The 72,089-nt window shown below is 39.6% G+C and overlaps 1 protein-coding gene across 2 annotated transcripts; it reads left to right on the forward strand.

Annotated features, from left to right (window-relative positions):
• Positions 1-424: 424 nt before the first annotated feature.
• Positions 425-23,585, forward strand: LOC149284281 (endophilin-A1-like). 2 transcript variants are annotated; one of them, XM_089496932.1, is made up of 9 exons: positions 425-490; positions 8,103-8,175; positions 9,187-9,330; positions 13,305-13,438; positions 14,275-14,433; positions 14,880-14,983; positions 18,962-19,095; positions 19,623-19,625; positions 23,386-23,585. In XM_089496932.1, exons 1-9 carry the CDS (start codon positions 482-484, stop codon positions 23,583-23,585), a joined length of 960 nt encoding a protein of 319 aa, XP_089353058.1. In that variant the 5' UTR covers positions 425-481. The 2 variants fall into 2 exon arrangements, with proteins under 2 accessions (XP_089353058.1, XP_089353060.1); XM_089496934.1 differs by lacking the exon at positions 19,623-19,625.
• The last annotated feature ends 48,504 nt before the right edge of the window (positions 23,586-72,089 follow it).

Raw genomic sequence — 72,089 nt, forward strand, 5'->3', positions numbered from 1 at the left:
CTGAAGTCTTCAAAGGCATATGGGAGCGAAAAGGTCTACCCACATCCCCCACCAAAAAGCATAGTCTTCAGGCACCCGGCTCCCATGGACTAATATTGCGATTCCAAAGCACTCTTTGCATTAAATGACCTGGCTATGTCTTTGGTGGAGGGAACTGTGGTATTAAATCTGAACAGAAAAACAGAAAATTAGAAAGGCAGTTACAAAGTGGCAACACCGAGGTATTTGGGAAGATCTAATGGGCCTTGTCTGTGGAGTTTTGTTGATTACAACTGTTTCTATTCATTTGTGTGTCCATCTAACTAACCTGTTTGTCAATAAGTATATGTTTATTTGTAACTCTATTAGGTAACACTATACATTGTTTCAGTTTACAGTACGTAAAAACACATTTGAATGTTTTTCCTATATTTCATTGCAGAAAGTGAGTGAGAAAGTTGGCGGAGCTGAAGGCACTAAACTAGATGAGGACTTTAAAGAGATGGAGAGGGTGAGTAAATTTACTGTATTGTTTAAATACTACCACATTTTATTTATATCACCAGCAAATGCTGTAGTGCTGTTGTACCAGGAGAAAATACAAACTTAACAATGACAATAAAACATATTATCCGTAACATTAACATGTTAAGACATACTAGTTGGAAGCTTATACTCTATAGTCTATTATGCATATTATATTTGGTATTGGATTTCCTTAATATATATATATATATATATATATATAATATATATATACAGGCTAATTATATTTTAATTTATATTAATTGTATTAGTTATGTCTGTGGCATCTTTAAAAATTCCATCTGTCCATGGCCAAGGCTTACCTTTGGGGCCCAGGGTTATTTTTAAAGGCGGCCCTGATTATATTTTGCATTTCTTTATTCACTATATTAAAAAGCAGACTGATATTTTACTTTCTGTTTTTTTAAGAATTACATTTTTTGGTTCACTAGTTATAGGTACATGTCCTGAGTGTTTGGTAGACCATTAAGTTCTTCTACTCTGATGGGCAAATAAGATTTTGAAAAAATAGTTAGCTTTTGCTCTAGATGTGACAAAATAACGTCTCAAATGTTGGCATTGAAAATGTATCTTTCATTTTAAGGCTATTTTAGTTAATGATTGAACCTTAGATATCCCTACAATTCCAACTTGTTCAAGCAAATTTCTAAATACATAATGGAAATTGCTAAAACAATAACAAATCAATAAGGTCATGTGATGTTATACTGTAATCAGAGAAGGTCAAGTACTCTGACCCTAACTCTAATTTTGGGGTGGAATATCACCTATATATATACTTACTGTTTGAGAAGGACCCAAATTTGTTCTCGAGACAGATGTACCTTCTTTAGTCTTGTAGCACACATATTAGGGATCATTTATAAAGAACAATACTTTTGCAAATAGGTAAATGGGGACTGTCATAGAAACCTAGGATTTGAAGGCTGATAGGAGCTGTTTGTCCCAAATGGTCTACCTGTTTTTTCCTGCTTTAAATATCGAAGCCTTAATTAGCCTCTAGTCTCGACTCAGATTCATGCATGTTTAAATTCCCATATGGTGTTAACCTCTACCACATCCACCTGTCTACCACCCTCAGTAAAGTAAAACTTCCTTACATTACATATAAGCCTCTGATCCTCTTGTCATGATTAACTCATATAACGTAGTGGATGCATGGAAGGGTAACCCAGCAGAGGTGGTTAGTTTCTTTGTTTAAGCATTCAATGAGTTAATCTGAGGTTGATTTAAATGTGTTTCTTTGTGCATGCCCTCTATATCTGTTCTGGCAAGAGGTGTCATCTTCCCAAAGGAATGGTGATTCATGGCCTCACAGATAAGGATCCTGAGTTATAGGAATTCCATTCCTAGCTTAATTGGAGGGGTTTCCATCACCTTTACCCCACCATAACTTATTGGCACATCAAAGATGGGAACCAGTTCTTGGAAAAGGTGTCATATAATTGGACATGTGGTCAGAGGGGCTTTTTCTTGCAAAAGAGTCTGATTTAGGGACAATGCAACAACCTCAAAGAAGAACTCCATGATATACTCTGATTGGAACAACATCATAAGAAACCATCTGGACTTAAGGAGTTCCCACAGGCCGGCTTATTGGAGAAACTCGTGAGTGAGGGTCCTGTGTTTAAGTCCCATTGTTTTTAAGAACTGTTTGCTGTTTTATTTTTATTTTGTATGTCTTGTTTTTGTAATTCTGGCTCTGTGTAATCTTTGTCTTTTTGTTATTAAAATCTTCAAAATCCAAGTCTGTCTTTGGGCTCTAGTATTGATATCCACAAACCCTAAGAGAGGATAACACGTTACCGTATTGTTATTAAGTTCTACAGGATATATATATATATATATATATATATATATATATGTTGGTTGCCCGGGGTGGGTTGCAGACTATCTGGGGGGATACAGGCAGGATTTGGGGGTTAATTTGGTATAGCTTATGCCTTGTTAAGGGGTGAAGTTAGTAAATCCAGAGGCCTGGTGCTATTAACCCCTTCATGCCCACGCCCTCCACACAGTCACGGCTTGGAAAGTAGTCCTGACCGTGACAAATTTGGCGGCAGCTAGGTGGGATATCTAGAGTTTTTAGTGCTATTTGTATTGCCCGGTTTGGTGATTTTAGTACTAGAAGAAATTACATGGGTTTTGTGTAATTTCCCAAAGACATTACTCAGTGCCTAATTACAGACATATAGTGCAAAACAGTTCGTTCCTCTCCCTTTTGTTTTTCTCTACCATACTGTATTATGGAGGCATATCGACGACAGCCAAAATAATCTCTGGAGCTGGTTTGTCAAGAAAGGAATATACAAATCTTTGGCAAAAGCAAAGAGCAGCTGATTTTGGATCTCCTGGAATATGATAAACTCTGTGCAGAGCAGGCCATTGGAGCAGATGTGATTTTGGAAGAGCCTGTGGATCAAGGATGTTTTCCTGATAAATTTAACGCCTTGAGTGCAATGGACTCTGAGTTACAAGTGGTACTAAAACATCTGGGGAGCGTGGATCCTCAGCTAAAGCTCAACCTGATTATGCAGTACAAGGAAAGAGAGAGGGAGGCTGCGGAAAGAGAGAGAGAGAGAGAGGGAGGCTGCAGAGAGAGTTGCGGAGCGGGCAGCTGCTGAACGAGAAGCTGAGCGGAGGTATCAGCTGGAACTTCTACGGTTAAAGCAATATAGTCTGTTCGACCTCGCCTGGAACACTTTCCAATGCTGGAAAAGGACACTGACTTGGATGTGTTTTTGAGAGGATTTGAGAAAGTGTGCCGGCAGTACCAGCTGCCCAAGGAAGAGTGGGGAAAGTATTTAACCCCACGTCTGAAGGGGAAAGCCCTAGATGTGTTTGCTTCCTTACCAATGGAAGTTGACCAGGACTATGAGGCCATAAAATCTGCCTTGTTAAAAAGTTTTAACCTCACCCCTGAATTATACAGGAAAAAGTTTCGAGAGATGCAGCAAGCTACATCGGACAGTTGCACCGAATATGCGGGACAGCTTCGGACTGTTTTCCGGCAATGGACTGGAGGCCTACAAGTTACTACATATGAGGCCCTGGAGGATCTGATGATTTTGGAGCAGTTCCTGAGCACATGAAGTCCGGAGGCCCGAGAGTGGATTCTGGACAGAAAACCTAAGACCACGGCAGAGGCGGCAGATCTGGCTAACGATTATGCCAACAACCGCACTCCAACAACCAAGCGGGTACAAGCATCACAAGGACCATCCACTTGGAAAGGAGCAGCCTACCAGCCACCAACTCCTAAGCCAGCCGGGAGCTTATCACTAACACCTTTCCTAGCCAACAGAGCAGGGGCCACATCGGGCCAGGGGGATACCCGCCGGTGTTATCGGTGTAACCAGATTGGGCACTTGAGTGCCACCTGCCCTTCTAAGAGACCATCTCCATGGACAAATGGAAATGGAGGTACAGCTGGGGGAGCTGCACCTGTTTTATTTGTGGCTAGACCAAAGGAGGCACAAGGAGACAATTTGCAGTGTGTAACAGTTGGGGAACACCCAGTTGTCTTGTTTGTTTCCAGGTTTCAGGGGAATGAAGAAGAGAACCTACAAAGAGTAACTGTAGGTGGCCGTGTGACTATGGGACTCAGGGATACGGGGGCTGCTTGCACTCTGGTGCGGCCTGAGATGGTAAAATTGGAGGATCCCTGTCCAACCTAAGGTACTGTCTGAAACTTTAGGAGTAGTGGGTAGCTGGGAGGGAGCCCGGAAGGTAGAGGTATGCCTGTCTGAACCAGCACCCAGGATCCTGTCTCCTGAAGAGATGGAGGGGGATGTGCACCAAGGGACCAGACCTAGCGAGCAAGCTCTAGGGGAAACGTGTGGTTTGACCTTTGGAGGGGCAGAGGTTCAGGAACAGGGAGTCTGTAGTGGCACTTCTGGTTCAATGCCCCCTGATACGGAAAAGCATAGTGTTACTATGGGTGATCAGGTAGCCAAGGAATTCGGGCATGCTGGGGATACTTCAGTCAGCGTGTCTTCAGAAGTTGTATGTCCTGAAGGTATTATCCCTGGAAAACTAAAGGGGACTGGGGATGTGTGCCCAACCGTGCCTACAGCACCTGAGCACTTAGATCTCGGTGCAGGAGAAAGAATGCATGATCTTGGGGTGTCTGAGGATATCCCTGTTAAGCAAAACAAGGGATATATGGAATGTGATGTTTCTGGGAATCAACAGCCAAAACTCAGTTTTAATGCTCCAGAGGAAATGCTTACTTTAACCCTTAAAGTGCTGGAGGTTAAGAAGCAGGAAAGGGGTAGTTTCTCCACTGTGCCTAAGACTCCTACAGCTGTAAAGTCTGGAGATAAGGAGGAGGGGGAGGAAAATTCACACCCTGTTGTCCCTTTTGTGTGTTCACTGAGTGGGCAGTGTGAGGGGCAGAATATTTCCCCTGTAGCTGTAGTGGCATACCAGCAAGATGAGGATAATATAGTATGGGTTGACGAAAAGACAGCTACATTGACCAGTCAGCAAGAAACCCCTCGCCCTGTGGGTGTAGGTGAAGCCAAGAGCCTGGGATCCACACCGGATGCCCAGGACAATGGACACCCGTGTGCTGTCTTGCTTGGGAATGGGCAGCGTTTAGCTATCCTAAGCAGGGCAGAGAAACAAATGGATGAGGCCTTGAAACATCGGAGTAACTTATCGCCAAAGGAAGAGGTTTATTCCAGGGTTGGCAAAGAGTGCTTAGCTATGGTGTGTGCTTTGCAGGAGTTACGGCCATGCTTGTATGGTTGTGACTTCACTGTTATAATCTATCACAACCCTTCTCTTCAGGTGGCTAGATTAGAGAGGAAGTTTAGCAAGTTGCTCAGATGGAGTCCGGGGCTACAGCAGTATTGTTCTACTGGCGGTTGTGACAAGTCAGCTTCTATGGGAACGCTGACTGTTTGTCTTGTCAGGGGGAGACTAGAATTTAGGCAGACATAGTAGATCAGCGTGTGCTGACCTCCTCTGTCCACCATCTTAAAGGGGGAGGTGTCATGATTAACTCATATAACGTAGTGGATGCATGGAAGGGTAACCCAGCAGAGGTGGTTAGTTTCTTTGTTTAAGCATTCAATTAGTTAATCTGAGGCTGATTTAAATGTGTTTCTTTGTGCATGCCCTCTGTATCTGTTCTGGTGAGAGGTGTCATCTTCCCAAAGGACCCCTGTGGTGATTCATGGCCTCACAGATAAGGACCCTGAGTTATTGGAATTCCATTCCTAGCTTAATTGGAGGGGTTTCCATCACCTTTACCCCACCATAACTTATTGGCACATCAAAGATGGGAACCAATTCTTGGAAAAGGTGTCATATAATAGGACATGTGGTCAGAGGGGCGTTTTCTTGAAACCGAGTCTGATTTAGGGACAATGCAGTGACCGAAAGGCAGAACTCCATGATATACTCTGATCGGAACAACATCGTAAGAAACCATCTGGACTTAAGGAGTTCCCACAGGCCTGCTTATTGGAGAAACTCGTGAGTGAGGGTCCTGTGTTTAAGTCCCATTCTTTTTAAGAACTGTTTGCTGTTTTATTTTTCTTTTGTATATCTTGTTTTTTGTAATTCTGGCTCTGTGTAATCTTTGTCTTTTTGTTATTAAAATCTTCAAAATCCAAGTCTGTCTTTGGGCTCTAGTATTGATATCCACAAACCCTAAGAGAGGATAACACATTACCATATTGTTATTAAGTTCTACAGGATATATATATATATATGTTGTTTGCCCGGGGTGGGTTGATATATATATATATATATAGAGATAAAGGTTCTAATTCGGATTTCTCACGAATCCGGTATCAAAATCATGAGTGGTGGCAGACTACCTGGGGGGATACAGGCAGGATTTGGGGGTTAATTTGGTATAGCTTATGCCTTGTAAAGGGGTAAAGTTAGTAAATCCAGAGGCCTGGTGCTATTAACCCCTTCATGCCCACGCCCTCCACACAGTCACGGCTTGGCAAGTAGTCCTGACCGTGACACCTCTAGTTTTGGATTATGACCTATTTTAACATTTCTCCTCTGTTGCAATGGCAATAGGAACATTCCATTGGTAGCTTTGATAGTGGCTTCCCTTTGCTAGTTCTGGACTTTAAATAGAACCCTCATTGTGATAGTGGTCTTTTTAAAACCTAGGCTTTAAGATAAAATCCTAAAAAAAAGTCCTCAACTGCACAACTGCAATTTTTTCCAGAATTGTCCTGCTCTTGAATGTCAGGTCATTATGACCGCACTTATAAGCATGCTAAGGGTAGACTTGTGCCCAAACCTGGGATAGACAACTTTTTTTGTGGATAGAATTTACAGCAGCTGGGATTCTATAGTGTCCTTCAAACAAGGGAATTCCCTAGTAAGCCATCGGTTTTGCTTCTGAAACAAAGTACCGACCCATTGATTACTCACAGCTGAAAGCTAGCAACAGGGGCAAATAACTACCTTTTACATTTTAAGTATAATAATGAAGCGACAAAGGACTATAGCAGTTAAAGCTGACAACATAATTTGTGATGTAATAACAAACCACCATGAAGATCACCAAAACCAACTAAAATAAAAATCTGAGTGTTACAGGATTCAATAGCAGGCATAACTCTATCACAACTAATTCAGCTGAATTAAATGACAATTAAATGATAATCCTTGTATAGATTACAAAAAAAACCATTAGATGACAAACTGTACCACCGTTTTTTTTGTTTACTTGATTCTGGGTCAGTATATCTGATTTATTTTTTTCTGTTGGTATAATCTTTTTTCCGTTACATTGCTATTTAATTACTTGTAATCTCCCATAAAATTCAACCCAGCGATAAGTAATTCTTATCACATAATGCATCCAGAGACATAATTATGAACATAACAGAGTCAAGGTGCTAGCGCTCGCTAATAGCAGAAGCAGCTCTCTCTGTTTCATGACACTGCATTGTGTATCCTGTGGAGAACCACAAAAGTACAGGTGCCTCCCAATTAAACCTTTACTTCTGCAGCATATAGTATTAGAAGCACATATAGTTACAATAATACCATCTTGTACTATGTCATTAACACTCCAGCTGTCTTCCCTTTAAATTTAGCACGTGAGTGGATTGGAATCCAGCCTAATTACAATGTTCCTCTTTCTTCTTAAGAAAATATTAAAAAGAAAAGACTGCAAAGTGCATAGCAAATTTTCTCATAAAAATGTTAAAAGGGAGCTTCCACTGTTTCCCGGTGGTGGTATAGTACTATCCTCCAATGCCATCATGTGCCCCATGTGTTAGGCCATGCATTGCCGAAAATGTCTTTTTCTGCAAAATGTGGCTTCCATATGGGACTTAGGACCCCAATAATAATTATCGAGATTTAAAAGAAACATTACTACATTATTATTTTCCTACTCAAAGCTTTGCAAAAAGGATGTGGGCAGGATGGTCGAGTTCCCTTTTAACATGTGCTGAGGAAGGCTACTGACACTGTTTAATCACTACTCAGTTTGGGTTTTAGAGTGGTGTTGATTGTAACATGAAATTATACATCAGAAAATAATTGAACACTAAACATTTACTGTTTTATTCCCTTCATTTTTATTGTAGAAAGTTGACGTGACCAGTAGGGCTGTGATGGAAATAATGACCAAATCGATAGAATATCTCCAGCCTAATCCAGGTAATAACAATAATGTGCAAACTGTATTGTATCTGCAATGTTTTCTAACGCATTGTTTATGATATATATTAGAATAATTGATTATGGTTTGAACAAGACATTTTAATCTTTATCTGAGCTGTGCTATAATCTGCGAGTGCTAGGGTAAATTGACTGAACTTGGTCCTCAGGTGTCTTTGACTCTACAGGTTTGCATAATTTTACAAATTACCATACTTGCTGTCAACATTGATATATGAAAATTACTGATAAAAGGTAGTTATATTCATTGTTATTCTTTCAGATGACAAGACTATAATTGTAGGAATTCATTTCCCCACCACGTTATGGATTTTGGATTCACTGTACAAGTAAAATACTTATCAGCCTACACAGCAGTTTGGATGTGCAATAGACATGTGGGAATAGGCCAAAAACTATTCGGACAAATTCTTCGTTTGGTTTTTGGCCCATTCGTTTCGGACAACTGCCCATTCACTTCGGCCCAAAATTCCAGGGGGCATTTTCAATTCGTTAAAGAAATTTGTTTCGGCAAACCTCTACAGACCCACATTTACACATTGATGACCAGTGAGTGTGGTTGAGTAAGGTGTTCTGTGTGATAGGTGTGACAAGAGATATTAGAAAAGCTTAAAGGTAATACCCCTTCTGTGATGTCAAAGGGGATACATAGCAATCAAGACATACAGGATTCTTATGCCCCGCTGAAATGTTTTCAATAAGAAAATACAGCAAAATGGTATGTTATTTTAAAGAAAAAGAATGTGGAACAGTATCTTTCAATAAAGGCATTGATGTACAAAATAATGATGCTATAATATTATCAACCTTCTCTGTAGTACAAAAAGTTTTACAATTTGGAAATGCATCCGCATACATAACCTACCATATCAGCTCTGAATAGAGATAGCGCTGCTAAAAATATCTCTTGTGTGTATATATATGTATATATTTCAGATTTATAAAACAAATAAACATGGCATTATCACACATCTGTTTTCTTATCTACAGCTTCCCGGGCTAAACTCAGCATGATCAATACAATGTCGAAGATTCGAGGCCAAGATAAAGGACCGGGTTACCCGCAAGCTGAAGCATTGTTAGCAGAAGCAATGTTGAAGTATGGTCGGGAAATTGGAGACGACTCAAACTTTGGTAATATATTTAATTTTTTTTACCACCGACATATGTTTTCCTCTGGCAGACAATTTTATAAGATTCACCTTTCCCTGGAATTTATAAAAAAAAATGGCCTATAATTACAAGTTTATCAAATAGATTTTAAATCTGTTTCTGCAAGTAGCATAGTGGGGAGGAAATTTGCAGCAGTTGACTTTCCTGCGAGTTGTGCTTGTGTATTAAGTCATATCTGAAATAACTGGGGACATTGAGCACAGATCACTTCCCCTTGCCATTCACAAATTGCCTCTGAAATGTAGTTATCCCTGAATTGAGACTTTCTGGATTTCCTTCTGCCCATCCCCAGTAGTGAAAGACTCTACAAACCTGTGTGTTCATAACACTCTTTTTGTGTCATATGTTAACCTACACCATCTATGGTCTTATATTATGATGCATACATAGGTCCCTGAACTTAGATTATTACCCTGCCTTGATCCAAATTCCCCTGCTAACTACCGCCCCATATCACTACTTCCAATAACATCTAAACTCTTAGAAAAACTAATCTACGACTGGCTTACCCACTTTCTGTCCTCAAACTCTCTGCTCGACCCCCTGCAATCCGGTTTCCGCCCACAGCACTCGACAGAAACTGCTCTCACCAAAGTCACAAATGACCTTCTATCTGCTAGAAACAATGGCCACTACTCTGTCTTAATCTTACTTGACCGCTCTGCTGCCTTCGACACAGTCGACCACTCCCTCCTTCTTCTAGGATGTTTTCAGACAGCTGCGTATAAGACATTTTATGTGTTCTAGCTCTGTTACCTTACCCCTTCTACATAAACAATCTTCCTTGTGGTAGATAATAGAAAGGCTCAGTCTTAATATCCCATATGCATACACTGAAAGTGTATGGACTTTATTAGATAAAACAGGCTTTCATTAGCCTTAATTAGCATTGCCTTAAATAATCAGCTCAGTATGGTGTTTGGGCAGAGAAAGTCACCAAAATATCACACGACAAGTTTGTTTGAAAGAAAGCCAAGTATTTGTCAATGCTAAACTACCTTTATGACTACCTGCTAATGGCTTGATCCACAACACAAATATTTTCAGTTTTTAAAGAAACAAATATATATATATTATACAGGAGACGATATTTTTTGTGATTAAATCATTATTTCGGTGATGGCATTCGCCAGTACTGAGAATTATATTTCTTATACTGTGTTTAGTAAAAAAATAAATGGTTAAATTCTGCACCTTGAAATGCCTCATTATTTCATGATCATGTTGCAGCTGGCAATCTGTCCCTGCTGTATGCAGTCTTTCATGTACGCAATTTAATTCTCTTTGTTTTTACACAGTATGACTAATTCTTAATATTAAACCATGCATGTCATTAAACGAAGCACGCTAGCATTTATACCTATAACCATATGGTATGTACTGTATTTTCAACGCTGCAATCCAGAAAAAAAATGATCCACTATTAATTTTAGTTATTACATTTAATCAACAATGTTGCTTGAACTTTCACGAATGACATTGAACAGTTTGGACTCCATGTCACTTAGTCATCACATTCAAGTTATTTTTGCAGATACAGTTAATAAATGTTTGAAATGATGTGTTTTTGATTGTTGTGAAAGAACATATTTCATACTTTAACCCCTTAACGTCCATTGCCGGGTCAGGCACGTCATGCAAAACGGTCACTTAACGACCTATGACGTGCCTGACACGTCATCAGACTTAAACAAGCTTAGAAAGTGATCAATGATCACTTTCTAAGCTTAAACGGTGTTGCTGTAATGCCTCGATGTCGAGGCATTCAGCAACACCGAGATCGGCATGATGGGCCATGTCTGGCCCCTCCCCGGGGCATCAACAGCCGCCATACATTGTATGGCGGCGGACACCCGTTTTAAAAGCGTTTAGGAGGCGATCAACGATCACCTCCTAAACTTCAATGGTGTCGCTGGAATGCCTCGATCAGGAGGCATCCAGCGACACCAAACACTTACCTCTTGATGGACTGTGACCGCTCCAGAGAGCGGTCACAGCCGCAGCTACACGCAGTCTTCACCATCCGCAAGATGGCGGCGGCCCGGGAAAAAAAAAAATAAAGTTGAAAAAGTTCGCTAGACAGTCTCCTGACCTTCTAGAGAACTCTGGCTCCACTTGCTGGTTGAATACAGGTACTGCATTCAACCATACAAGTCAATGGAGCCCAGCTTTCTAATCACTATGTGATTAGTAAAATATTTAAAAAAAAAATAAAAAAATTAAAAAAAAATAAAATAAAAAAAGAAAAAGCTTAAAAAAAACATGGTAACATTTAAAAATTATTATGCTTTAGAGGAACTATCCAGTTCCAGCAAAATGTAAAAAAAAAGTCCAAAAAGAGTAAAATAAATAAAATAAAAAAATAAAGTTTATTATTATGAGCAAGTGCTAAAATTAGCGCTGTATCTTCCCAAAAATCCTGACGTGGAAAAATTTAAATAAAAGCATTTCAAATACCCAAGGGGTGTCTAATTTAAAAAAATGAATGGTTTGATGGGGTAAATTGGAGTGGCCGGGCTCAAAGATAGGGCATAGGCACAGACTGACCGAAATTGGGGGGAAAAAAAGCGCACTTCCAAAATGTGGCATTTTAACCTCAAACACCAGACAAACCCATACATGTGGGGTATGACTGAACTCGGGAGATGTTCCTGAACACATATTAGGGTGTTGTTTGATAGTGACGTATACCTGGAGCTATAAATTTATACCCAAAGTACAATTTGTGTGAAGAAAAAAAAAAAAAAATACTACCACAAAGTGTGGCACAGGCTGGTGGTAGAATCTGATGCATGGAAAGGGTTAAATACTACCATTTTAAGTACCTTGGGGTGTCTAGTTTTCAAAAATATATGGTTTTATGAGGTAAATTGTAGTGGCCAGGCTCAAAGATAGGGCATAGGCACAGACTGACCAAAATAGGGGGGAAAAAGCGCACTTCCCAAATGTGGCCTTTTAACCCTAAACAGCAGTCAAACCCATGCATGGGTGGTATCACTGTACTCGAGAGATGTTATTGAACACATATTAGGGTGTTGTTTGATAGTGACGTATACCTGGAGCTATAAATGTATACCCAAAGTACAATTTGTGTAAAAAAAAATACCAAAAAAATACTAACACAAAGTGTGGCAAAGGCTGGTGGTAGAATCTCATGCATGGAAAGGGTTAAAATACTAGCATTTGAAATACCTTGGGGTGTCTAGTTTTCAAAAATATATGACTTGATGGGGTAAATTGCATTGGCCGGCTTCAAAGATAACCGAAATGGCACACGGGGGGAAGAATTACCAGATTTGGAAAAAATGGTTTTGAAATAGCAAAACGCTACCTGTACTTATTGCTCCATAACGTGCAGAAAAAAACATAAAAACATTTCTAAACTCAGGACAAATAGTAGAATATATTTAGTGGGGTTTTTCATTAGCTTTTTTGGATGAGTAAAAGATTTTTGGGGTAAAAGTCAGAAAATGTGGGGTTTTTTTACATTTTTCATCATATTTTATTATTTTTTTTATGGGAAATTAGATAATATGATTAAAACAATGGTATCTGAAGAAAGCCCTTCTTGTCCTGAAAAAAACAACATATAATTTGTGTGGGTTCACTAAATGATTGAAGAGAAAATTACATCTAAACACAAACACCGCAAAAGTATTAAAACAGCCTCGGTCCCAATGGTACAAAAGGTAAAACACAGCCTGGTCCTTAAGGGGTTAATACAAGGTTCTCTTGTTAAAATTAAAGAAAAGAATTGATTCATTAGATTGTCACAGTAATTAGAAGATGCGCAATTCCAGAACAAGGCTTTTTCCTCATGCTAGAGCAATTCAACTTCGGTTGAAGTTCGGAGTACATAGGTCAATGGTCTAAGGAATGCATAAGAACCTTTGTCAATATATTTAAGATGTAAATAATAATTTTTCTTCCCCCAGGTCCAGCTCTTGTTGATGTGGGAGAAGCAATGCGGGAGCTCTCTGATATCAAAGACTCCTTGGACATTGACGTGAAGCAAAATTTCATAGACCCTCTTCAAAACCTGCACGACAAAGATCTAAAGGAAATTCAGGTATTACATCAACAGATAGAATTTAATTAACAAAGTATCTAATGAAAGGAAAGCTTTGAATTAAATGAAGGAACAAAAAAAAAAAATCAAAGAACTCCTCAAGAGCTTTTAATTTTAAGACATTTTTAAAACAATTGTGATTATGTGAGCACAGTAAGCCCCAGACCAATCCCTTTACATGAAAGGGATGGAAAGGGTATAAGATAACTAAGACAACATAGTGCTTATGGAGAATGAGGGAGAAAGTGGACTGTTCCAGCAGCCAATAAATGACATGAATTGTTTGACCACATAGGTCAAGATCTGCAGCTCAGGAGAAGTTAAGTTTTTTTTTTTTTTTTTAAACAAATGCATGTTAAAGTACTCAGAAAGTATGTATTATTCTTTGGCATATCCCCCAGGGATATGAAACTGTCCATTTAAGAATTCTCAATATTTATATTGTTTACGTTGACACGATAATGATACCATTTTATCCATTCTTACCAACTTTCCCATATCCCTGCATTATCATGGCTGTTTGGCCACCTACCTAATGTTGGCAGAAGTTAGCTATTGTACACAGAATATTACTAGACATTTTGGCATTTGTGTAACGTAGGTGAGTGGATGGCTTATGATTCACTGCCTGCTTGTATGTAAAATGATGTCTATCTTCTAGAGATGGTCATTTAAATGGAAACGAATGTGCTGGCACGAATGTCTGCCACCGCTGCGTGTTTTTGGAGCAGAGCTACTCCTGTAGTCATGACCATTTTCCTTTAATGTAAATGTTTATGTACATTGCTTAGTTTATTTTTAACATTATATGGTACATTCAAATGATTCATTTTCAGCATCACTTAAAAAAGCTGGAGGGTAGACGTCTGGACTTCGATTACAAGAAGAAAAGGCAAGGAAAGCTCACAGAAGATGAAATCCGCCAGGCTCTAGAGAAATTTGATGAGTCCAAAGAAATAGCAGAATCCAGCATGTTCAACCTGCTGGAGATGGATGTAAGAAGTGTTTCTTTCTTTCAAGTAACTTTATCTTTTATTTTTCAAAATAAAACAACCCCATTATATCTTTATCCTGGCGGCAGCCATAATAGTGTCTACTGTATACTAAAATGTGCCACTAAAACACAGTTACACATGAGTCATCTGTGTGTGTGAGATCAATTTCACACATAGGGTTAAACTTTTCTTATGTCTCATGTTGAACTACAGATCCTCAGCCAGCCAAAGGCTATACCTTTTGACACCCATATACTATGGGTGTCAATTCAAATCAAGCAGGTCTCTCAAGTTCTCTGATAAAAAGAGATAAAGAGAAAATAGAGTTTACTTTATTAGACTCATTCACAGATTGTAGCTTACCCAGCTGGATATAGTAGCATCCCCTTAGTGCCCATCATATGTTTTTTGTTATAAGCTAATGCATGGTGTTTTATTTTGGTTAGATTGAACAGGTAAGCCAGCTTTCAGCACTGGTACAATCACAGCTGGAATACCACAAGCAAGCAGTGCAAATCCTACAGCAAGTCACTGTGAAACTCGAACATAGGTAAGCTTTCTGTTTTAAAAAATCAACCTAATTTAGAAATGAAATCAGAAGGCCAAGTAAAATTGGTCAGGAGAAAAGCATGCAGGAAATTGAAAGAATCTCAGGTTACCTTTGTCACAACAACGTATGAGAAAAAGTAAAGTTTTAAGTGAATTTAATGCCTGTTTGAAACAATCTAGATCCGGAACTTCAGGCAAATCCAGAGAGAGAAACAAGATGCATGTCGTTGTATATCCCCTGTGACAAACGCCTAAAGGTTTGTCACCTCTAAAAGACCAGTAAAGTCTCTTCTCATGTAAAGTACAATCCTCTAGGGCAATAAGGTTCAGGAACAGCATATTTATGTGGTTTTCATTTGTGTAAACAACAAATAACCTTCAAAACCAAAATGGTACAAAAAATAAAAGTCTAACTCACGGTGGGAGCCCTCTTTGGCCTATACATTCTCTGGCCCAGACTGAATAGCCTAAATATGCACTAACTTTATGCTTCCTCCCAGACCCAGCTAAGCCAGGTTCTGGAAAACCTCCCTCAGACAACACACACAACTCCAGGCAAGTAATGCCTCACTTGGCTCAGGGATCTTCTTTCAGGGCCTCTCTTTGCCCTGGGAGCACAGGGGAACTTCCTTTCCCCCAGCCATCTAACTAACTCATTGGCTTGAGGAAGTTTAAATGTCCGTCTCGTGCATCTATTGCAGGCTTGATCAGAATCTTGGACTGGACCTTCAAAATCCTATGTGGACGTCCAGTTGATTCAAAGGGGGGATAGAGCATTGGCCCACCCTGCTCTCCAATCATTCGACCACAGAAAACCATATTTATGATTTGGACAGGACCTGTGCACAAAACATCTCCCCAGTGATTGTAAAATGCATCTTTAATACCTCTTAAGGCATTCAAACCCCCAGTTAGTCTGACTTGGACCTGCCCACTTGCAGAAGCAGGAATGCAGCAGGGGGAAGATTATGGGAGGGAGTAAGAGAACAGGTGAGGGAGACATGATAAGGGAGTTAGAGAGGGAGCGAGGATGTATGCATGTATGTAAAAGACTAGAAATGTGCAAACGGGCCAATTAGTCGGTTCTTTTTTGGCCTATTCCTTTCGGACAAAGAATTACGTTTCCTGCCCATTCAGAGGAAATCGGGGGACTTTTTAAATTAGGAAATTAAATTAGTTGTTGCCCACATTCACTCTTTCTCAGGCTCTCTAAATGGCTTCCTACTTTCTCTGCCTTCTGCTATTGTGTCTCCCAGCTCTTCTTCTTTCTTTATCCACATCTCTGCTGACATGACCTCCAGGTGAACTTCGGCAAAAACGGCAGCGCTTCCGCTGATATCCTCCAATCAGGGAAAGAATATCACCTCACACTCCAACATTTTTGTGGAAGTTCGCGAGAAGTGATCTTCGGCCAAAATGGCGGAGTTTCCAGACACACCCAATCCTCCATTCGAGGGAGAAGATGTCACAAGAAGCTCTGCCATTTTTTCAGACAGTTCACAGGCCGTTATATTCGGGCAAAATGGCAGAGCTTCCTAGCATGCCTTTCCCTGAGCATCCAGTCGGGGGAGAGGATGTCACCGGAAGCTGCACCATTTTTTCTGAAGTTCTCCGGGAAGTCATGTCCGTGGAGATGTGAAGGAAGACCGAAGAGAGAAGAACAAGAAAATACTAGAAAAGAAGTGGATCTGTGAGATGTGAAAGTAGTCGGCGGGGGAGGTATGGAGATATTCAGAGAGCACATGAGAGTGGGAGTGAATAAGCACACAAAATTTGAATGAACAATTTGAGCTTTTTGCTTTGTTTTGCCTCTTTTTCACAGATCTTTTACTATCCTGTAAAGAGTTGTACACATATATGACATTCTTTAAGTATTCATGTCCTAACCATAAATTGTGCTTGGTTGTATAATGTAAAGTGTGTCTCACCACCTTAGCACAGTTAAGTGCGAAATTAACAATAAAGAAGTTTGTGCTGTCAAAGCCCACTTAAAAAGCATCTGATTTTCTTGACCTTGTGGAAGAAAAGATAGTACACATTATAATTATAAATTGAAATCCAATTTTCATTTGGATTTACCATATGGTGGGAATTTCTCTTAATAAACTCAGTAATACATTTTCATATGATTTTATGTTTGGGACTATTTGGTTGTGATCCATTTTGCTTTTAAGAGACTACAGTGCATATGTGTGTGGGAGTGTGTGCGTGGGGCTAACAAGAGAGCTGTTCCTTCCTAACTACACCAGAAGACAAGGACAATCTGCGTTATCAAATGAGGCAGTGTAGCAGACTAAAAAACACACATTTCTTACCAATCCGGGTGCATTTTGTTTTTATCTTTTTATCACAATATATTACATGACATATTATGGCAAACAATGCGTCCTTGCACACTGTTACATGGACCCTCTCATTTGCATATTCCTACTGTTTCATAGTTAGCACTGAGCTAGTGAAATGTACCTGCATACAGCTACTTTGGTCTCAGTTCTCATGAATGCACTATACAATAGAAACAGCCCTGACCCATGGAAGTAAATATAACAAATGCATGTAAGTGACACTATTGGCATTAAAGGAGATATTTTAGCTGATTTGGCTTGATTTTGAAAAAGAGAGGATTACAGGCCAAATAACTGTGACTCCATGTAGATACATTCGTTGCAAAATAGCTTATGAAAGGGATAGCACAACTTATGTATAAAAATGAGGTATAATGGATGGCACATAGAGTTAAACGCACAATAATGTTAAAATGATGTACTAAACCCTAAAAACCTTAATGACATGCCATGCTGTCATGAAAATGTTTGCCTACAAACCATGACCCCATGGAACATCACCATGCTCACCACTACCCGATTCCTGGTGCAGGCAGTCCACGATAATCATCGATAACCATCCCCGTGCCGGAAGCCTTACAAAATCAGGTGTAGGTCTACAGCATTATATTTATATATATGTCTCAGCAGCCTAGGATAAATAAAAATAAATAATGTTGCATAAAGTCAAAAACTATTGCACGGAGTAGGCAGCCTGCTACCATTCTATCAAAAGTAAAAAAAATATATAAATTTAAAAAAAATTAACCTGTGCCAGCACCTTGCCCACTAATCTATGGTAAAATCCGATGTCTTGACTGATCCCCCTTGCTACTCCCATGCAAGGTGACCAGGCTCTGTGCCCTAAGCCCTACCCCCACATATTACCCCGAATAAATAAAAACAAGGGGAAAAAACATGTATATTTTATATAAAAATGGCAATCATCTCTTTACTTTATGTGAGGCTACCCTTCCATATGAGGTGTGCAGTTTTGTAGATGAGCGTGTGCAGTGTGCCCTGTAGCTTCCAAAAAATTATACAATAACCTATACATGTAGAGTATGTCTGTAATCTGGAGATGTAGGTGAACACATTTTGGTTAATTTGTGTGCTTGCATGTAACACAAAAGTGTTTTTTGAAGAAAAAAAAACCCACGAGTGCCTAAATGTTGCTAATAAAATATCCCAGCTTGCCTACTATACATAAATATATAGTTTTTGTGTGTTTATGATTACCATTAGAAACTGATGTACTAACTGCAAGGCTTTGAAACAGTAATGTATACCATCTAATATTTTCCCTATAATTGCCACAATTGCCAATCTCTCTCTTCTTTCTCTGCTTTCTCTCTCTCTCTCTCTCTCTCTCTCTCTCTTCTTTCTCTGTTCTTTCTCTCTTTCTCCTTTCTTTCTGTCTGTCTCTCATCTCTCTCTTCTTTTTCTTTTTTTTTCTCCATTGATGTATAATTTGTGTGGATACTGTAAAAATGGAAAAGGTGCATCATGGTTAAACAAACATATGGTGAAAACGAGAAAGTAGCACTGGTTTTTTTTGGGTACAAAATACCATCATTATAGAAGAGGTTAAAATGTTATAAACTTGTATTTTCTTCCGCCTCATCAACAATGTAACGCTTTATTGAATTCTACAGGATCAGAGATACTTCAACCCTGCCCAGGAGAGAGTATCAGCCTAAACCCCGCATGAGTTTGGAACTAACACTCCCCAGCGATACCAGTCAACACAATGGTGGCATGTCTCAGGCCGGAACCCCAAAACCATCAGGTATGTGCAAGCAAAACCAAATGCTTACCCTTCTCAAACCACTCATATTCCCTGCTCATCATAACAGTAATATACCTACCAGCAGCGATATTGATACGTCATTAAAGCGGATCTCACACCAAATTTTATTTTATTTTTTCCAAATGGCTCTAGTTTTTACATAATGTTTTGAGACAGCGGAATATTAACAATCTGTATATGTTCTAGCTTTGTAACCTTAGCTCAGCCTACAATATGAATACCTTTAATGACCCAGACACTGACACTCTAACTAATGAAAGTCAGGACTTCATTAGTGTAGCCATAGAGAGTCAGCTTTGTGTTGTGCTTGAGCAGGGAAGTTCACCCAAAATATCACTCGACTGTCAACAATGACAGCACCCAGGTCTACAGATCAAGAAAGATTGTAAAAAACATAATTTCATCAATGCTAAACTACGTTACTGGTTTTCCATGTGATTCCCTCATTTCTGCATGGAAAAAAGACCAACTGTCTAGTGACCAATGTTCCCTCTAATTTTTCTTAGGTGGTGTGCGCAGAAAATTTCTCTTGTGCAAAAATTTTCCCAGAGCCAAAATTTGGTGCGCACAATATGCTTCTGCAAACGTTAAATTTAAATTGTTATTCTATATTTTTGGAACAGCTCGCTCATGGTTAATAACACTACATTATAGTGTGATAATGTAGTATTAGTTACACAACAGTATTACTTACTGTAATGTTTTTTTAAAGGTGAAATTCTCACTGCATAAGTAAATTATGAACGGATCACGAGCAGAGGCTCCAGGCCGCATAAAGGATAAAAAAAAATTGGGAAAAACTGTTGTGCGCAGGGGCTTCCCTTGGATTTTTGGCACCTGGGGGCGGATCCTGTACATGGGACCCCCACACACACACTTTAAAACTGCATAGCTTCTATCGTTAGGCAAACATTGACAGGGGTACAGCATAACTGTTATCATTATTTACTAAGGCAGACATTGACGGTGGTACAACATAACACCTATCACTATATACTAAGGCAGACATTGGCGGTGGTACAACATAACACCTATCACTATATACTGAGGCAGACATTGACGGTGTTACAGTATAACTGCTATCATTATATACTGAGGCAAACATTGACGGTGGTACAGCATAACTGCTATCATTATATACTGAGGCAAACATTGACGGTGGTACAGCATAACTGCTTTCATTATATACTGAGACAAACATTGACGGTGGTACAGCATAACTGCTATCATTATATACTGAGGCAAACATTGACAGTGGTACAGCAGAACATCTATCACTATATACTGAGGCACGCACTGACGGTGGTACAGCATAACACCTATCACTATATAGAGAGGCACACATTGACCGTGGTACAACATAACACCTATCACTATACATTGAGCCAGACATATAATGCAGCATAACCCCAATCACTATATACTAAGCCAAACATTGATGTGGTGTTGGCCTACCACTTTAGTGTCTGGCCTAGTGTATATATATATATATATATATATATATATATATATATATATATATATATATATATATATATATATATATATATATATATATATATATATATATATATATATATATAGGGATGCACCGAAATGAAAATTCTGGACCTGAAAATTAAGCATTCATTTGACTGAAACTGAAAATGACCCCCCCACACCTTTAAAAACAAAAATAAAAAAAAAACTTTTATTAAAAGTAAAACCAAAATTAGAAAAAAAATCAATAACAATATATATATATATATATATATATATATATATATATATATATGATTAACAGCAATCACACTCCCATCATGCCCAGGTTCTAGCATGTAGTGGTTGCTTGGGCATGATAGGAGTGGGATTGCTGTTAGCAATCATATATATATATATATATATATATATATATATAAATTAATATTGTTATCGAATTTTTCTGTCCAATTTTGGTGTGTTACTTACTTTTAATAAAGGTGTGGTAAACACACCAAAAGTGAACAAAAAAATATATAAATGCTACCAGCAATCTCACTCCTATCATGCCCAGGCAGCCAGTACATGCTGGAACCTGAGCATGATAGGAATATGATTACAGCCTCCCTATGCCATGCTATCCCCCCCCACACACACTTACACATCCATGCTACCTTTTCTCTGTCACTTTTATTCCTCTTCGTTCTTCCTCTTCTGTGTCCTCTCCTTCCGGTGCAGTAAGGACGGTGGGCGTGGCTTCAGTGCTGTGCGCCGGGATCTGACATCAAATCCCGACGCACAGCATCAGTTGCCGCCCGCATCGCAAGGGAGCAGGATCGGAGGTCTGTATTAACAGACCTCCCGCTCCCTTGATTGATTTTAAGCCGGTTGGAGGGAGATCCTTGATCTCCCCAACCGAGCTTGCTCCTCTAGCGGCAGACATTACTGTCCGTCTCTGGAGGGGTGCTGTGCACACAACCGGTAGCGGACCGCCCCCCCCTTCGGTACGCTACTGCTTGTGCGCACAATTTTTGTTCGTGTGCGCTCCCTCTGAAAGCTATGTGCGCGCGCACAAGTGCACAGCTTAGAGGGAACACTGCTAGTGACCACTACTTGCCCCATTTAACCACAGTGCAGATGAGAAACCACTGTACCACGTGTGCTCTAGTTACTAAAAATTGCATGAAGCTTTATAAAATGAAATAGATTTGCCAGCTGTTTTGTTTTTCTTGATATAACTTTAAACACCACTAATATTATGGTAACACCAGCAGAAGGTCCTTGATGATAATGGGGCTCTGGGGAAGTTTGTGGGGTTCAACATGGATGTGTTATACACATGGGTGACGTGGGCTGCCTGTTCCCCATTTCACTAAGTACAACCTTGACAGAGGTTTTTTCTTTTCATATATAAATGGGCTTGCCGTTCAATTGCGGTGTACACAGACCATATGGTAACACATACATAGACACACATGCTAACAGCAGGTATTGACGCACTCTTCCACCATACAATAACACACACTCATTCTAAAAGCATATAAACACACACACACACCCACTCTGCGGCCTTACTTACACACTTTACATAACCCTGCCAGACAATTAGGAGCCGTGCACCCGTTTTAGCGTGCTGGAATGTATACGCTGGTTTTACGTTCTTCTACATGTTACAGATACTGCTGAAAGCTAGCTGGATATCCCCTTTAGCCTTATGTTGCTAATGATCAATGCATAAGGATTCCAGTATTCAATGCAGGCATATTGTTTTTACTTTCTTTGCAGCTCTAATGTACCAAACAATTTTACGTTATAAAATGTAAAATAAACATGAGTGAAATAAACCATAAAAGTCTACTGCGGGTAGACGGGTTTCTCATTCGGTAGAATAAAATGGTTGTCTGCTACTCTGCCTGTTTTATTGTTCGGTACTCGTTTACCCTGTACTTGATGGTAATTGCATGCTATATTGGTTCTTCCCCAATGCTCTTCCGTGTTTGCATGTTTTAAGCCATACACTATGGGGTATATTCACTAAAGGAAGAGATGGAAGGGGAGTTATCAGATTTCAAGTCCCACACTTCACTATTTATTAGGAAGGCCCACACTGGCAAGTTTCCCAGGCAAAAAGGACTGCACTGGCTCTGCATAATGTATAATTCAATGTATAAAGTGCGTGGTTAAAATATACGTTATTCAGGGCCACAACGATCTGGCAAACTCTCCATTTAGTGAATAATCCCCTTTACCATTTTGACAGTGCCTGTGACTGTAAGCATGTAACATAAATCCAACCCCTAAAAAGAGGTTGTGGTGATTGCAAGGAAGAATATAAGAGAAGAGTTTGGATGAGCTGAGTGGCTGTTGGGCGACAAAGGGATGACATGGAATATTACAGAACGGTAGAATGGAGGATGAAAGAAATAGTTCATAGAAGGGACAAGAGTGAAACTGAGAATGAATGCTCGGAAAAAAGTAAGCATAGGTGAAAGAGAGGAGAGACAATTTCTGGTGGGCATAGGGCTTAAAACCATTAAATGCCGCAAAGGTGGTAACGTAAGTGAAGGATGAGTTAAGACGTTGCAAAGAAATGTTTCTTACAAAGATTCCCATTTTGCGAATAATTATGGCTTAAGCATAAACTGAAGAGAACATCATTATTGTGATCTAAACAATAGTATGAACTGCACTGCTGGCAGTTCCCGGAGATAGAAAGGATATATCCATACGGCTTTTGCAGCTGTTCTTATAGGTATATATGGCTGCTCATTGAACTCTGCTCACACCCTGTGTCGCCTTTCTGTGTTTCAGGAGCTCCCATGGACCAGCCATGCTGTCGGTCTCTCTATGACTTTGATCCAGAGAATGAAGGGGAACTTGGCTTCAAGGAGGGCGACATAATTACTCTCACCAATCAGATTGATGAAAACTGGTATGAAGGAATGCTTCATGGCCAGTCAGGGTTTTTCCCCATCAATTATGTTGAAATTCTGGTTCCCTTGCCCCACTAAAGTATCTGGTGTGCCCATTGATTTGTACCACTGCTTTTAAAATGCTGCTTCAAAAAATTCACACAAGTACAAGGTGCAGTGGTTATGAGTCCGTCCCATTGTTATTTTTACTTCAATTTGTATTTGTTATTTCTTCTGTTGTTGAACATCTTTAATGTCTTAGAGTTCTTTATAACAGTGAAAAGAATAAAGAAAAATAATTGTCATGTCATCTTTTCCTTCAACTTCAGTACAGTTCACACAGGTTGTAGCTGGCTTTGTGACTTCAGATCCAGCCTTTTCCGCTACCCCTAAATGATTCTTTTTGGAACAAAACATGTAGATCATAGATGTATTTTTTTGAATCCATGAACTTACCGCTTTCTGATATGGGATAAGAGAGTATGTACAAAAAAAAATGACATGCATGGCTTCTGTGCAAGAGCATATAAGTGGTTTTAATTGAAGAAGGGTACATTAATATGCTACAAATGGATACACAAGGTCAATTCTGCACATTTGCTTTAACAAAAATAATACACAATTTTTAGCAAGAAGATGTTGATTGTAAATTACAAGTGGCAAAAATAAACCATAAGTAGTGAAACATTTTAAAAGGACCAAGCACAAACAAACATTGTAGATTAAGTAAAGTCCACACAGTATTTAAATATATACATTATTTTATTTCTTGGGATTATATGGAGTCTGCTGTGTGGATTTATATACAGGGTTGTAATTGACATTTTAACAAAGGATAACTGAATGTACTAATAATACTTTTTTTGTGTAAAACCAAGAAACAGGGCGGGGAGTTCATCTATTATCTGGAAACAGTTTACGAGCTTCTGTGTATCAGTTTCGATTTTTCCTTATCTATATCTAGAAATCTGGTAGAAAGTCCTAGCAATTTCACCTGCGATTGTATATCTTTGTAGCTTAGAAGATCTTAAGCTATCAAATTCTAGAAAGAAAACAACTTTTCATATGGATGATTGAAAGAGGTCTTATATTAAGTAAAATATTTTAGTTGTAGCTCTTTTTTTTCCCTCGGCCAGAGCTTACAGTGAAAGAACTGTCAGGATAATCCTTTGCACTTTCACAGTCTTTTTCAGTTCCTTGATTCATAACTGCATATTATTGCCAAAAGCAAAACAGTCTATTTTATACTTATTTCATCAAACTGATTACATTGAATTTATCAACTCTAGAGCTATAATACTGTATACTATACCAGTACCATATATCTCAGCATTTCTCAAATTCTCCCACCAGTGCAGACTATGAACCACCAATGGTGCAGCCTAGTTCACTCTTTCCTCGAGTTATGGTGAATGCGGTGTTTGACAGCCACCCAGGCTGCTGGGGTATTCTGTCCAGCATATTGTGAGCACAGATTCGTTCACCAGGGACTGGGGAAAAAGGTGAATATTCCAGGGCATTCTACAAAGAGACTACGGAGCCCAGGACATCTTCTCATGTCCCACCAAGAGATGGGATGTTCCCTATGATGGATATTCTGAGTAGGCTCTTGTAGACTAGGTGCAAACATTTTATAAACTGTACCACTCAATACAGTAGCTGTTCTGTTTAATTAGGAGGCTGCTCTTGTTCAATTTTATTCTGGTATATATCTAGATCTGTAGCCAGTTTTATTGAACCAGCTGTTGTGTTTACGTGAGCAAAGTAGCGTCCCAGTAGTACCCACCATATCTATGTTTGATGTATTTGGCACACCACAGGAAAAGTGCCAGAGGGTGAAATTACAAATGATCCAACATTTTGCACAGATATTTCCCCTGGATTTCTTACCATATGACATCAAAACCTTGGGCCATCGCTCAATGCACTCATTAGGGGCAGGAACGCATGTGTAGCACAGCTACCGGCCATTTGTGCTCCTCTGGCAATCCTACAATCACATGCAAGGGAACGATACTCCACAGAACAAAATAGGTAATATTAACTTGTGTCACCGTTTTCACTGATGCATGAATTCTGCCCTCAGTGAGGACTATAGTTATAAATAGTATGTCTGCTGGGCAATATGAAGGCTAGAATCTGTATTTTTTTAAATATAAAGTTTCAAATGATTATTTTCAGTTTTACATAATGTTTTATTCATTTATGTGTGTCCAGTGCTGTATCTTTAATGGGGGGTGATCAGAGTTCTATTTATCTAAAGTGTACAGATGTTGTGGTTTGTTTTTGTTTTGTTTTTTTGTTTCCTGGAAATGTGGGATTTAATGTACCGCTTCCAATGTGCCACTTAAGTTCCAGATTGGGAAATTTGAAGGCAATGCTTACTGCTTCATGTGTTACCTAGATCATGGAAAGCATTGACATAGAAAAAAATAAACTGTTCTAAAAATACTGTGGTTGCTGATGTTTCCCCCCCCCTTTAAGTTCTACCATCTGTTTTGTTTGTTTTTTAACAGAATAGCGTCTTTATTCCAGAATAAGTTATTATACAGACAAACACACATATTTCAAAGAGTTTTTTGTTTAATAAAAAAAAAACAGGCAAAAGTTGCTACTACCATACAAAAATCTGCCACGCCTCCCACAATGTAGCAAGGCTCCACTTTTACCAGTAACGGCAAGGTCAAGGTTATGGATGACAAACAAGTCACCCTGCACGTTGGTGTAGCTGGGGGTCTCTTTCACCTTCCCAAGCATGTGTGGCTACACAGAAGAGCAGGGTGTCCCGGTAGAGCATTTGCCACGCCTGGAGGTCAAAATTTGCACGCGGCCTGAGCAGATGTGTGCATTCTCATTAGAACACAGTTATACCACGCCTAGCAGTCAGCACTGGGAACAGGACAGGAATAATCATGTCTCTATTGCTGAGACCTTTAGAAGCTCCATAGATAATAGTTTGGACAACATGACCCAGAACTGGTCTTGGCATCACCCACCAGTCTGTTGAGTCTCACAGAGGTCTTGCTACTGATTCACACATAACCCTCCTGAGATTGCAGGTGTCATTTACTCAATGGAGGGATGGCATCTGGACAGATAACTCACCTACAATGGTGGCAGTGCCACCGAGGCTCAGGGCTAGTGTACCTAATGGATGATCTGCCACTGCCCTTGATTTCTTACTCTCATTCACATATGTGGAAACCCAAGATTTTGCTTTTGGTTTGGCTTGTGGTAGTGTAAGATGTTAGGGCTAAATTTAGTGTTAGGGTTGGCACTAGTGTTAGACGATAACGTTAGAATTAGAAATAGTTTATGATTACAGTGTGAGGTGTTACTGAGGGTTGGTGTTTCTGTTGTGATATCCCATCCGGATTATTGCAACAACCTACTAACCAGCCTTCCACCGCTCTGGTCTATCATGAACCTAACTGCCAGACTAATTTTCCTATCCCACATCTCTTCATTTGCTGCCACACTGTGCCAGTCCATTAACCTCTTCAGGACCAGGGTTTTTTTATACCCATAAGCACAGAGGCTTTTTTTGTGATTTTTACTGCATGTTTGTTAACCCATGGTTTCCCTTTTCCATGCTTGATGTACACTACCCACACAAATAATACAGAATTTTGTTTAGAACAAGTATTATTATTATTTATTGTATTATATAGCGCCATCAAATTCCGTAGCGCTGTACAATGGGTAGACAGGACATAACAAGTAGCATATACCATAACAAATTGACTTACAGAAACAACAGGTGAGGAGGGCCCTAAGTAGGTTAAGTTTCATAGTCGTATATGAAACATAATAATTATTACTGATATGTTAAAAAAAGCTATACTATATACAGTGCTACTGAATCTGCTGGTGCTATATAAATTCGTTTTACATAAAAGATGCTAGAGTTAGTGGTTAGATTGCCAAATTTAGGTCACTGATCATTGAGGGCAGCTTTGATAAAATGGGCAGAAAATAGGTGAGAATGTGTGAGGCTATCATTATTCCTCCCACTTTTCCTTGTGTATGGTATTCTAGACTATAAAACTAATATGTAACGTGATAAAACCTTCAATGGATGTGTGTTGACAGTGAAATGAAACAGCCAACAACCACAAGATGGCGATCTTGCATTTCTGAATCTTGGTATTTTAAAACTTAGGCTAGTCCCCTTCCACTTTGCCATATTATTATTATTATTATTACTATTATTATATTGTGCCTATAGACTGAAAATAAGTAAAGTGTAGATTATAAAATGAGGCTTATGTTGCATTGGCGTATTCGTTAACTTTCTTTAATTATACACAATATTGCAATTAAACATTTCAGAAGAATGTTAAGGGTATGTTTATTGCAAAAAAAAATAGAAAAATAATTGTATATAAACATCAGGATGCCAGTAGTGTGGGATATCCTTAATTTTTTCCATTCTAATGTCGGACAGTTGAGATTAACACACTATTTTGGGGTCTATTAACTAAATATCAAGATAGGTAGAGATAGAGTCGGCAGTCAAACTGAAAGGTCTTTAAGGTCACAAAATCAAATAAATAAAAGATGAGCTAACCCAGAAATCCACCAAATTAAAGAGGGCTGCACAATTTGATGGGCAACTCAACTTCTGACCCGCACAATAAACTCAGCTGACAAACTTTAAGTTGAACTGAAACTCAGCAGAAAGTTGATCAGTTATTTGGGGTACTTTTATATCTCGTCCAGCAAATTACAATGTTGCGAAAAAGCATTTGCCCCTTTCTATTTTTATATAATTTTCACATTCAGGTTATCTAATTTCAATATAGAACAAAGACAATGTGAGTAAACAAAAAATACAGCTTTTAAATGATCATTTAAGTTATTGAAAGTATAGAGTTAATCAAAACCTACATCACCCATGTGAAAGCCTAATTGCCCCCCTAAACCTAATAACCGGTTTTGCCACCCTTGGTGGAAACAATCTTTAAATGGCAATGAGCCTTTTACATTGCTGTGGATGAACTTTCCCCACTCTTTTTGGCAGAATTAAGGGTTTGAGCATGAACTGCCTTTTTAAGGTGATGACATATCATCTCAATCACATTCGGGTCAGGACTAGGCCACTGCATAACCTTAATTTTGTTTCTTTTGAGACATTCAAAGGTGTGAATGCTTCAGATCATTGTCCTGCTGCATAACCCACCTGTGCTTGATCTTTAGTAATTGATTTTCTGGTGGAGAGCAGAATCCATGGTTTCATCAATTATGGCAAGTCTCCCAGGTCCTGAAGCAGCAAAGCAGCTCCAGACCATCACACTACCACCACTGTTTTAGACTGTTTATGTGATGTTCTTACAGCGGAATGCTTTGTTTACTTTACGCCAGATGTAACGGCACCCATATCTTCCAAAAAAATCTATTTTTTCACAGCACTGTATGTTTAGTAAACAGACCTGCATGAATTGGCATGCAATTGACACAAGGAGTCAACAAGGAGTCAACTTACTTATGTTGGCTTGTTACCCCACCTAAATATTCAAACTTAGTTTTATTGGAAATCTTGTATGTGTGACATCCTAGTGTCCGGGTACCTAGTGTCTGGCTACCTACAGCCTTCCCTCTTCCCTCTTTATTTCCCTCTACCTGTTTTCTTCTGAATCTTTGCTTTTTTTGACTGACAGCATGATTTTCTCTTTCGCATTGTCGGGTAACGTTTTGCTATCCACTCTGTAGACTAAGATTATTCTTTAAGGATCCTTTTTTATTTGGAAATAAACTTTGGTGGGACTGAGGATGAACTGATCAGATGTGCATAGAAGAAGCTTGAAGCCAAGGGAATAAAGGCAGCTAGAAGTGCAAAATACTGCATTTTTTAAGCTACTGGACTCAGTCAAGGACTGTATCATTTTTTACATTCAAAATACTGCTTGAGAATCAATCATACTATTCCATTGAGCCCCAAAACAGAAATAGTAATGTGTCTATACACACACACACATAAACACTTTCCCTTAGACACGCCTGCCAACACACACACATGTATTAATGCTTGCACTTACACACACACACCCTGGCACACACTTGCCCTTAGAGACATACCTTCCCTCACATCAAAAATTTTCAATTTCTCTTACGTTTCTCCCTCTCATTTCTTTTTCCTCCAACCTATCCTTGATGGTAGCCCAAGCTTGAACAGACCTCTGTTTCAGTGCTCGCTCGCATGGTATGCCCATCTCCTCAAAGGCCCTTCTCCTACAGCAAATGGCATTTCCATCCATCTCTGGAGTTAATCTTGCCAGTCCCTGCCAACATCCCCATGTGCCTGTTGTACTCATCTATGCTCTAAATATTGTGACATTTTCCACTCTAACATTAGAAACCTGCATTTTCATTGCACATTACACTAGAGGTGTCCGTTATAGTTCTCATCCTAGGTAGTCGTGGGACACTGATCGGTAGCCAGATTCTGACTATATCATATGCCTGCACCACAAACACTTTATTATATATTTTCTACTCCCTACCAACAACAACCTACATAACAAAGGAAAACATCCCTTGTTCTATGCTATCACCATAGGCACACCATGCAGACTGGAAGGGATTAAATTATGGTGATCATACCCCTCCTCACCACTCAGGAACACTTATAAAGAGGGGATTTGGACAGCAGCAGGCCAGCGACATTCACTACAGTTTAATACAGAACCCACATTTTTATTTATATGGAGTTTGGATTTGGTTTATACCAACTCAAGCAGTGGCGTAGCTACAGGGGTCCGTGTGACCCCTTATTCATGTCTCCTCGTACTGATTCAAAATAGTTTAGAAAGGGCCCTTCCAACCTGGACCACACCGATTAAGAACGGAAGGGCCCTTTCTAAACTATTTTGAACCGTCACAGAGAGACAGAAGCGTAGGGTGAACCCGAGGCACACAGTGTGAAACTGCAGTGGTGAGAGGTAAGCAGGGGTGGGAAAGTATGTTTGTGTGCATGTATGATTGTTAACATGCATGTGTAATTGTGTGTGTGAGTACAGATATGTAATTGTGTGTGAGCATGAATGTGTAATTGTATGTGTAAGTGTTTCTGCATATATGTGCCAGAGTGTATGTTGAAAAGGGGGCAAGGGGCAAAGAAGGCACAGACAAGTTATATGGGGGTAATGATGGCACATAGCAGCTGTTGGGTGGGGGCCCGGGGCAATTTTCGAACCAGGGCCCTGTGGTTTCCATTTACGTCCCTGAACCCAACCCAGGATGGTAATCATTAAAATGAGTCCCTCTTGACCAACAACATATAGGAACATTTTTGCTGTTGACTTACATTTCAGTAAGTTTAGGAAAATGTAGCAGGCATAAAATTCCCTTCTGTGTTTACCAGAAAGTAATTATTTAGTTCACTGCCTCTTTAGTTCAGCTCATTCAAGTTAAATCCCAAGAAAAGGACCCTAAAAGCATTGATATAGATGTATCTCTAAAATGCACTTCATATTTGCATAAGTGACAAGGTTTATTTTGGCGCACTTATTGGGCATTTACTGAAACTGGTCAATAGAAGGAGTGAAAAGGGTAGTCTACCAAATCCACCAAAATCAGAGGAAGACATTAACTCCACTAATGTGGAGCTGGAAATAGATTTGTGACTCCAGGAAGAGTTTAGACTGTAGGTGCAGGTGTCCCAGTGCCAATGGAGGGCTTGGCTGCAGTGAAGAAACAGCATACTGTAGGGAGCTAGACCCCAAGGGAAACATGATCTGAGAATACACATCAGGGAGAGGATGGATATTTCAATGCCTCATAGTGTGGCCCTTGGTCATTGCTGTGTCATACCTTAAGTTGTTTTGAGAATTATATTTCTGAAAAATCAGAAATTTTATTTTGTTTCTTTGAATGGAATGTTTATACCTTTTTTATTTTCCAATTAAACTGAATGCAAACAAGCACAGGAGTGTAGACAAAAGATTAAACATATTTTTTTAAACTGTCACGCATGGAATGTCAGATTCATTCTGAGACTAAACTTCAAGGCTTTCATATTGTATATTTGTTCCATGAAAAGCAGCACTCCCCATTCACTCGGCATTAGCACACCTTTGGAATTCCTTACATACTTCTACTTCATAATACAAATACTATTGTCCAAATCTTTTCTCCATTCTCATAGAGAAAAAACGGCTTTTCCTGATGCTATGTAAAAGGAAGGAGGTGTGTGAGAATGGCAATTGAGACAAAAGCTAAATCGCAGGAAGAATATGGAAATACCGAACAGTGAGAGGATCTCTAGAGCTTGGGAGAAGAGAGCAGGGAAAATATAAGTAACCTAAGAGCATAGAAAATAATGCTCTTTGTTGGCAGCTCTTTGTCTTGCTGCCGGTTCCTTGACAACTTTGAGAAATAGGCCGCGAGCCAAGCCAGAAAGAAATGAATACCTGTAAATACCAGACCTTTTGAGCAGTGAGAACAGCTAGCATGTCATAATGTCACAACTGTCTCAGAGGAATCTTAGCAATGAAGAAAGGAAGTAAATCTGCTTGGAAAAGATTAGTGGACTCATTCCCATTTGTCCTCATTGACTTACTGTTATTGATGACTGCTAATTGAAAGTGTGGCTTTGGCAATATGTTCTTGGTGTTTGGCCTTAAAGGGACAGTGCGTCCTACATTTTCAGACACCAGTACAGCAAAGCAAATTTCAACTATCTCTGTTTTAGTGAAAGCTTGTTCATCTACTCAGCAGCTGCATGCTGACGTGATCTGCAAGCCTGCGGTGTTCTTCATGCATCCATGTGTCCAGGTACTGGAAAAGTATTTCATGCTTATCAACTTTCCGTAGTCTGTCAGCAGTCTTTGATTTACAGGCTTCTCCTGGTTAGTGGCCCTGCTTCCTCGCCTTTATTTAAGTGAAAATGGGAGGATATGTGTTACGCCAAACTTTCACAGAGAAATAATAGACAAAGATGCGCATGTTAGCTCACACATTTTCTATAGCTTATAGGATCCAGGAAAATGCCCATAATGTGCGGACTCATAGTAGCAGAGTCATAAGAATGGTCTTAGGTGCGAACCCTAACTGTAGGTACTTTTCCTCACATTTGGTGCGGTGCCTGCTTGTCCAAATCTTCTGTGTCTGACCGCCACCCCTCTTTGCACCGCATGCATAGCCATACCTGGGAACTCTCTGTTTTTTGCCTGGAGACTATGAGTGAAGTCCCCTTCTCCGCGTCACCGCTGAGAATCTCTGGGTCATGGAAGTGGTGCTGAGGCTCACCCACTCCCCACACATTTCTCCCCCTATCACCTTCAGTTTTTCAGTATGTGGGGCTAGTCCTGTATGCATTGTTAGTGGACTGCCCAACAACATCAGCAGACTGCCCATTAGCATCAGTAGACCTGCCACCTGCATCACGAAAGAGAGGGCGCTGCATGGCTCCATCTACTTTAGGGTCCACTCCTCTGTCCCAGGGTGTCTGGAGTTCAGTAACCAGCATCTCTCAGACATACACAACTTAAACGCAATGCTGCCTGTACACAGTGTAATGCATTCTGCATAGGCAGTATTTTTATCCCAGAATGGACCTGAATTAGGCGAGACATGACCTAAAACCGGACCGTCCCTGCAAATTAAGGACGGTTGGCAGGTATGCAGATGCAGACTTACACTGCAACTTGGCTCGACTATCTAAATGTATTAGTTTTCAGAGAAATGTTGGCTTCTGCCACCTCTTGAGTTGCTTCTCTTTCCCCTGCTCTCCTCCCTCTCTTTTCTCTTCCTTTTTATGGCCTTGGGCCTGGTTTAGTTCCACCAGCTTTTTTCTATAAGCAGGGAAGGATGATATAATAAGTTTTGTGGGTTTTTGCCGGGTTTACATTTTTTGGGGTTTTTTTCTTGTTTGGATTCTTGCTTATTATATACTCTGTATTCTTTTTTTACTTCCTTTTGATTTATACAAAACTTACCTCTGGCTATAGAAATCATTTAGTGCAATTAATATCCATACCTGCGGTCATTTACACAGAACATTTGTCATGACAGGAACTGAGGAAAACTGATGCTGACATAATAAAATCTACATATAATAAAGACGATTTGTAGTTTGATACAAGCAAGTTATTGATATACTTTAAAAACTTGAAATGATTTATATGGTTCACTGATGCCCGGTTATACATTATATTTACTGAAGATTAGAAGGAGTTTATTAGCTTTAACAATGTTCCTACACTTAAATTGTCAATAGATGGGTCCATTTGTTATACAGTATATATAGCGATATAGTATGTTCTGCATTCTACATTATAACGCAATGCTTCTCGATAATAGAAGAATCCACACTGTGCACATACCCTGCTGAATGTCAGCTTAATTCATCCGAGGATGTGAGTTGAACTCCCATTCAAGTAAAAGAAAAAATGCTAGCTAGGAAAATTTGCAAGTAAAAATAATACTAAAATGGTGTGAAGCTACAGCAAGCAGACAGGACTGTTAATCAGATCAGGGAATATTTTATGTACTTAGGAGACTTGAGGAATTTTTTTTATTTTAAAAGAGAGTAAATGTTAGCACAAGAAATCATAAAACGAGGGCGTCAAATACTAAATATATAATACAATAGATATAATATAAGGAAGTTTTAATTTATGGAGCCAGTGGTAGATAAGATTAATATGCATCATTTTGAGAAGCAGACCCCCGCTCTGCCTTCTTTTACATGTAAGTCAACACTAAAGAGCCATTGCTGTAATAAATTAAAAAGTTAAGCAAGGCATTAAAAAGTCTGAATAAGGTCAGTGAATTTATACGGGACCGGAGTGATTACACTCAAGAAAAGGACACCCACATACTGGGAAAGAGTTTTTGGATCAAGCATGCTAATTTTCTGTGATCTACGTTAAAAGAAGACGCAAGAAATGAATGTCGGAATATGTGTGTTTCTAAAGCTGATCTAACGGCGGTCCTGCTTAAAACCTACCTCCCCAAATCTTTAAATGTAATATTAATATAAAGTACAGCTTACACCACAATATTGCTAACAAATAAATACAAAGGAAGAAAGAAGATGAACATGTTAGGCTTCTGATTCTTTTTTTTTTTTTTTTAATAACATTTTGCCACTTGTCTAGGCAGTTTGTCCAAGATCAACTGTTAAACTATGAATATCCCTGAGAATTTCTTTACTATGATAAATAAAAATCCAATTGCATTGAAAACAAAAACATGGGGTTAACTATTTTTACTATTTTTCATCTACCATTTGTGCCAATGCAGAGAAGGGCACATAAAAACTGCACAATAGTTTAATTCTAGAATGTAATCATTCTGGATGATCTCAGTCACATAAGTAATAAAAAGCCCTTGTATTCATTGTTTGTGCGCATCCATTCCACATTTCATATAAAATGAATGCAAGGGTTCAGTGTCCAGTTTCTTTGGGTACGTCGGCATACAAGAATGTGTCAATTTCAATAAAAAAACGATGCAATGGTACACGTGTTACATTCATTTATAGCTGTTTATCATGCTGCATGACGGGTATTTGAAAGCACTGTAACGCTCTTCCTTCATTGCATTTCCCAAAAATATGTTGGAATTCAAAGAACACAAAGCACTTTCCTCTTCTGCTTAGTAAGTATTCATCTGCTGTGCTGTGCGTTTCCATGTTATGTACGTAACAGACAGGGGAGGGCTGGCAGCCTAAGGCCTGGGGGGCAAGTCAAGTGAAGTGGCTTTAATACTTTTTTTTTAAAATTTAATATGGCAAGCCGGATCGGCTATTAAATGAAAAAAAAATAGTATTAAAGCAGCGCTGGCAGGCGGCATCAGCCCCCAGCGGCCGTATGCGATGGCCACCAAGTGATGGGAGCAGCGTGAGGGGTGAAAGCTCCGCCCCCTCGCACTCACCTTTCACCCCCCACGCTGCTCCCATCACTATGCGGCCATCAGACTGCTGGAAAACTTATCTAAACGGCCGCTGGGTGCTGATGCCACCGCCCGGAGCTACTTTAATCCTTTTTTTAATTTATTTAATATGCCGGATCTGCTTGCCATATTAAAAATAAATAAAGTATTAAAGTAGCGCCGGCCGGCAGCATCAGGACCCAGCGGCCGTTTAGATTTGATTTCCAACAATCTGATGGCTGCATAGTGATGGGAGCAGTGTGAGGGGTGAAAGGTGAGTGCGAGGGGGCGGAGCTTTCACCCCTCACGCTGCTCCCATCACTTGGCGGCCATCGCGTACAGCCGCTGGGTGCTGATGCCGCCGGCCGGCGCTGCTTTAATACTATTATTTTTTCATTTAATAGCCGATCCGGCTTGCCATATTAAATTTAAAAAAAAAAGTATTAAAGTTTCGCCGGCCGGCGGCATCAGCACCCAGCGGCCGTTTAGATTATATTTCGGTCGGCCTGGGGGGCAATTGCCCCCCGGCCCAGCCCGCCCCTGGTAACAGATGATAGAATGGACCAATAAAAATATTTATTTTGGAAGAACTCGACTGCAAAATCATCCTTTTGTCGATATATGTCACCTGTTTAGCTATTACGTTTAGGTGGCTAGTGGGTTATTGGATAGATTTAGGCTTTAAGTGATAACTGGAAGGAGAGTGAGGAGATGCTGTTCCAGGTCAATAAGCACTGGCGTAACTACAGGGGTCACAGCGGTTGCAGCTGCGATGGTTCCCGTGACTCTAGGGGGCCAGATGCGACCCTGCGACCCCTTGTTCCTCTCTCCTTGTACCAGTTTAAAATAGTTTAAAAAGGGCCCTTCTGTCCTGGAAGACATTGTTCCAGGTTGGAAGGGCCCTTCCTAAACTATTTTGAACCGGCACGGGCAGACAGGAGCGTATCAGAGGTCATGTGAAGTTACGTGACCCTAAGATGAAAGCGAGGCTGCTTACACAGTGTATACAGCAAGCTGCAGGAGCATATATATATAAATATATATATATATATATATACATATATGTATATGTCACGACCACCACCACACTGGCACTTACCGCGGAAGTTTTTCTACCCAAAGTACTACTGCTGGCAGCACCCCAGGATTTAGAGGATCCCAACAGTAAGGAGGCCAGGTAGGTAATATTGGAACGGAGTTGGATCAACAAGGTACTGGAAAAGCATAGAAGGATCTGGTAAAGGATCCCGTAGGGTGAAGATGATGCCAAAACTATCGTCAGGAAAGCCAGGTCGGAGCACCAAAATCGGGTAGTCATACAAGCCGTGGTCAAAATCCAGAGAGGGTAGTCGAAAAAGCCGGGGTCAAAATCCAGAGAGGGTAGTCAGACGAGCCAAATCGGTAGCCAAATCGGAGAAGGTAGCGGTACAAAATCAGCAGGCAAGAGAGACGACAGGCAAGCAAAGGGTCAAAATACTCAGGAGACTAAACAGCACGGTGCATACAGCAAAGACCACAACAGGGTGAGTGGGTGGAGGATTTCCGGATTTTTAAATCCGGCGGCAGACCTAAGCTCCGCCCACTGAATTACATCACTGATGCAGCTTCAGCCGGCCATCAAGACCACGCCTCCAGCTATGGTGTGACGACACGCCCCCGTCTTCTACACAGGAACCATGGATGTGCCGAGATCGGGTAAGTACTAGTCTCTGGGGGTCTCCACCTTGTGGTGCCCGTCGCGCACGGGCATTAGCTTGCCCGTGCCGACCGGGACCCGGGACTGTGACAGTATATATATATATATATATATATATATATATATATATATATATATGTGTGTGTATGTGTGTCAGCATGGATGTGTAATTGTGTGTGATCATGTATATGTACTTCTGTGTGTGTGTGTGTGTGTCATCATGGATGTGTAATTGTGTGTGTTAGCATGGATGGGAAAGTGGGTGAAATAGGGTGTGTGTTAGAATGAATGTGTACATTTTTGTTGGTGAGTGTGAGTAAATGTGTGTAAGTTGTGTAAGTGTGTTTACATATGTGTGCCAGAGTGTGTATTGGAAGGGTGGGGCAGAGGGGCAAAGAAGGCACAGCCAAGTTGTGAACCTGGGGGGGGGCTAGGGCAACTTTCGCACAAGGGCCCTGTGGTTTTTAGTTACGCCCCTGGCAATAAGATTATAATGTGAGGCTGATACATCTAGCCTTTTTCTGTATAATGGGGGTATTTAAACAGCCTAATGAAGTTTTAGCAGAGGCTCTGGGGTTTTTATTTTCTAAAATGGAACTCCTAAACATTGGACCCAAATATGAAGAGCCTTTGCAAAATGGTTTTTAGTTACCAATAGATCAAAATGCCCTGTCAAGCATTTCCTCTTTTGGAAACTGAAGCTGATGCCATCCAATACAGAATAGGATGAAAGATAATATGCAATGTGTATTTTCAGATTGACTTACTGAAGCATGAGTAGCCAAATGTTTTCGTCTGCTCCAGGTACAGCAGTGCTGAAACATGCAGTTTGACTCCTGCCAAAAGAACATTTTTAATAATGAAAGCACACTTTCCCAACATACCATACCTTTTTTCCCCTTTTTGACTAGTCAACCAAGTAATCTACTGAATAACCTTGCTATGCTACAGATATCAGTTTGAGAAGCACTATGAAAATGAATATATCTTGTGGACGCTATTTAAAATTGATATATTCATAAGGCTAACCTTACGGTGTGTCTTCTGTAGTCTATGGTACTCTCACATAAAGTTGCTGAATTACATTTTATGATGTTCCCTTTTCCAGTCATCATTATTATTATTACCGTATTTGCTCGATTATAAGACGACCCTGATTATAAGACGACCCCCCAAAATCTGAATATTAATTTAGGAAAAAAAGAAAAAGCCTGAATATAAGACGACCCTATAGGAAAAAAGTTTTACCAGTAAATGTTAATTCATGTAAACTATTACATTTTTTAATAAAAGCTATGATTGAGAAAAATATTTTTTTCTTTTTATTTCCTTGTATTTTCCAACCTGCCCCCCAGTTACGCACATCTGCCCCCAGGCTTGCCACTCTAATATGGCACTGTGGCCCATAATATGCCTTTTAACCCTCTATATGCCACTGTGCCCCATGATATGCCTTTTAACCCCCTATGTGCCACTCTGCCTCCAGAAATGCCTTATACCCCTATATGCCACTCTGGCATTTAGGGGGTTAAAAGGCATATTATGGGGCAGAGTGGCATATAGGGAGGTATAAGGCATTTCAGGAGGCAGAGTGGCGTTCAGGGGGTTAAAAGGCATTTCATAGAGCACTCTGCCTCTAGAAATGCCCTATGCCCCCATTTAACACCCCCCCACACACACACACTTACCGGGGCTTCCAATTTCCTGCTGTATACCGGGGGAGTGTTAAATGGGGGGGGGGGAGACAGAAGGATCCAGGTCCCCTGCAGCGGTGCGGGGGATCTGGATCTTAGTCTCATAGTCAGACCTCTATTTGAGGTCTGATTATAAGACGACCCCGATTAGAAGACGAGGGGTATTTTTCAGAGCATTTAAAATTATCGTCTTATAATCGAGCAAATACGGTATTACTTTTATTTTTTAGATGTTGTGCAATCTATTAGGGGCAGTTAGCACATACATTATTATTATTATTTATTGTTTTATATAGCGCCATCAAATTCCGTAGCACTGTACAATGGGTAGATAACAAATATAAATTAATACATACAGACACAGTTGGGGGTTGAGGACCCTGCCCATAAGCTGCCATCTAGCCTTATGGTCAATGGTCAATTTATGAGGGTCCCACTCACGAGTTTACAGTCTAAGGGAATCATCAACTTCTGCTTTCATTAGAAGAAAAATACATGGCACCTTTTTCCTAGAATCCCTTATCTCATGGATCTTTTATGGGAGTTTATAGATTTTACATCATTTAGCCTCATTCAAAGGTACTATGTGTTTAGGAAAGACCCATTTTCAGTAACTGAAAGAAATTCAAGGAGGATTTTCACTTTCAGGAAAAAAAAGTTGTAAAGTAAAAATAGCGTTCATTGCTTTGCACCATTACAGCTTACGAAACATTTCATAGGAACACTCCACTTTCGGATAGCGGGGTAAAGTTGTATTCAGCTAAAGAGCTGACATGAGTGCATTGCTTTGTGTACATCTTCATATCGATATATGTCAAGGATCCTGAAACATCAAAAAGTGAGGGACAGGAAAGATGACTACATCAGTCTTTATCAAGCCAGTCCAGAAAGTTGTCTATCCTGCAAATACACAATAAAAATAGTCACCGGTAATAACTTTGGAGGTATTGCAAGTGTCATCATCAGGGCCGGCCCAAGACTTAATGCTGCCTGGGGCGAAGTTTAAAATGACGCCCCCCCCCCTGCCGACACCGGGGGGGGCGGCATTTTAAACTTCGCTGAAGCCGGCACAGAGACCGAGCTAGAGGGCTCGCAGAGGAGAGAGAGGGGCCCCGAGCGGGTAAGCGAAAACTACTCGGCACCCCTCTCTCTCCTCCGCTTCCAAAAAAAAAAAGCGCTTGGTGCCGCCTGGGGCAATTGCCCCACTCGGCTCCATTGTAGGGCTGGCCCTGGTCATCATCATTAGAGATTATGCAACACACCAGAGCTGGGGATTTGCTTTCAGCCTCATTAGAGGTTTGAATGAGGTTTGCAAGTGATTTGCCAATACTCTGTTTCCTAGATCTGTGACTACATATATGACGGTATACCAAAATATAGTCAACCAAAACTGGCTGCATATAAGAATACTATACTTTCTCCCCCAAAAACAATTTAGACCCTCTCAGCTATTGTTTACAATTCACACTAACTCCATGAAACCTGTTACATATGATGATAGTATGGGTTCATATTGAAGATTTTTAACCAAAAAACTACTCATACTTATTGTCTAAGGGCTTGGGTTGGTGACTCTTTTTAATTAAGTCATAATTCTTTTGCTGTCATTGTAAAAAGGTTATGGTTGTTCCTTCTGCTGTCAAGACCATAATGTCAAATGACGGTCGTGAGACAATGCAGCTCTAATGACAAGTATTTTTACACATGTAATTTCCAACAGACGTAAAATCTGGGTATATTTCAATCGCGCTGGGTTATTACTAAATAACTTTGACAGTTGAGTTTTCTTAAATATGTGCCATTATAATTTTAGTGCTCAGCCATTTATCATATTTTATGGTATGTCATATATCACAGGATTTTAATGTCAGTTCTCAGGTCTACGCAACAGCACAGGTGTGATGGAATGTGGAGCCATGAACTTAAAGTGACACTGCTTAGGTTCTACTGATCAGAGGCTGTACAGCACAATATAGAAATGTATACTAATATATTAGTGCAAGAAAAGCCCATACATATGGAAGAGGAAAGAGAGCTAAGCCAGTCATAGATGACCCACGTCTTCTGCATTACCACCTACTCCACTTGTAGTCAGTGTTCTACACTTCCTAGCTCACCTGATCGCTACTGGTTTTGAATATCAGTGGTGCCACTACCCATAAACCCTACTACAGTGCTGCTTTGCTATTTTGAATAAGGCTTCCAAACTTTTGTTTTAATATGACAACATAATGTGATTTTATGCTACGTTTTACTATTTCTGACATAACCATAAGGAATGTGTGGATCACAAGAAACCAGGGAGTAATGCAACTTCTGCATTGTTTCTCATTTTCATTGGGGAAAAAACAGACTGGTATCTTCACCAGTAGCCTAAGCACAAGCATGTTTATACTCTTTTTTGTGGTTGTATACAATTTATACAGACAGTACTTATAAGAATAAGCAAGAACAACACATAGGATTATTCTATATTTAATCATGGGTCATCACAATCCAATTTTAAATTGAACCTTTTTCTCATTTATATATAGCGTGGCTCCACATCAAACTCCTCAGATCATGTCTCTATGTTTTACTTTGTGTCACCAGAATGAGGAATCTGCACACTCCAAAGGAACTCAGGTGATTAACTGTGCCAGGAGGGGCCAGCTCCCCAGTAGATCAAGGCACTCAAGGGTTCCAGCTCAGGCAGATTTATTAAAGGAAGACAGAAACAACGTTTCGACCTCACAATGAGGTCTTTATCAACATGTTTTTTTATGTCAAACTAGCTATAAAAAAACAGCCCCAAATCCCATTCCATTGATTGGACTCCAGGTTTGCTAACTCCTGGCTCCAATTAGCTTTTGTTAAAATGATTAGCCTAGGGGTTCACAAACCTTTTTTTCAACCCCCACTGTGTATATTTGAACAATATATTCAATATAGACAGGAACAATACAATTATGTATGTGTTGATAGTTAAAAGAGATTGTGTTTGTTCATTATTGTAACTTAGATGAAGATCATATCATTGTTTAGGATTGGTAATTCTACTTACCTTTTCTCACCACCATATTTGACATTCCCACTTAGACACCTAAGCCGTTAAGGTTACTTTGCAGGCATTTGTTACAGTTTATATGAAACCTGAAATTGAGAAAGTATGGTGTACCCTCATGACAGAGAAGACACACACTGTGTATTTGGGCTAAATGTTTCTTTCTGCTTTGGCTATTAAATGTAAACCAGCCAAACACATGCCTCTGATATTTGAAGAGCCAAATAGGGAGTGTTTTTGTTTTAACTTTTTTCCTTTATACTAACTTTAAAAAAATTTAGAGATTTTGCCTCTAGATGTTTTCTGACATGAGCATTTTATATATATGTACTGAAAAACAGCCATGCCAATTATTCATGAAAACAGACACAATTTATTAACCCATTCTTCTATTTTCCTATTTGATATATGAAATTTTGTTTCATGTTTTCCCATGAATGAACCATAAAGAAGTAGAACTGGAATTCTAAACAGTGTGTTGACAGGAATCCTGCCATGCTATCACAAACAGAGTTCATTTGGAGTATTTATGACCCCCATATATATATACATATATATATTCATGAGACTCGTGTCTTCATTATAACACACACACTATTTGTTTTGACACACCTGTGTCTCCAATGATTTTTGACAGCATTAAATTTAAGTCTTTCCGGCTTCTGTGGTGAAGCCTCCAGATCACCTACCAATCTCCCTGAAGCCCATTTTCCAAACTTGGTACGTCTGCATATGTAACCAATGTCAAAAACGAACCCATATTGGGTTTAAAAATCTCTTAAAACAATCGCAGTCAAAATATATTTTCTTTTGTCCATCCTTTTTCATTTTCTGCTAATAATTGCTTTTAAAACATAACATTATAGCAAAATATCCAATTCCAGAACATGACAGTTTACACTACTAAGTTCTAGGTGTCAGATTTCACACTTCATTTAATTTTTTGATAGACAGCACATGAATATAGTAATGTGTGGTTTAATACTATATATATGGTTAGAAACTTCAAACAGAAGTGGTAGAGTCTAATACAGTAAGGGAATTTTCAGCATGCATGGGATAGGCACATGGCTATCCTGAAGACAAGGTTTGAGTCAACAACAGAAAAAAGGGTAGACTTGTTGGGCCGAACCTTTTATATGCTGTCAAATTCCATGTTTCTATACTTCTATGAATAGATTAGAAAATAAGGCCCCTTCCCTGAAGAACTTGCTGTCTATCTGGTGATCTGGCATTCAAAAGGGTTTGGAATTTGTACTACTGTTTTGGAAGTTTGGTAGAACCTTCTTTGTTGCTGGGACAATTAACAAAATGACACATTTTAACTATACATAATTAGGATCTAAATACAAATATTTAAATGTAACAAAAATGTGCTGAAATAAACAATGTATTCTGCTGAAATTAAGATTGCGCCATACCTTAAATAGTGTAAACAAACATGAATCAACAAGAACCAGTCGGTTCATACAGTGCCAATTTTATTTCCACTTTGTTGTGGGTGGATTACAGATCTTTGTTCCTACAATGTCAGCCCATCCCAAATGTTGCATCCACTTTAAGAGGCTGTATTAACTGGCAACTTATAAATCAACACACATCTTACATTTTTGAAGGTTCTGATATATCCTGCAGCAGGCAGGTTTATTTTGGAAATGCTGCGTTCAAGGATTTCCTATCATTTTAATTAGGTGTCTGCGAGTACAACTCTTCAGAATTAAACAAACATGCTAATAAATAAGGCAAGCCGTTAGCAAGTGTAATAGCCCCTTCTCAGATACGCACAATATGCCAACACAACACAAACAATATCAGCCAATGCCAAGGACATCAACAAAGTATTCTACCCCTTATGAAGTCTATATTAATAAGACCATATCACATTGAACCTGGAAAAACTATTACATAGTTAAATAATTAATTAGGTTGAAAAAAGACATATAGTCCCATCAAGTTCAATCATTCCACAAACCCATATTAGTTGATCCAGATAATGGCAAAATCCTCCACCACTGAGACAGTAATGTTATCACATAGGGAAAAAACATCTTCTTCACTCCAAGGCAGCTGGGCTCATTCTGGATCAAATTTCATTATCAACTTTTACTTGTGATAACCCTGTATGCAGTGGCGTACCTAGCGGGGGACGGGGGGGGGGCGGTCCGCACCGGGTGCCGGTCATCAGGGGGGTGCCAGCTTGCCGGCACCGGGCACCCCTCCAGAGACGGACAGTAATGTCCGCCGCTGGAGGAGCAAGCTCGGTTGGGGAGATCAAGGATCTCCCTTTAACCGGCTTAAAATCACTCAAGGGAGCCGGAGGTCTGTTAAAGATCCCGGCGCACAACACTGAAGCCGCGAAGACAGAGAAGAGAGAAGAAGGAGATCGAAGAGGAGGAAAGGTAGGAAAGAATTCAGGGGGAGGGGGGTAGAGAGGGAGGGAGGTAGAGAGTGAGAAGGGAGGGGGGGAGAAAGTATATTGGAATAAATAAACAGTGAGAATGAGTGAGAGAATAAATGAATGTGTGGATGCATTGTGAGAATGAGTGAGAGAATGGATGAATTATGAGTTTGTGAGAATGCATTGTTAGCAATCATACTCCTAAGCCAGCCAAGCCAGCTAGTACATGCAGGAATCTGGATATACCTGGGCATGATAGGAGTGTGATTGCTGTTAACAATCATATATATATATATATATATATATATTTATTTATATATATTTATATATATATATTTATATATATATAATTTATATATATATATATATATATATATATATATATATATATTGTTATTTAATGTTTTTGTCCTATTTCGGTGTGTTACGTACTTTAAATAAAAGTGTGAGATTTTTTTTTTTTATGGTGGGGGGTCATATTCGGTTTCGGCCAGGTAAATGCTGCATTTCCGGTTTCAGTCCAGAATTTGTTTCGGTGCATCCCTACTACTAAGCCAGACAATGAAGTGGTAGGCCTACACCACATCAATGTTTGGCTTACTATATAGTGATAAGAGATATGCTGCACTATTTTCAATGTCTGGCTCAATGTATAGTGATAGGGATTACGCTGTACCACCGTCAATGTCTGCCTCTGTATATAGTGATAGGTGTTATGCTGTACCACCGTCATTGTCTGCCTCACTATATAGTGGTAGGTGTTATGCTGTACCACCATCAATGTCTGCCTCAGTATATAGTGATAGGTGTTATTCTGTACCACCGTCAATGTCTGCCTCAGTATATAGTGATAGGTGTTATGCTGTACCGTTGTCAATGTCTGCCTCAGTATATAGTGATAGGTGTTATGCTGTACCACCGTCATTGTCTGCCTCTGTATATAGTGATAGGTGTTATGCTGTACCACCGTCATTGTCTGCCTCAGTATATAGTGATAGGTGTTATGCTGTACCAGGGCTCGACAAATCCCCTGGCGCCTAGGTGTTTGTGAGCCAAACCGGTGGCCGAAACGCATATTCGGCAAAATGCCGAAATTAAAAAAAAACGGCCGAAAATAATCCCCGCGGGGGCCACACTGCTTAGCTGTGCGTTGCTCTTAATATGCGAGCAGCGTCTCTTGTGCTGGAGTGGCCACAGGAAGCAGGAAACCAGAGGAGTCACATGACTGCTCTGTTCCTCCTCCCAGTGGGCGGGACAAGAGAAGTTCGTGCAGAGAGACAGAGATAGAAGCAGCAGGGCCCCTATGGAAGTGAGAGAGAGAGAGCGTGTGAGAGATCTGCAGTGCAGGTAAGGGGGTGAAGGAGGGTGTATGAATGAGTATATGAATGAGTGTGTGTGTGATAGCATGGTTGTGTAAGTGGGGGGAGGGGCATGGCACATGGGGCTCTAAGTGATGTGCAGCATCAATACACAAGGGGGGGGCAGCAAGCCAGGTTTCAGCATGTACTCCTATCATGCCAAGTAAGCCAGTACATGCTGGAACCTGGGTATGTCTGGGCAGGACTGTGATTAGTGTTAACAATCAATAACTCGAGATTGAGTGCTGGGGCAAAGTGTGAGACTGAGTGCTGGGTGCAAAGTGTGAGTGCTGGGGCAAAGTGTGAGTGCTGGGTGCAAAGTGTGAGTGCTGGGTGCAAAGTGTGAGTGCTGGGGCAAAGTGCGAGTGCTGGGGCAAAGTGCGAGTGCTGGGGCAAAGTGTGAGACTGAGTGCTGGGGCAAAGTGTGAGACTGAGTGCTGGGCATAGTGTGGGTGCAGGGCAAAGTGCTGGGGCAAATTGTGGGTGCAGGGCAAAGTGCTGGGGCAAAGTGTGGGTGCTGGGGCAAAGTGTGGGTGCAGGGCAAAGTGCTGGGGCAAAGTTTGAGTGCTGGGGCAAAGTGTGAGACTGAGTGCTGGGCAAGTGTGGGTGCTGGGGCAAAGTGTGGGTGCAGGGCAAAGTGTGGGTGCAGGGCAAAGTGTGGGTGCAGGGGCAAAGTGTGAGACTGAGTGCTGGGCAAAGTGTGGGTGCTGGGGCAAAGTGTGGGTGCAGGGCAAAGTGCTGGGACAAAGTGTGGGTGCAGGGGCAAAGTGTGGGTGCAGGGACAAAAAAAAGTCCTGGCTCCTAACTTTTTTAGCTGGCTCCTAGATTTATAACAAATTTGTCAAGCCCTGTGCTGTACCACCTTCAATGTCTGCCTCAGTATATAATAATAACAGTAATGCTGTACCACCTTCAGTGTCTGCGCCAGTATATAACCATAGAAGCTATGCAGTTTTAAAGTGTGTGTGTGTGTGTGGGGGGGTGCCACATACAGGATCCGCCCCAGGTGCCAAATACTCTAGGTACGCCCCTGCCTGTATGCATTTCATATCTAGAAGAACATCCAAACTTTTTTGAATATATTTATTGAATTGGCCAAAATGACTTCAGATGGCATCCTGTTTCACAATGTAACCTCCCTAACAGTAAAGAAACCTGCTCTATGTTTAAGGCAAAAGCTACTTTCTTCCAATCTTAATTGATGCCTACGTTTTGACTGGAAGGTTAGATTTATAAAGAGATCTCCAAAAAAATCTATGTATTGACCTTGAACATACTTGTTTATCATATCCCCATGAAGATGTATTTTTTCCCAAAGAAAACAATCCCAATTTGGATAGCCTTCATATAATTGTGTAGCCCTTCTCTGAAGCCTTTCTATTTTCAGTGATTTGTAATGGTAGTGGTGCCCAAAAACGGCACTGCATATTCTAGATGTGGTCTTATCAATAAAGAGGCAAACTTATGTTCTGATCAATTAAACATATTACCCTTTTACTATATGTCAACATCCCAAATGCCTTAGCAACAGCTGCATGAGACTATACTCGGCTGCACAGTCTATTGTCACCCAAATCCTTACCCATAGATGATTTACCCAACAAACAACCATTTAGAGCATAATTAGCATTTTTGTTTTTCTTATCCAAGCGCTGCCCATTCTCTTATTTTTGTAATCCCTTTGCACAGAAATGACATCTTGCACAGACTTTATTACTTTACATAATGTTGTGTCATCTGCAAAAATTGAGACATTACTTCCAGTACCTTCTTCCAAGTCATTGATAAATAAATGAAAAAGAATCAGCCCCAGGACAGAACCCTGAGGCACTCTACTTAAGACCTCTGACCAGCTGCAAAACATACCATTTACAACTACCCTCTGTCTTTCAACCAGCTTCCTGTCCAAATACTTTCGTGTCCAAATATTTTTTCCAATCCGATATGCATTAGTTTACTCAGTATTTTGAGTATTTTGACTTTGAAAAACCCTAAAAAATCTACCATTGTTATACATTTTATACATAGATTCTTACACAGAACATACAACACATCAACGCTAACATGACAAATGTGGGCATGTCGGTCGTTGATAAAGTGCCAAATAGAAAATGCAGACATACCCTGTTGTTTCTGGTCCCATGGATCTATACAGATATGCTGGAAAGCTATGTTTAAGTATATTAGAGTCTTGGCTTATGTACACTACTCTTAAATACCTCCCAAGATCATCCTTTAGGACTGTATAGAGTAGAATATCTTGGCCTAGTTGGCCTAGGTCTAGGGCAGTAGGGCAGTAGGTCAAGGAGGCTAGCAGCCACTCTGCTGAATAATAGGGGGCCTGTCCTCCTACTGAGTGGTCAGGCTCTCTGTAGCCCCCACTGGGCAACTGGCATCTGTCTATTACTCTTTTGGCACTACTAATTTCTCAATAATTCTTTAAATCAACAAAAAAAGATTTCAAAAAGATCCAGAAACAATGACTTAATAAAGTATTTTTTTAAATTAGTGTAAAACATTTAAACCTCCAAATATTTCAGCACACTTCATAATAGTTAAAGGCATTCGGGTACCTTCTGCTGAACTGTTGGACTTTAAAATGTTTTTGTTTAACCCCTTAAGGACAATGGGCGGTACATGTACGGGCTTTGTCATTAAGGGGTTAATAATTTAATATTTTAAATAATTTGAACATAACATATAACAGTTTTAATGCTTTAGTGATTTTTAATTAGGTGATAGGCCTGCTTTAATACTGGTTGACCCTATTATAAAAAGATTGGTAAACTAGAGTTCTCTTCAATATTTAGTTACATTGACTGTCTAACAATGCAGTTTTGAAGTAAACCACCACCTTCACATCAGTTTATGTTACCAAAGCCTGAATCCACAATCGTGTCATTCCTGCAGGGCGATAATAGGTCAGTATACATAATATCCTCAATATAATTTTTGCTGCCAAAAAAATGTAAAAAAAACGATGAGTTTGCAGTAGCTGTGTCTAATTTCTGCTTGTACTGGGTAAAAACACGAAATATTCATAATGTCAGCCAAGAACAGATAAAACTGAGACTTGAAACTCAAACTGTAATCTGGCAATCCGTAGGCTCCTTTACTGTAGCAATTTGTCCTGCTTTTTAAGAGATTAAATTCCTCGTAAGAAATATATATATATATGTCTCCTCTCCTTTGCCTTTTTTGACCCTATAAAAGAGTGATTGTCTTGTAATTGGTTTTGAATTTTTATATATTTTGAGTTCCAATATGATTTTTTCTTGATATTTTTATTTGTTATGCTTATCGCAATAAGGAGAATTTAATAGAAATGTTAAACACTAGAGACTAGAACAATAATAAAATATTACGCTAGAGACTAGAATAAATATCACCATAATGAAACATACAAGATAAAATTGATCCAGCTACATAGAACATTTGGATTAAATATCATTTTTTTCAAGTTCAAGCACAAGTAAGTGGAACTACTGTCAAAATGGACCTTGTGTACTATTCTAAGCTTTGGCTAACTATGCTCCTATTACCGTATTACGTATTTGAGACTATTTTTGCAGTTAATTTTGGAACTATATATATATCTAGATATATATCTAGATATATCTATACTTAAATTACTTTGTTGTCTTGTCGCCAAAAAAAAGCTTTGTTAGACTCTACACTTACACCAGGCCGGTATGTATTAGACCTTGAGTGGTAGGTAGGCAGACAATTGCAAATCCAGTACCCAAGACAGAGGTCAGCATCATAAGGCAAGCAAAAGTGGTCCAGTATCACAAGCCAAGGGTAAGTTATGGAAGACAAGTAGATAATCAGGATAGCACAGAGTCAGAACATCCAAGCCCCTATTACAGGCTAAACACCAGGTGACCAAGGTGATATTAATGCCTGTATATGTTAAACATAAATGTTGCATCCAAAGGCGCCATGACTGCAAGTGGGAGCAGGTAGACATCATCGTTGGAGCAGCTCATTGCCAGAACATCGCTATCGTCATCTATAGGTATCCTGGCGGTTTGTAACTTCTATGAGAATGGTTAGTGATGAGATGTTCCGACCAATTTAACTATGTTATATGAATAGCGCATGAACCAGTTTTTTGTTGTTCTCATGATTTTATATCTCACAAATGGGTTATGCAACTTAGCAGTTCTGGCCCTTCATAATTTATAGCTATGTTAGTGAACACTTTAAACTCCAGTGAGATACATGTAGAGGTATATACTATGGTATAATCCTGAAAAAAAATGGCAGCATTGGGTAACAGCATTTTCAGAAGCCATACATCGCATTCATTTTATGGGTTACAAAAAGGCACTAGAGCTGACTTTGTGTCTCAACAAAATTCAAGCACAAGCTTCCAGTATCTTCATTTTCTTAGTGATGTCATAACTGCGATGAAGTTAGTTGATTCTAATTGTGTATTGTTTGTTTCTTGTCCCTAAACATTCAAAATTCAATTAGCATTCAAAATTCAAGTCTGAATATGGGACTTGTCATCTACAAATTCACATAGTCCATATTCGGGCTCATTTAGGTCACCAGAACTGTGCCTGTGTCCCCCACCTCTCGATACGCATCCGCACGTGAACATGAGGGTACCACCAAAGTTAGGGGATCCCTCATTTGCAGAAAAGATGAGGTCAGGGTTTAGGACTGCAGTTGAGCATGGTACCTGGGGATGTTTTATTAAAAAATATATGAGGAGCATATAGGAGTTTTGTCATGCAATTTAATGGAAAAATTAGAATAGATTATAATCCTAGACCCGATGATCGGATTACGCAAAGTAATATAGCATCAAGACAAAGTCTGTACATGTACGGGCTCACTCACAAATGCATTGTCCTTAATAGATTCAAGAACCTGAGAGGAATAGAATACAAAAAGGAGAAAATGCATATTTTCCCCCAAAAAAACTAATATAGATGAGTTGTGAAACAATAGGTTACACTAAAGGGTTAAAAAGGCTACCTCTGGAACCATAACAGATTCTCAGAACTTGATCTGTAACTTTGCATTGGGACTGTTCTGGACACAATACTTTACTTCATCCAAGCACTGTGTTTTTGGCTGAATAAAAATGCACCTGTTGAATTTCATAATGACCCATGTCTCTACTCTTAAGCTGTATTTGGACTGCTGTCAGAGGTTGGTTCCATTTACACAGGAATGCATTGATATGACAAGATCCCCTTGTTAACATACAAGCTCTTAAAGTCTAGTCTTTCACTTGAAGTCTTATAAACGGATTCTAATGAAGTTTCACTATGACACAACATTGTCCCACCTTTAACTTAACGATATAAATAGATGTAGTATTGTTTCCTATACAATAAAGCAGCCATCATGCCTAATGTGAATCTTCTATTTAAAGCACGATGACCATATATAATTTAAGTGATATTCAAAATCTCACTGATATAAATACACATAATACAGGGCCAACCAATCTCTTCCTGCAGCAGAAGCTCACTGGGGTTGGCTCTTCATAATGGATCGTGAAGTCAAGGAGTTAAAGCCACAATGTGACAATTCTCCCTTTAGTGAATAGACCCCTTTTTGCATCAGAATCACATTTCTTATATGACCGTCAATGTGCATAGGAATTTGATATTTTATCACAGTAGTATCATGTGGAGATGCAAATTTGGTGATGAAAACATGGTCAATCACAATGGAACAAAAAAACCCTCAAACTTACTCTTTTATTAGTGATTTAAATTGCAATAGCCATCCACGTATATATATCTCCAAACAGGGTGTACTGGAAAAAATGTATGCACTATAAAGTGGCACCTTATAATGTTAAAAACACAACGGTACTATACGTAATTCATATACGTATTTATTTTTTTTACATTTTCTCTCTTTGATAATTGCTTTTCCTTTTTTAAATAGAGAGCAACCTGGTTAATTGCACGGCATCAGAATGCTTTATTGTTATCCTGTAGAAGAATGTGTTATTTAAGCTTGTGTGACACATACTCTTGCGAGCATTACACGTGAAATAGTAGAAGCGGAATGTTATGTGCTTCGCAGCTGCACCTCCGTATTGATGGGACGTGCCCAATGAAACATACTCAACAATCAGCACCATGGACAGCGAAGATAGTTTCCTCTAATTGAACAATATACTTATTAACATGTACATGGAACACACCGTTAAAACTTTAAGTTCTTCCTTATTTTCCATATTATTTGGAATTGGTTTGCATGCTAATATTATTTTGTCTAACGTGTATTTATATTTTAGTAAATGGTGCCTACAGACATACCTTTTAGCCAGAGGGACACTTGGACAAATTTCTCATGATTGGAGCCAAGAGAAAATTGTGATTTGACACCATCATATTATGCTGTCTGGATACAGGGATCAGATTACCTGTACTCATACTGATCTTATCTCACCAATGGAACTAATCAGGGGCATCTGCGTCAAGCCTTCCTAATTTGAGCAGGTGTTGATTGTGGTCAACCAAAGTAAGTTGGTGTTCTTCCAACAATTAATTACTGCAGGCAATAGACACTTGTTTGTTACCTAGTTACTTATAATGAAGTTACTAACAACCATAGTATGAATGTTGCCTCGCCAAAACAGCAAAATGCATGTTATAAATTGTATGGGTTACAGCAGGATTCCTCAACTCTTCTATTATTCTCATTTGTATTAAGTACATCAGGGGTGATTTTAGAGGTACTGCAAGCACATGATCGATGGTGCACCTAAAATTGTATAAAGAGAATAAAAGCCTTTTACAGACAGACATATGTACTAACATACATTTTCTCAATTATTTGTTGAGTGTGCCATACTACCACTTCAAACGTGGTGGGGGATTTTGGTTTGTTTTTAGAAAAATATTTATACATGGGATGTGCCATTTTGGATGGCGTTTTCCATCTCAGATCTCCTTTTTGCCCTGATTGCAGAAATGTTTTCTTAAAACTATTTATACATTGCCCCAACAGTGTTTTCGTGCATTTTGCTGCCAGGTTTGAGTCTGCCAAGCTTTATAAATCACCCAATCACTAGAACAACCTACATCACACCCTTACCCCTTGCAGATCGGCCATTAATAAACTTTTATGTCAGCTGAATACTCTAATCTTCTAATCATTCTGATCTTGCAAACTAACTCATTATACGTCATAATGTTATCAAACCTATTACTATGCAGCAATTTCTCCACCTCTCATTGGAACAGAAGTGAAATAGTTAATTAAAAAGTTATTAATAGGGAGAGTGGTCCTATTATAAATTCCTAATTTAAAAACAAGAAAAACTAAGTATTGAACTTTCTTTTTGGGGTGTGTAATTTTATGTTTTAGCATATGGTTTGTTTTACATGTGGTTTAAAAGAAGTAACGATTCATGTTTAAATTATTAGATGTATATTTTATGCATTACAGTTATATAGGTTTTGTGATGTAAAAATATCTCATTATAACCTCTATCTGGTGAGCAGACCATGTGTAGATGAAACATATACAAGCGTTTAGGCTCCTAGCTGAAAATGATATGCCTAAGGGAAGGAATAATGCTTAACACATGTATATCCCTGAAAGCCAAAGGCTAATATAATTATATACCAACACATAAAAATCACACACGCTGCAAGGAAATGTCATTTGCCTTCAACTAAACTTTTGAAGTGCTCATTCTCATACTCCCAATGCATTATACCTACATTTAGAATTGAACCCACTCTTAGTGCCCATGCCTTGATTGACTTTCTAGATATAGTGATAATTACTTGAATCTCTCTGTTTTAGACATAGAATGATCTCAAATATTTTATTTAAATATATAACAGTTTGCTCTTCACACGCTTACCTGTCTCCTCATGCAAGGAGTGGGCACATCATAGGCAACATTGGGCCATGTCGCACATTCTATGAGATCTAAACTTAGTGCGTAGATTACTTGCTCTGTGGTATTGGGCTTACACTTCCATGGACTTTTTATCTTTGCTTTTGGAGAATTCTCAGCTTCCTGCCTCTTCTAATTTTTTTTTTTTATCATGAGTCTACCTCAGTACCAGTCAGCATGACACATAACCACAGGAGTGTAATACCTTGTCTTAGTTATGAATAGACTAAAAACTTTCTCACAGCTTGATGAGAATACAAATCTTTACCAATCTATAAAACATTTGCCTGTATAAATTGATTGTGCACACACAACTGTGTTCTATTTATTTCACTAACTAATTTCATTATTTATTATACTGTACGTGTCACCTACTTTTGCCTATTTCTTCTTGTGTATCTTAAAATGGATGCTGGACATAGCTCTTATTTAGGAGCTTTGGATTTAATAATAGATGGACAGATCGATCATAAATACAGGATCCTAACAGGTAGGATATATAGTTAATTTTATGTTTTATGTGATGTTTTGGGATTGAGTTTTACTATGTATGAGTGGTAAGCCAAGAGTCTTTAATTTAATGAAGAGGTTAACCTTGCACTTGAAAATCTTAAATTCTATAGGGAGGTAGAATGTTTGAGGACAACCAATATCAATATATCATTATACTCTACAATCTCTAACGGACGAAATACACTTGTAAAATAATTACTAAAATTCCATTAGCAACAGCTTATCGTGATTACAGATCTTTTGGCAAAATGAACTGTATACGATTGTTTTTAATTTATGTTAATAAACTGTATATTTCTATTTTAAACCCATCTATGTCTTGAGTGCCTTACCTTTTCTTTATTTCATTATAACTGCCAATGTTTAATAGCAAAAAATTCAGAAAGCAACTAGGTTTTGGGCTTCTGCCATTAGAAACATTGTATTGATTTAAAAGATCTTGATCGCGTATGACATATGTGAGATATACCAGTAGCAGTAAATCCATACCAATTTGTGTGGGGAAAAAAACGCAAAAAAATACACAAACTACAGCTGATAGTAGAATTATTGTCTGGAAAGGGGTAAAATATTAGTATTTGAAATACTGTCTAGTTTAAAAAGAAATAAAAAATACTGTATTGGCTCGGATATAGGCCGCCCCCGTATATAGGCCGCACCCTAAAAGTTTGGTGCTTTTTTAAAGAAAAAGTTTTTTTCATAGACATGCTGCCACTCTGCCCCCCCTGAGATATGCTGCCACTGTCCCCCCCGAGACATGCTGCCACTGTCCTCCCCCCGAGATATGCTGCCACTGTCCTCCCCCCCGAGATATGCTGCCACTGTCCCCCCCGAGATATGCTGCCACTGTCCCCCCCCCCCGAGATATGCTGCCACTGTCCTCCCCCCTCCCGAGATATGCTGCCACTCTGCCCGACTTACCAGCGCAGACTCACGGGTGTCTTGCGGGGCCGGCGGGGGACATCTACGCAATACGCGTATACAACTTCTGTTGTATACGCGTATTGCGTAGGTGTCCCCCGTCGGCCCCGCAAGACACCCGGGAGTCTGCTCTGGTAAGTCTTGGGGGCAGAGGTAAAACGCATCGTGCGGACGTTTACCGCTGCCGGTGAATGTCTGCACGATGCGCTTAGACAATCTCCCGTGCCAGCACTACCCCCGTGGGAAGTGCTGGCAGGGGAGGCTGTCTGAGCGTATCAGAGAGTAGGATGCAGGTCCCCTGCACCGCCGCGGGGGATCTGTATCCTAACTCTGCCGCCTGCCCGGCGCCCGGAACTGCATGTCCCGGGCGTCGGGCGCTAGACCCCGAATATAGGCCGCACCCCCACTTTAAAGACTTAAAGTGGGGGGAAAAAGTGCGGCCTATATTCGAGCCAATACGGTATATATATATATATATATATATATATATATATATATGGTTTGATGTGGTTAATTGCATTGGTCGTCTTCAAAGATGTCTCAAATAGTGGCAGAATTACCACATTTGGAAAAAAATTAGAAAGAAATGACAAAATACCACTTGTACTTATTGCCCTATAACATGCAGAAAAAGAAAAAAAACATAAAAACTGTGGTTATTTCTACACTCTGGACAAATAGTAGAATCAATTTTGTAGGTTTTTTCACTAGCTTTCATAGATACGTAAAATATTTTTTTCAATTGTTCATCATATTTTATACTTTTTGTTATAGTACATTAAATGATACACTAAAATAATGCCATCTAAGGCCCTTCTTTTCCTGAAAAAGAGATATATAACTTGTGTGGGTTCAGTAAACGAAAGAAGAAAATTACAGCTAGACAGAAGCACCGGATCCAAAAAATAAAATCAGCCATTGTCACGAAGGGGTTAAATAAATGTGAGTAAGGGTCTGTAATAAAAAAAAAATCAAATCTTTGTGAAAAACATCTCAGCTACAACCTATCCATGTAATACCAGCAGCCATATATCTGAAAGTTATTTCCATTATGCTAAAAGCATTCTTGCATTATATATTTAAACTAGGTATGGAGCACTCAACCATTACTTTAAAACATTGTAATGGCTATTTAAAACAGGGGTTAATTATGAATGCATTTACATCTGACAAATACATAAAATACATATTTGTACCTTTCTCTTCAAAGAACTGTAGATTATAAGAGTCTTTCCCACTAAAATAATTATACCTCTGTCAACATTGTGTGGGTCTCCGTTTATTACTTCTCAGAGATTAGCATGAGACCGTAAATTGTAAAATTCAAAACAAAATCACAAACCATGATGAAGTCAAAGTTACAAAAGGCTGGGTTTTTTTTATGATCCCTTATCAAACCAGTATGGTGTTAGGGCCTTTGGTCATTTAATGGTTCCTGCCATTCTACATAGTTTTATACCAATCTACAAACCCAAAGAATTTAAAGAAACTGAACAATTCTTCAGTTAAGGGTGGGAGCTTAGGTTAATAATTGCATATAATTGTTAAATGCTGTAAGCAACACAGTGATAAACAGCCATTAATCAACAAAGAAAATTCAGACATTTGTGGTATTGTCATACACCGAGGCAGTCTGTCTGACCAACTCTCTCTGCTAAAATATGAAAATACACCATAGGTGATCCATCATAGTTCATTGGTGTAGCGAACGCTTTGGAGGAACAACTGTGAAATGCTGTATCATGAATTTGCGGCGGGTTGAGCTATTTTCAGCTTCAATTCCTGTTTTACTATGTTGTTATGCGTTATGCGCTCTCGTATGTTGAATCTAGTGTACAGTTTATCTTTATTACTATTTGATTCCATGCCATTTATGTTTTGAAGTATGGCAATCTCTATTCCAGTTATTACCCATTAGTCACTATGGGACTGATTATTCATGACAATGGGGGGGACTATCACTCACCAGACCTGCCACCCTAGGCTTTTTCAGCCTAGGCCAGAATATTTTGCTGCCTTATCCCCATCTCTTCCCCTACCTGTGTCCAGCAGCGTAAGGAGTAATTAGAAAATATGTATCTAGAGTTTCTCCTATGTATATACTATCTTTCATAAATAAACACTCAAAGACATGTATTTCCTCAGTTTACCCAGTTTTAAAGTAGTTCTGACATTTGTATTTTACATTTTGCACATTTTAACTTATTACTACTTAACAGTGAGCCACTACAAATTAGACCCAAATATAATCAGAGTGTTTTAAGGCCCACTTTAATTACCTGTTTCATTGCCGACTCGTTTCCCTGCATGTTTCTTTAATAACCTGTTGTGGAAAACAGAGTTAGATTTAGGTGCCAGGTTTTTAAAACACTCCATACCCTGCATACCTACCTTCTGCTTTGCAACTAAAACTTGAACATAACTGTAAACTGACTGGGAACATTCACTTCAAGACTATGACATGTCCGTTAAATATGATTCACTGATGTTCTCTATGAAGTACTCTAGACTGGAACCTAGTAACCAGTAATGTCAACATTAGCATGAGAACAGTAGTGTGCCTACATTAAAATATATAAACCATTTTTTGGAAAAGTGATCTAGGATTCATATGGCCTCAATTGAAACACCAACTTCTCTTTCAATTAAAAATGGAATGTGGTATAACTAAAAGTAATGAAACATATCCTTGGTAAAGTGTGGGAAAACTGGATCTTTAAACTAGAAGCGATTAATCACTTAAGCAATTAATTACTGGCAATGTATTAATTATGAATCTTATATATACTGCCACGTATCGATTAGTTCCGTTGGCTGTATGTGTTTATTCTTTTTGTGTCTTTTTTATGTGTTACTGGTTTATATAAGGTATTTATTATTCTAAAAAATCAATAATGATATTATTGTAGTACAGCCATTAAAGCAGCTTAAGCATACCTCCTAGTTTTCAGGAACGGCCCTGCAGTCTGGCAAAAGCGGGACAGTGGGGATCATGGTCCATTTAGGAAATCGTCCAATCTCCCCATACCAGCCAAAGTTGCTGTAAACCTAGAGGTGGTCTGAGCTGCTGCACTATATACTTCCACTGCAGACGTTGAGTGTGAGGTGGCTCTTTGAGTAATGTGGGTGGCCATGCCCACCCCTGCCTCTAGCCTCCCCACACTGAAATGCTGGTGATATGGCTTAGCTGACCATCAATATGTCAATTTGTTTCATATTTAGTAATGTATCCCACCTCCTCCAAATACTATTGTTCTTCACTTGATCTCTGATAAGACAGCCTGAGACAGTTGGGAAGGGGCAGATGAATAACCCCCTAGACCTGAACCCCTTTTGTTTCTTTTATTTGCTGCCAGATAGTCTAAAGAAACCAGGACCCTAGGCAGCATTTACACAGAGACTAGAGGTAAACTGTGTTTTTGTATGGGTTTTCTTATGTTGTCGCTTTAGACTAATGTATGTTGGACAAGACTGGATAGTGGTTGAGAGCTTCTGTCTGCCTGACAAATTTGACCAGCTTTATTAGTGGCTTAGGTTGTCAAACTTGCCCCCAGGGGTTCTTCTCCCCTCTAGAGATTAATTGTAGTTCATAATTGTTTGTTTTCTCCATCCATTGTTCTTACCATAAAGATAGACATCTTGTAAAGCCTGTCAAGGATCGGATCTGTGTATATTATTATCACTTTTGAACACCCATACACTACATTGACAAAAATATTGGGGCACCTGACCATTACACCAACAGTGACTTTTATAACATTGCATTCCAAATACATAAACATTAATATGTAGTTGGTCTTACCAGCTTCCACTCTTCTGGGAAGGCTTCCCACAAAATGTTGTAGTGTTTCTATTTGAATTTTTGCCCATTCATCCAGTAGAGCATTTGTGAGGTCAGGCACTGATGTTGGACAAGGAGGCCTGACTTGCACTCTCCATTCCAGTTCATCCCAAAGGTGTTTAATGGGGTTAAAGTCAGGGCTCTGTGTGGTGCAGTCAAGTTCCACCACACCAAACCCATCCAACCATGTATTTATGGCCTTTGCTTTGTACTCTGGGGCACAGTCATGTTGGGATAAAAAAGGACCTTCCCCAAACAGTTCCTACACATTTAACCATAGCATTCTCCAAAATGTCTTGGTATGTCCCCATCCCAGGAGAGTAAAAGCAGTTTACATTCTTCAGAGTTATCTTTGGTCTTTTTATTGCCTCTCTGATTAATGCCCTCCTTGACTGGTCTGTGAGTGTTGATGGGTGGCCCTCTCTCGGCAGGTTTGGTTTATTCTCAATAATGGATTTAATGGTGCTCCACGGGATGTTCAAAGTTTCGGATATTTTTTTTTATAACTCAACTCTGTACTTCTCCACAATTTTGTCCCTGATCTGTTTGGAGAGCTCCTCGGTCTTCATGGTGCTGCTTGCTTGTTGGTGCCCCTTGCTCAGTGGTGTTACAAGCTCTACGGCCTTTCAGAACAGGTGTATATGAACTGAGATCATGTAATAGATCATGTGACACTTAGATTCCACATAACATTACATAAGATCTAAATAATACCAGATTGTAATGCAACAAAATAGGAAAAATGTCAAGGGGGTGAATACTTTTGCAAGGCACTGAAAGTGCAACAGCCTCCTAGCATCAGTGGTGGCATTTAAACATTCCTGGGATAGATATAAGACCTATCTAAGATGAGACCCAAGACTGACCGATTGTCGGTGTGGCCTTCATTCAGCCATGCATAAGTGGCGCTGCTCTTCTGGCCGGTTTAGAACCTCTGTAATGCAAAGAATATCCGTATTCAATTAGAAAAATTAAGCTTCGCAAGGCCCTAACAACAAACAGGTACATTAAATAGACCAACCCGACTGTCAAACAATTTACATTTTAGTAAGGATTAGGGATACGTGTGTGGGTGTGTGTATGACAATTACTTTGATTATTTTCCAGCTATAATATATTATTATACAGACATGTCTAAGACATGCATATAAGCACATAAGGTATGTCACATTTTCTTACCCATGGTTTCAAATTTTATGGCTATTATACAAAGAGTTTGCAGATTATACTCAGACATTTCTTTATCTGTATCCTTGCATAGGCATAGTTTTTTTTTGTTGCGCCAAAGAAAGGTTCATGCTAGTCACATTTTATATCTCTCTTCTAGGATGTGAATGAATGAACTAATATTTAAATCACTTGACAAAGAAGGCTGAATATTGATGATTGAATATAAGGCATGACAATATCACTATGTCTAACCTATTACTACATCAATTATATTTCTTGTATTTTATTTTTTGTACATTACATTACACTTTTTGTAGTTTCTAGTTCCAAAATAGCTCTGATGTCTCTTAGGATCAATTTTAGACAATAACCTTTTATTATCATAAAAATGTCAGATGTCCATCTGGCAAGTGCAAGTGAGCATAAAAATGTAACGTGCAGCCACGCATATCCAGCCTGAGGCTGCACTGATGTCATCAGGCAGCAGCAACCTTAAAGAGCTGTACTTAATCAAGCATGGCTGGTCCACTTCACATTAACTAAAGTGCTAGTGCATGTGACTTGGCATGCAGTTTTGTGGGAACAAAAATTTGTTCTGCATGATGCGGTTGCGGCTTTGTTTGTAGTTTCGTTTCCTGTCCCCTTAAATATAATATCTGAAGCGTTCCAATTCCAGTGTGATTGTCCATGGGGTGCTAAAAAAAAGTACCATGTTGAGCAGTCAATGTTCCTGTGTGTACCTTAATCCCCAGGGAGATGTTTTATAGGGTTTTGTGAAGATCATGTGCAAAGCTTGTGTGTGGATCCCTGGGGTCAAACAGTTGGAGAGCAGTGTAGGCCAATGCTCCATTCCCCCTTACAGTAAAAAGTCCATGACAGATTTTTTTAAGAGACTGAATGGTTGCAGGATCCAGTCTGGGATTTGTATGAAGCCTGTATAGTGCAGATGGTAGACATTTATAACCCCTGAAGCCTCACAGGGAAACTGTGGAGGGGAGATGTTGAGACATTTTCTTGTGTTCCAAGGGCAAGGAGGTGACCTGAAGATTACTGAGCCAATTGTGGCATTGTGGGGAGGTTTTCCATAGCCTGGCTGGGTCTGGTAGGGTGGTTGAAGGTGTAGTGGGTGTTTAGGCTGGTCCTCTTGGTCCAGCAAAGTATATCCAGAGAGGGCTCCAATTAAGAGCTAGGCTTTATTTTTATGGTTTTGTTATGAGGTTTTTCGTGTGCACCTATAAATAAAAAAACCACAACGTGCTTTAGATACCGAAAAGTGACATTTATGACCCCCAGGTGAAAGGGTTTTGTCACAATAAAAGGGCGCTCTGAAGGCTTCAAAAAATGATGCTTTTGAGTTTTAATGAGGACGCTTGAGAACTTTTAGCTTCTTTTATATATATATGAAATGTATTGGCATAACTAGCTTGCTTCTTTACGTTTCATTTCTTTTTAACAGAATTGGATTTGATCCTCTTTTTTCCTGGACAACCTCTGTATTATGTGCTCATCAACAAACACAAGATTTAATATTAGTTACAAGAAACCGAAAATTGCACAAGCCTCAACAGAACATTTATAGTGATCATACGGTAGATCAATATAGGGAATCTGCCTGTACAGTAGCAACATTTTCCACTAGTCCCAGTTTACTGGATGCCGCCAATCACTGCCAAGAAAAAAAACAACATTTTACTTAAGATGTTACTTTTAACCAATAACTGTTTAAAGGGAAAGTGAACAATTATGAATTACAGCTGTCAACCTCCAACAATGTACTTTCAGTGTTTTGCCTTTTTCGAACCTAATTTAAATTTGGTGTAAACTGCTAAAAATGAACAAGGATTTTAAAACCATCGACATGTTCTATACTGGTGTAATTAAATTGACATTACTACATTACATGTAGGTAAATCTAAAAATAACAATTTTGCCTTTCTAGGCGCCTCAAAATTATGTATTTTCAGTAAGTTGCAACAAACAGAATGGCATTCATTCACAACTGTGTCTTGTCAGTTGTGTTAAATGTGACATTTGTATCCTGTTGAGACTAACAATTACAAGTGAAACATTCTTGTGGCTATAAGTATTAAGGATCGGAAAGTTTGCTCCCCACAGATGTAATGATTTGAGTGAAGCAAATAAAACAAATTATCCAAACCTGTTCTGGATCATAACAGCTTAGAGATTTCAAAAATGTATGCTTTCACTTTAAAAAATGTTTATACTGTTCTTTCTCAAGGAATGTTTTCATGAAAATTATTTCTTGAGAATATGGCATGTGTTTGTTAATGAGTAACCAACTTGGTAGAGTCAATCTGAAACGACTTTTGTTTACTTGCTATTTGGATAGACATGATGCTATACCCTTTTAGCCCCTTATAACATACTATATACTAATTATTTACAGACCATGCCTGCATAATCAACTGAATATATATATATATATATATATATATATATATATATATACACTGATATGAACTGACTCCTTTATACAGTAGAATGTCATATACACTATAATAAGTTCTTGCATTCACAAAAATTACAAATACAATATTAAGGTATACAAGTGCATTTAAAAAAAAAATAAAACATGTAGCATATATGCATATATAATACAAGACATTGCCAATATGTTTTTCCCCATTGAAAGCGCAATTCAAAATTGGTGACATAAAGTTTTTTTTGCTTTCTTTTGGATCAACAAGGAATAGGAAAAGGGTTGAGCTTGATGGACGCAAGTCTTCAACCCAAACTGCTAAACTACTATGACTATGTGAAGTATAGCCAATTAAATTTGAAACCTATTAAATCTAGATTTTTATTTATACTGGAAAACAGTAATTTAAGAACTGTATGTTTAAGGCAGCAGGTAGCAGCTATCTAGTTGTATAAGTATATAACTGACAATCTTATTCCCCCTTCAATGTGTTTCGCTAGTGTTACCACCGGTTTACTGCAAGCATTTTGCCCCCGAAGTCTGATCTTATTAGCAGACAAAAAGCTTTAGGAGAGACAGTAACACCAGAAGCTTATATTATATGCTATCTTAATTTTGAGAATGCTATTCATGAAAAACCCTCTACATAGCATAGGAAAAGTATGTATATTTAATTCACTTCTTACAGAGAAGCAGCACCTTTGGACTGTGCTGGGCGAGTACACAAGAGTCTCCCACTAGAGCCCTGCGCGGGATGGCTTTTTTAATCCCGCTCCCGCCCGCTCCCATTGATTTTTTTGCCCACTCCCGCAATGTGGGTGCTCCACTCCCACCTGCTCCCGCCACATTTGTGGCCAATCCTGCCTGCTCCCGCTACATTTGTGGCCAATCCTGCCCGCTCCCGCCACATTTGTGGCCAATCACGCCCACCTCCTTACCTGAACTGCAGATTTCGCAAGGCTGCCATCGAGTTGTTCCCTCACAGCGTCTCTTCTCTTGCTCCGCCCAGGAACAAGGCGGAGTCACGGGAAGTGACGTCACATCACGTGACTCCGTTTTGTTCCTGGCGGAGCAAGAGAGGAGACTCTGTAAGGGGGCAGCGAGAAGGCAGCCTTGCGGGACTGCGCGTGATTAACGGGACCCGCAGGTACAGTGCCTGACCGCCGTTCCCGCTCGCAGCACCAGCAAGACCGCCCACACCCGCAAGTTTTTTGGCGGGTCCCGTGGGACCCGTGGGACCTGCCTCCCAATGCAGTCCTCTATCTCCCACCCTTTGCCTCCTGTTTGCACCAACTAGTGTGGGGTCACATAACATTGCCCGGCAAATGCTCGCTTAGTGGTATACCACATCTCCCATCATTATATAGTGATTCAGACACTGTCAGACTTAGTAAATATTGAAATGTAGATAAATCACTGGGGTTGGGGGAATTTTACTATTAAATTTTTTTATAGTCCTTATATCATTATTTTCCTTGTTATTTATTTCTCTACTTTCCTCAAAATAACCTCTGGAAAAATACAGGGGGGATGTCACTGATTACCTGTTTGGAGCTAAAATGGTACTAACAAGCTGTTTGGGCACAAACAATGAGCTGACAAGCTGTTTGGTCAAAAAGATGGCACTGACAGGCTGTTTGGGATCAAAGATGACACTGAGAAGGGGGAAAGGATGGCACTGACAAGCTGTTAGGGAACAAAGATGGCACTTATGAACTGTTTGGGGACAAATATGGCACTGGTAAGTTTTTGGGTGCAAAGATGGCACTGGCAAGCTGTTTGGAGGAGATGCTGGCACTGTGGGGAGTGACATGTTAGCAATGGGAGGAGTTAGTAATATAGCCACACCCACCTGGTTATGCCAAAAAAGTTCTTGCACCCAGGCATCAGTGACCCTATGCTCAGCCCTGTAAAAGATCTATTAATAGGACAGAACGTCACATAAAAAGTCTCTGTAAAGCACTTTTCCACTTTCCCCAGAGACACACTTCCAACGACATCCCTTAGAACAAAAGTTTCCGTCTTTGCACCCTTGGAATTTTGGGATGTATGAATGGTTAAACAAGTCCAGTCTCACGCATAACAAAGACTAAACCGGAGATGCAAATAACTGCAAGTTTAGGATATAACCAGGGTCCGACTGATGATTATGGGATAGACCGGGTGCTTTAAGGCCGGAGGACCCTATTATGGCTGTATATGTGCAGGCGCGCATTACATTTTTATGCTCATGTAACATGCAGCCAACAGTTGGGCACTCCAGTTTAGGTAATGCTTAGGTATGTGAGCTTGTACCATTAACCAGCGACCCCTTTTACTGAAAGCCTGTATCACTTGAGTTCAGTAAATAAGAACTGAACTATGAAAATTATTGTGTACTACTAACCTAGATTACCTTAATTATCTTCCATAATGCTATGCTAAAAGTAGAATCAGTGCAGATGAAGATGTCTAATTTTGTAATACATACTTACGGCAGTTATTTTTAATACATTTCTCAAAGACAAACAATATGCAGAGCCTATTTCTTGTACTGGGATACCAATGGCAATGTGGCATGGCATAGACTGGGCTCATTGCTGCCAGTTTCTAGTGTGTGTAAAAAAACAAACGCTCATGAACATGAAGCACAACTGTCGGAGCCCTAAAAACTAAAAATGCCTGTCCCTTTAAGTATGCAATTGTATAACACAAATCCTAAAAATATGTGACTGTGACAATATTTGAATGCCAAGAAATGGAAAACAACAGTTTTTCAAATGACCTCCTTTATGGAATGTACAATGTTTCTCTTTCCAAAAAAAGGTCTTATTTGCCTGCATTGCTAGGAATATAGAAATGTGTCTGCTCATGTTCCATTTATTTTTTATTTTACAAACATACCACAAACAAGTTTTTTTTGTTTTTTAAATCTATATCTACTGTGAAGTGGAAAGAATCGTGTTTTAGTGAAAAGAAGTTATCCTGTGAAACCTGCTGATAACAATGTGTCAGAGCAGAAATCTCTTTTTCCCCTACGGATATTATACCTTGCATGTTCAGCAATATCAACAAAGGCCAAAGTGTTTTCCAGGTTAACCCTTTAGATGGGATTTGTGTTTTCTCTGTTGTGTGGTTTTCAGATTTTTTTTAAACAGGCTTAACCTTTTAAAATATTTACCTAGCTTTGTACTGTAGACAGATACATGCATGGCACGCTACTTTATGTGTACTTAAGGAAGACACTCTTGGAATGCAGAAAATATCGAACATAGCTTAAACTCATTAAAACGTTACTTGCCGCAAGGTATTTTATTTTTTCATTTACTTGTGATGAGTGTACTTATCACTGTCTAGTCTCTATAGGGGTTACAGATTATCTCACCAGTAAAAAAAAGTTTTACGTGTTTTTACAGCAAAATGAAAGTTGGAATGTACAATGTAATGTGCATCGCAATTAGCAATATAATAATTGATAACAACATACTTGAGTTAAACGTCTTTGAGGCACCAATTAATCAAATCAAATTTGACTCACTTGACCTGCCTCTCAGCTAAGTGGGTTGATTTTACTGTAAAACACTGTTTGTTTGTGTGCTTGTTGGCTTGGTAGGATCATTTGGGGGACTTTTTAGAACTAAAAGCCTTAATGAAAAAAAAATACCATACTTGTTTCTTTAAAGATTTAATATTTGCTTATGTATTTCAATTAAAAACATTGCTTAGAGGATATTGGAAAGTTACCACCGCAAAAAAAAGGATTGCATTGGGGGCGTACCTAGAGTATGTACCTTTAAAATGTAACACCCACAACTGGAAATCTGGAAATCTGGAATCTGGAAACATAAACTAACTTATAAATAAATAAAAAAAAGTTTAAATAAATAACATTTACTGAACAGATAGGGTACAACATAACTCCCATCACTATACACTGAGCGAGACATTGACGGTAGTGCAGCATAACCCCCATCACTATTTACTAAGCCAAACATTGACGTGGTAGGCCTCTGTCTACCCACACTACGTGAGAAAAGACACTTTTCCTGCCATGGGGAAGCAGGAACTTGGGCGGGAAAAGAGTTTTCTCCCACAGTGTGTGAGCTCCACATCGGTTAGCTGAGTGCCTGTGTTAGGCGGCTGCCGGGCCACAAAGAAATCTGCTCAGCCGACAGGACACTGGGCACCCCCCTGATGAGTGGCACCCGGGGCAGACCCCCCCTGCCCCCTTGGGTACTCTACTTTCTATATATTATATTTATAGTATACATTCCATATATTATAAACTAACAAAAAAATCATACAAAGATTCCTTTCTCGCAGTTTTTATAACAGCCTGACATTGGGAGATTTCCATATGTGCTATATACAATGACTACAAATTGTATGCTAAGACTGATGTGAGTTGTGTTGGCCTAGTCATTAGTACACTCCTTATAGTCTTCAATGTCCTTCCCAGTGGGCAGCTGTATCAGCAGATTGAGTCCAACCATAGTGTGCTTCTCGTACTGCTCCAAGCCTCAAGCAATAATCTATTATCCAACCTAATTCTGATGAGTCCCATAAAGCAATCCATAAGTGGTGATCTGTCTAGTACAGTGGACATTTGCACCAAGGATTCCTTGTATAAAGTGGATAAAGATGCAAAAGGAGATCATTGTTTACCTACCTACCCAGAATTCCGTGCAGTTGTGGCAGCACTACAAGATTTCCGAGGCTTGTGTGGTTGGTGTAGACAAGTGTTTAATAATGCCTCTGCTACAACCATAGAACAAGAAAAGATACCTACTAAGGGTGCACACCAACACATTCCTTGATCACCGTGAGTGTGTTATTTGCTTCCATCTTCTGAATCAATGTACACGAATACACGTGAATAATGTAAACACATATAAACAACAACATATTTAGAAAGGGCACACGGCAGGTGCTGAAAACCCTACAGCAGCATTTTTGTGAACTTGGCAGTTATTAATATATAAATGGCATCATGAAGATGACACGGCTGTGAAAATGTTTATGTGTGGTGGTTTTTGATCACTTATCCACTTTAAATCGGGACACTACAAAAGTCAACATAGAATTTAACTTCAAATGTGATATTTGGACCACTTTAAGTTGTATTTTATAGACAAATACTTTCACATAACTAGAAACAGAAGATAATTTGCGCTAAATGACAAGCTAGTGTTTGACAGGCATACGGTGTGATCTGTCAATGTATTGCAGACATAAACTCATTTGTCTAAAGCCATGATATGCGTCCAGGGTCCAGCTACCATTCAAACATTTTAAGACTTGGTATAGTGCCACATTTATCTTTTCATCAGATACTAATAATCAACGTTGTCACAACACTAAAATATTTTAGAGAACGGACAGAGAATGGCATGTACCAATTGATCTAAAATCACTCAAGTTGAAATGCCATTTGCCTCGAGGCCATGAAGAAACACAGAAATATTTTGAATAATATCTCTCGCTATCTTCCTGCATTTTTTAACCGCAGTCCTGCGTTTTCTATGTTTGTTTCTAATCATTTGGTTGAAAGTGCACCTGTCATGCAACAATAACTTACTTGCACTTTAAAGATCACAATATGTCATCTATGAGTAGTTCAAACCACACTCCTAGCAAATGAGTAAATCAAAATAATCACTAGCTTTGGAGTGTAAATAAATAGTATGATGTTAGTACGTCATATTCATATCCATGATTGCAATTGGGTACAAAACTGATGCACCGTAGATAAGAAATACTTAACATAGACCTTCTGCCTCAATCAGGCCTAGACTAGCCAGCGGTGCCAGATGGACCAGTGTCTGATGAGGCCTCCAATGTACGTTTATTGATGCGCATGTGGCAGATCTCATCTTGAACTCCACCTCAACCAATTTATACAGAACTAATTTGTCTAATTTCACTAGGATTGACTCTTCAAAATGCACTAAAAACCACTGATCTGAAATGTTCTTGCACTTTCTTGCAAACATTCCCACTCTTTATTACCCTCTTTAACTTATCTTTCAACCTTTTAGTAAAGTATAGTGTCCTTATAACCAGGGCCGGCCCGACAATGGAGCCAAGTGGGGCAACCGCTCCAGGCGGCACTTTTGAAGGGGCGGCACTTTTTTTAAAAAGCGAAAGAGAGAAAGGGGCGCCGAGTGGTTTTCGCTTACCAAGCTGTCAGTACCCGCTCGGCGCCCCTCTCTCTCTCCTCTGCGGCGAGTCTCCCTGTTCGGTCTCGGTGCCGGCTTGTAATGCTGAGCGCCGGAAGATTTCCGGCGCTCAGCATTACAAGCCGGCACCGAGACAGAACAGGAAGACACGCCGCAGGACTGCTGAAAGGTAAGTACAAGGGGGGGGGGACGGAGGGAGAGGAAGGGTAGATAATGGGGGGGGGGGGCGGCAGGGACGGAGGGAGAGGAAGGGTAGATAAGGGGGGGGGGCGGCATTTTAAAATTCGCCCCAGGCGGCATTTTGCCTTGGGCCGGCCCTGCTTATAACACGTCTATGCCTCTGACCTCCTAGTGTTAGACTATGGCCTCTAGTACTAACAAAAGTGTTTCTGAGGGTGGTTGTTAAAAGAAAACTGCCATGGCTAAGTAACTATTTCAATAACCACTAAGAAAGTTAGCATTTTCAGTTTGACTGCTGGAAGAAGTAAACATCTGAAACCTTATTGGTCGCGGTGGCCTTTTTGGTTGTATCTTGACCACATACCTAGACACATCGTTATGGAAATGCATTCTCTGCTATTAATTATAGCAGAGGGGTTTTTAATATCTCTGATAACACAAAGCATCCCTTTGCCATATTTCTTATGTCAAGGGTGCCTGAATCTGATTAGTAAATTGCATTCTGGCATGACTGCAGGAAAGAACTAATCACTCGATGTTTATTCATTTCTTGCAATGCAACAATTGCACTTGGATAATTGTAATTGTGAACTGTAAACATCGGACATAAACACGGTATTTGGGTCTATCATCTTTTTTTATTAACCGAACAAGAATTCACTAAACCTTTTTTATATGTTCAGTTGATCACTTAAGCTTAGGCATGTGTCCAATTTTACAATAACAGCAATAAAAGCAAGAATCCGTAATACTGAGATTGTTCCCGCTTCTAATTTCTATAGGGGACACGAATGGACATGCTAGAGTCATAGAAAGACAAGCTCCCTCATTATTAAAAGGTCATTATTTCTGCATTTGCCCCTATTTGTACTGAACAAATCTAAGGTGATAATTGCATGGTTGCTGGGGATACTATTGCAGCAGCCTATGCTATTATCTGGGAGATGTTGGCATGGTTTGAGAAAAGCTCTTAATCTTCACAGTTTTCCTTGCAATAGTGCCAGGAACTGAGCTACCCAAATATTGTCCTCAGGTGTTCCCAGACTTATGGAAGAGACAGAGTCAGGTTAGAGGCAGGACTAGAAGTGATAATCAGTTGTACGTTTCATAGCTTTTGTGAATGTCCATGCAGTACTCCCACCGCCAACAAGAAACTTAACAAGAAACAAGATTCATAGCACTGCCAAAAATAGCAGACAAGAAACTGTGTGACTTTAAGTAATCATATTTATTGCCTTGTTGGGTTCACAACAGTGGCGACCCGTCACCCGGTGGGTAAAACGCCTCACACGTTTTGCACCTGGCGCTGCTTAATCATAGGCATCTGTGAGGCAAGACTAGCCATACTTGGTAACAAGGAAGCGTTAAATTGGGGTTGAAGATTACTGGTTGAAAATGTCCACTTATGGATATGTACAGGGCCGGACTGGGGATTAAAATTGGCATTTGTCTTGTTTGCCCGATGGCCAATACAGGTCAGGCTATAATAATAATCTGTGATATATTATGACCTTCTATGGCATTTACATTTGGTAAAGAAAGGAAAATACTTTGTGCTAATACATTATATATATATATCGTGAATTAGGAATGACCTGGATGGCAAATAATGAAAATCAAATAGTCACAGGAATAAATGACAGTGGCATGTGGGTAAAGCTCATCAAAAATCAACTCCCCTTGGCTTAGCAATCATGTTTTACTTACAACAAATGAATTCCCACAGGAGTTTATTAAAGGTGTTATTGCCACAGCATATGTAACACCTTTAGACTTAGTTGGTAAACCTGAGATTATAAACCAGTGTCATAACAACAGGATTGTCAGGGCAAAGGATGCCCCTTTCGACAAAGATCTTTAAGCTTGCCAGGGTCAAGTGAGATCACAGACCATCTTGATTCTCTACTTGATCAACACAGGTAGAATGCCACATTATGCAATCCTAATGTACCTTATAGAAAAATCTAATCTTACCTTGACATATACTTGACCTCTATCTACATCAATAAATGGACACTCCAGCCACCACATTCACATTAATGAATATTATAGCTGCATGGCACCTTTACTTTTCTCCCCAAGAAAAGTAAAGGTGCCATGCAGCTATAATATTCCACATGCAGAATTCCTGTATATGCATTTGCCCCTTTCTGTACCCCCAGCTATATGCCATCAGGGCCAGCCCTGCCATGGAGCAGAGTGGGGCAATTGCCCCAGGCGGCACTTTTGAAGAGGTTTTTGCTTATCAAATTGTCAGTACCCGCTCGGCGCTTCTCTCTCTCCTCTGCGAGCCCTCTAGCTCAGTCTCAGTACCGGCTTGTAATGCTGAGCGGCGGAATATGACGTCATTTCCGGTGCTCAGCAGTGCGCACCGTGGCAGAGCAGGGAGACTCGCCGCAGGACTGCTGGAAGGTAAGTAAAGTACAAAGGGGGGGATGGGGTAGATAATGAGCAGTGGTGTCGGCAGGGGGGGGCGTCAGCATTTCAAACTTCGTCCCAGGCAGCACTATGTCTTGGGCCGGCCCTGTATGCCATACAGGAACTATGTTCATCTTGCAAGTGAAATACTGTACCTACATACAGCTGTGGCTTGATGAACGATGTAGGCCATGTAGACCCCTATGTGAATGTGTGGAAAGCGCACTCATTTATTGGAAACGGACACTATCCTTCCACTGATTGACTGCTTCAAGAAGGAAATCAGTGAAAAGAATAGTTAGATTATGGATGAAATTGGCATCTACAGCTGCAGAGCTGCAGCTTCTACCTCGTGTAAGTGCTTAAACTATTATTTTTTCTTTTAATATGCATTCTACTTTAGTGGTCACATTGCCATTAACAGGCAAAGCTGTTAAGTCACATACTGGGTGCCACATTGCAGGTATTTATAAAAAAACTGGTGTAGCTGTTAGGTGATAGTTACAAGCATAGACTCGTTATAGTATCTGAGTGAGAGCGAGACACGCTAATTATGGTGAATCAGATATGTCTGTCATGTAGATTTATGAGTTAACTCTCATAAAGTTTTTTTAGCTATCAGTTAAGCAATTAGGCGTAAGTACACAGCTTGCGCATTTGGACAGATAAACAATGTTATCGATATAACACAATTATGTAGTCTATTACCATATATCTCAACATTGCAAAAAGCCAAAGATGGATAGTTTTGTTTTAGTGGGTGTGTTAGAGGTGCAGCTATGATTTCATATAAGGACGATTATAGTTTTTTTGTATCGTGAGAAAATGGTTAAAAAAGGCATATACAAAGAAAACTACCCTCTTATCTGACTAAATCGTTTTGTTATTTACTGAATAAATTCAGCAGGCACCAGGGAAATCAGAACTAATATAGTCCATCCATAACATGATTCCATAGATCTACGGGTAAAGCTAGCTTCTTGCTTGGCTCTTATGTGGTTCACATCT

This window comes from Sceloporus occidentalis, unplaced genomic scaffold (assembly GCF_023333645.1).
Source record: "Sceloporus occidentalis isolate IW3139 unplaced genomic scaffold, rSceOcc1.0.p SCAF_96, whole genome shotgun sequence".
Lineage (NCBI taxonomy): Eukaryota > Metazoa > Chordata > Lepidosauria > Squamata > Phrynosomatidae > Sceloporus > Sceloporus occidentalis.

What these genes read in the sequence shown, in the direction of transcription:
- LOC149284281 (XM_089496932.1), top strand. An exon ending in TGGAGACGACTCAAACTTTG is followed by an intron (nt 9,331 to 13,304) that starts GTAATATATTTA and finishes TTCTTCCCCCAG; the next exon opens with GTCCAGCTCTTGTTGATGTG. An exon ending in TCAACCTGCTGGAGATGGAT is followed by an intron (nt 14,434 to 14,879) that starts GTAAGAAGTGTT and finishes TATTTTGGTTAG; the next exon opens with ATTGAACAGGTAAGCCAGCT.